We start from the raw sequence: 72,089 nt of genomic DNA, 5'->3' as shown, positions 1-72,089 counted from the left end.
ACCACACAGGGTCTCACAAGATCAATAACGCGGTGGGGCAGGCCATGCTTGCCAAGCGCATGGGGCGGAGGAGTGTGATAGCTGCCACTGGAGCTGGGCAGCATGGTGTAGCAACAGCCGCTGCTTGTGCAAGGCTTGACCTGGAGTGCATTATCTACATGGGCACCACAGACATGGAGAAGCAGCATCACAATGTCATGTCAATGAAGCTAATGGGAGCGCAGGTACGGTGTGAGGGGCCATGCTGCCAGTGTATGAAGAAATTTTCATGATAATCTTCTTCTGTTCGGTTTGGATCTTCTTGTTGGAGGGCTCTTCCAATAATTGCTCAATGAGCCAAAGGAAGCCATTTGAACATTCTAATCCAATGGACTAGGGATAAATCCAATGAGTGCCATTAGGTTGAAATATTACATATGGTTGGATCCTATATCTCATGACACTCACTGGAGATCCATTTCAACAGGAGTGAGATACTTTTCTTGGAAAGCTTGCTATTAAACCATTTTAAATTAACTTTCCAATTGTACTCTCACAGGTTAGAGGTGTAGATGGAAATTTCAAGGACGCAACATCACAAGCTATAAGGGAATGGATTTGTAACTTGGAAGCAAGTTACTATCTATGTGGTACAGTGGTAGGACCTCATCCAAGCCCAAGCATAGTGAGAGAGTTTCAGAAGGTGATAGGTAAAGAAACAAGGAAGCAAGCTATAGAAAAATGGGGTGGAAAACCAGATGTATTGGTTGCATGCGTTGGCAGCGGTTCCAATGCACTTGGTTTGTTCAGTGAATTCATTGGAGATGAAGATGTGAGATTGATCGGTGTTGAGGGAGCTGGTCTTGGGCTTGACAGTGGAAAACACTCTGCAACTCTCGCCATGGGAGAAGTGGGAGTTTATCATGGTGCCATGAGCTATCTGCTGCAGAGCACTGACGGACAAGTACTTGCGGCTCATTCCATTGCTGTTGGGTAAGTAATATACATGCTGCCAACGTGTAGGTTCTTTTTTACCATATTCTTTAAGAAGAATGGATCCTTCTAGCATAACGTCCAAGGCGTTATTGCAAATAGAGAATCCAAACTCTTATCAAAGGATCTTGGATGTCATGGAACAAGGAGTGCACGAGCCACTCTGAGCACCCAAGAGCATGTTTGATTGTCTTGGAAAATAATAAGAGAAGTAGGAATCTTCAAATTTTATTGTTATTATTTTGTCTAAAATTACTTTTTTGACAAATTTTTATTTGTTTCTGGAATACTACCCTAAATTCTGGAATTACAAATTTTGGATAAAGTATACATTTTTTATTACAAAGTGTACAATAATTTATTTTTGCTTCTTATGTGTTTTCTAGGTTGGAATACCCTGGGGTAGGACCAGAGCTGAGCTTTCTAAAAGACACAAGGAGGGCTGAGTTTTACTATGTGAGAGATGAAGAAGCTCTTCATGGTATCTAGCTAAAACTATTTTCATCCACATATATTTCATGGATATACATGCATTTCCAAAAAAAATTATTTGATTGGATAATAAAAACAATATGAACCAGAGAAAAAAAAGGTAAAAGACATTAAAGTTCATCGATACCAGCCCCATAGTGAATTCAATTGCAAAGAAATTATGTGGATGGATGGAATACACTCCAATTTTACCATTTAATAAAACAATAAATAACAGATAGATTTTTTCGTATAGATGATTTCCCAACTATGCAACAGCTTAATTTTATCATGAGAAACTAGATGTACCAAAATTTTCTTTCTCAGTAACAAAAACAAATTTGTAAAATTTATTAAGAAAATAGACAATAACTTTATTTTTTCAATTGTATAAAAAAATTAAAATTTCGATTGTGTCACCAACGATTTGAACTGATGTTTATTTATTTATTTGGTATAACTGTTGATTCAATGATGGTTGTTTTGTTCTTGGTTGCAGCTTGTCAGAAGCTGTGTAGATTAGAAGGGATACTCCCAGCTCTGGAGTCCTCCCATGCCCTGGCAGTCCTAGACAAGCTTTGTCCTACGTTACCAGACAAGGCCAAGGTAGTTGTCAATTGCAGTGGCAGAGGAGACAAGGATCTTCCCATGCTCTTCAAACATGAGAGAACCAATGGCTTACTGGACTGACGATGATTATGGTTATGGCCACTATACATGATGCATACCTCCTATAATCAAACTTTCATGTGTACAGTGACATTACGAGTTCACTTGAAGAAGAGAATCCAGGAGTAACCAGACTAGTTGGAAAAAAAAAAAAAAAAAAAAAAAAAAAAAAAAAAAAAAAAAAAAAAAAAAAAAAAAAAAAAAACCCCAACCAAAAAGGAGAAAAGGGCCATCGTTGGCTCAAATCTAAGAATATGAAACTCCTAAATCGAAATTCAGACAAGATTCAAGTACTTGTGTGGAAATATATTACTTGTTTGATTAGCATAACCTGCAAAGTTCCTTTAGATTTGTATCAAAGTAAGTTTAAATATAAGGTATAGAAAATATTTCATCATAAAAGAGTCTTTATTCTGTTGAACAAATAACAAAAGTGTACACAAAAGTAAATAGCAGACGATTTGCACATGTCGATGTATATTTCATATGCTCAATATCTTTCCTTATTTCTCAAAAAAAAAAAAAAAAAAAACACAAAAGAGAGGCAAGCCATGGAAGATATCATTTTTTTTTTTTGGGTAGAGCATGGAAGATAACAATTAAAAGGCAAATCCTTTGAGATTTGCTAGAAAACACTAACTTAACACATGAAAATCATCAACTATACTTGTAAAAAATGTGTAGATGAGAGACAAAGAGAGAGAAGGTTTAGAGTGGTTTGGTGATTAATGACACCTATGTCCATTGTAGTACAGGCTTTGTTAATTACTCTGATTTTTGTACATGCCTTCTTATAGAAGGTGACCTATGCCTTACATGATTCGAATTGGGGTTATATGATTTTGAATAGGACTCTTGTGTAGATCAATTACAGGTAATTGGATTAGGGTTACAAGTAGATGGGTTGCTGTGGGAGTCCATTCTTCTCGTGGAAACTCTAGTCGTACATGGTTCAGTGTTGAACTCTCTCTAGTCAAACTTGGCTGAGTGCCCTCTCTCTTGGAAACCTCATTCGAAATTGGTTGGATGTCCAAGATTCTCTTGAAAACTCTAGTCAAATCCAAATTTGTTTTTGTATGTGGGAGTTGAGTAACCTTAACAAATTGGTTATTCTCACATGTGAGAGAATCCATGCTCATCTCTAACAGTACTCCGTGGCTATGGCTTGTGAAATTTGTTAACATGCAAGTACTAATTGGAAAGGCTAATCTGTGCACATCGGGCACGAGCTCTGTTGGATTAACATTCCATAACCTATTGTTGTCCACATATGCTTTGGAGGACGCTCTTGTGTCTCTTCATAGAATAGTTATCTTCTGGTGGATGCCCACGAGCCCTAACACTCCACATATGCAACATTCCCATTGCATGATAATACAATAGGCCTATGCCTCTTCACGGAATGGTTACCTTTGGTTACTACTATCACAGGTCATTCGGCTTGATTACCCATGCCGAATGGATAGTAGCATGCACAAAAAATAAAGTAGCCAATGCATCTAGACACCTACCCACAATGTACATAGTTATCTATGTGAATGCAAAAGCACTAGGGGCAACAGGGGAACCCACAACCCCGGGTTAATATACATGTAACACATTACCATCCAATTCCCAACACATTACATTAGCAATCATAATTTGAAATGAATGAATAATGAGTAATGTAATAAATAATGTCATATTACCATCTATGCGCATATAGTCCCACCATACTAATCATAAGAGTACACACTACAATTAGAATAGAATGAAATTGAATATGAGTCAAATACACAAGTACATGATGACGTATTCCTCACCAATCAACAACAAAAACGATCTCCAAGTATCCAAGACATCCACAAGTCAAAGCGCTAACTGATAAGTATGTATTTACCATTATTTATTTGATTTAATTCCTCATACTTATTTAATTAAAGAGAGCTAATTGAGTATTTTTGTGTATTTTTCAGGAATAAGGTGATTTTGGATATTAGAGATAATATGGAGTAAAGTTGGCAAATATATTAGATATTGGTGGATTTTAAATAATGGCATTCAATCTTGCTACCCAAGAAACCATGAAAAGTGAGATCTTAGTCAAATTGGAAACATGTGGAGGTCTAAGGAACAAAATTGGTAATAAATCTGAAAATCGGGTAAACAGACCTACCTTTAGTATTTTGGACATATGTCTCTCGTATGAACTTGGATTTCGATGATTCAAGATGCTATAGAACGATATTGAAAATATCTACAACTTTACAGTTTTGAGTTTTCCCAAATTCCGAAAGAATAAAGGTTAAATCGACGGGTAAAGAGAGGGGATTCATTGTGTGCGGGAGAGATAAAAGAAAGCCAACCACGAGAAGAAGGAGACGGCGATTGCGGCTCTCATCTCTCTCATTGCTGAAGAAGAGGACCATATCTCTCTCTCTCTCTCTCCCAATGTTTCATCTTTATTTTTCTTATAAACTTTGTGATAATGAGTAGCTAGTTCTTTTCTTTGGGATGTAAATGAACCATGCTTATTTCATTAATTTGATTGTTCTATCTATTCTAGTTGATTGTGTTTGAGTTTGGCTAAAGATGTTCTATAGCTCAGCGAACCAAGCATGCCAAGCTTCCGCGAAGGACGATAGTCTTGCGAAGATAGGGCATACCTAGGAAGACCATCCCTAATTTACTTTGAAGTGTAGAGTTATATCGGTTAGGGAAAAGCATTGGGGATTCGAAATCCCAAAGATCTTCACATATTCATAGTTTAAGTTTTTGCATTGATTAATAGATTTAGTTTAAATTTAGTTTTGTTGAATTCAATTTTAGTAACTTAGTCTTTTAGTTCCCCATAGTTCGACCCCGTACTTTCTGCTTGCTAGATTAGTATAGGATTTTATTTTTGATTGGTTAGCGAATGAGAAGACCACATCTCTCTCTCTCTCTCCCGGGTTTAAATCCTCTGCGGCCAACATAATAGTGGCCATCTAGCGGCATGTCATTAGAGAGTGCCACGTATTGTCTAATAATTCCTGACGGTTGGATGATAAAAGGTTCTTGAACCGGTTATCTACTTGGTTCATTGATTGAACCGAACGCTGAATGAACCTATTTTCACTCGGTCTCCATTGGTCTTTCTCCTTCACGTCATCCCTAACGCTAAACGGCGGGAACCTGCAAGTATGATTTGTTACTCATTCCAGGTGAGTGTCATGTAAAAGGAGGAAAAATTAGAAAAAGATAAACAAATGATACTGACAATGGGTGATAAAATAAATGGGAAAGAAAAAGCAAAGCCCACAGGTGGTGGGTTAAAATCCAAGGTGAAACAGAAACTTCAAATGGTGCAACCAAAATTCACAGAGAGAGAATTCAAAAGACTGCTTTCAGCCACTCTCGATTAGTCCCTCCCCCTTAGTCCCCCTCACTCCTTAAATGCGACCTATCATATCATATCATCTCATAATGAGTCCTTCCTCTGTTTCCTTATGGTCCTCTCATTTGTATTCAGAGCTATGTCGTTTTGAACCTTTATGCTCGTATAGATCATCAGTCCACGCTGTTAATTTACCCCTTTTGTACACAATTGTAATTACTTTCAAGTTCGGGAATTCGTATCGATCCTGCAGGCTGCTGCCGTTTAGGGGTAGGGATGACCGGAAGGAGAAAGACAGACAATGGGTTAGTTAGGATAGAGATTCATTCCCCCTTCAGTTCGATCATTGAACCAAACGGATAAACTGGTTCAAGATCCTTTTTATCATCCAACGATCATAAATTATTAGAGGACATGTGGCGCTTCCTAATAACATGCCGCTGGATGGCCGCTATTATGTTGGCCGCAGAGGATTCGAACCCCTCTCTCCCTATGTTTCATCTTTATTTTTCTTATGAACTTTGTGATAATGAGTAGCTAGTTCTTTTCTTTGGGATTTGAATCCCCATTGCTTTTCCCTAACCGATATAACTCTACAGTTCAAAGTAAATTAGGGATGGTCTTTCTAGGCATGCCCTATCTTCGCAAGACTATTGTCCTTCGCGGAAGCTTGGCATGCTTAGTTCGCTGAACTATAGAACATCTTTGGCCAAACTCAAACACAATCAACTAAAAGAGATAGAACAATCAAATTAATGAAATAAGCATGGTTCATCTACATCCCAAAGAAAAGAACTAGCTACTCATTATCACAAAATTCATAATAAAAATAAAGATGAAACATAGAGAGAGATAGAGAGAGATGTGGTCTTCTTCTTCAGCAATGAGAGAGATGAGAGCCGCATTCGCGGTCTCCTTCTTCTCTATGGTTGGCTTCTCTTTTATCTCTCCCGCACAAAATGAATCCCCTCTCTTTACCCGTCGATTTGACCTTTATTCTTTCGGAATTTAGAAACACTCAAAACTGAAAAGTTGTAGATATTTTTAATATCGTTCCATAGCATCTTGAATCATTGAAATCCAAGCTCATACGAGAGAGATATGCCCAAAATACTGAAGGTAGGTCTGTTTACCCGATTTTCAGATTTATTACCAATTTTGTTCCTTAGACCTCCACATGTTTCCAATTTGACTAAGATCTCATTTTTCATGATTACATGGGCAGCAAGATTGAATGCCATGATTTAAAATCCACCAATATCTAATATATTTGCCAACTTTACTCCATATTATCTCTAATATCCAAAATCACCTTATTCCTGAAAAATACACAAAAATACTCAATTAGCTCTCTTTAATTAAATAAGTATGGGGAATTAAATCAAATAAATAATGGTAAATGCATGCTTATCACTAACAAGCGACATGAACCTAGAAAACATGTAGATTAAACTAGGTTTAAGTTGGAGACCGAACTAGGTGTCAATCGAATCAAAACACACACACTCGTATAGGGGCCGTTGGTTCAAACCCACTTGAGCTGCGAACCAAAGCAATAAAATCTTGACTATTTCGAAACTCTAAGTTTTGGGAATATTGGGGCTTCAATAGAACAATGATAATGCCCCAAAATCACCCTCAAAACACCCAACAAAGTCTCAATATGAAAACCCCCAATTTGTTTAACAGAGTGTTGCTTGTGGGCATCTCTGTGATGATAAATCATTCTCAAATGAAGGAAATCACACATTCCACCATTCACTAGAGTTGGGAGATTCAATGGGAGACATAAATGAGCATTCATTTCCAACTAACTACCACAACCACCACCATCAATGCAAACAATCATCATAAATACTTCAAAAGAATAGTTGCAAAGAGGGTTTCAGATGTTTCCTTATCTCAACATGCGATTACCCTTGCGACTCGTGCTTCGGCGCCGCCAATCGTGCAAAGGCTCCTCTAAACCCCAGGCTTTTCTCCTCTCCCAAACACTCAGCCTCCAAGAACATAAAATATATGTTTGAGAGATCAAAAGACAATAAAATAAGGTTTCTATACCCAAAATCCCGAAAATACCTTTTTCTGCGTAGGCGGTGGTCAGTCAATTGGATCAACCGCCCCCATAACTTTTTTATCCAAATGCAATTTCCGTTGGGATGTGGAATCCAGACTCCTCTAAACTTGCTTGACTCAACTGTATCCTTTACCTTGGCATTGAGGTCTTCTTGCATCGATCTCGTGCATGCCAAAATCACCTTTTTAACCTATCTAAGTTGGATTTCTCTTTCCCTTTCCAAAATTAGTTATGGTAGCTGAGTCATCTCCTACCTTGTCCATGTCCATAGGTTAAATTTCCAAACTCCTAGTCTTAACTCAAATGGTCTAAAGCTACCTTCTATTGACACTCCAAGTTTGTGGACGTGAAACGATGGCTTATCGGATTAGAATTTTAGGGGATTCTACATCCTTCCCCCTTATAAGAAATTTTTCATACTTGAAATTTGATGTACCTGAGGCTCGAAAGATGTGAGGATTCTTTGCTCGCATTTCATCCTCCTCCTCCCATGATGCTTATTCAAAAGTATGGTTCTTCCATTGAATTTTCAACAATGGTATGATTTGGTTCCGAAGTTGCTTGTCCTTGCAGTCCAAAATTTCAGCAAGTTTTTCTTCATAAGAGAGGTCTACCCTCAAACTTTGGGTTGTTGCCATAGGAGGTGTTCCAAGTTCTCTATGCATTGTCGAAGCATAGAAATGTGGATCATGTCATGCACACTAGATAAAGATGAAGGAAGTGCCAACGTATAAGCAACTAGTCCCACTTTCTTCCAAATCTCAAATGGTCTGATATACCTTGTACTAAGCTTTTTCTTGATGTTGAACCTCATCACACCCTTTATTTGGTGATATTGTGAAATCCAGCTCTAAACCTAGCTTGGACACCCTGTTTGTTTTGGGATAAATAAATGACTTGTGGATGTTAGACCTGTAAGTGGGACCCAGAATTCAGTGTGGATAGGTTTAGAAGACCCTAAAAAGTCAATTCAGACCTTTCCCTAAGTTGGCTATAGGCTCAAGTGTCGGATTTAACCTCGGGAGACCAAAATTCCGAAGTTTGAGGAAGGAAGACCCTTTGGTCGATCCTCCTTGGTCGATCCCATCGACCAAGGCATCGACCAAAGTTGCCCAAATTTGCTGAACTTTTTATTTTTGGAAATTTTGATCTTAGGACTCTCTATATAATGCAACCTCATGTTAAACCCTATTGTTTGGCCTCTCAATATCTAGTGAACGTGGGAAGAACCCTAGAGCCTCCTCCTCAAGCCAAGGAAGATCCTCAAGCATTCCTCTTTGTTTCTAATTTGGTTTCACCTTCAACAAGGTTAGTAATCTATCTTATTCTTCTTACTGTTCTAGCATGGTGTTTTGATTATGGAGAAGGTGTTACACTACTGTAACTACCTATTATCTTGCCTCCTTGTGTCTTAGAGTGAACCCCCAATCACTCTATGCATTCCTTGAAGCCATATGGTGAATCTCCTCAATTCTTCATTGATTTTTTATTGAGTTTTGAACAGCATGATCATCATACTATAGTTCCTTTCTAATCAATGTCTAACATGTTTAATCTTAGTCTATACTACTGTTCTAATGTATTTCATCCCTTTGAATGATTTCCCATTAATTCTAGTCATTCTAGCATGCTATGTTGATCATTGATTTAGGCATTCTAGAAAGTTTCTATTTTTTATTCCTCTCATTTTACGATTAGTATTCTTTTGATTTTCTATTTAGTACTATTGCTGTTATTAGGAAGATGGTATTGCATCCTTGCAAAGACCTCTTCTATGATCTTCAAAGTTGCGAATCCATTCAATTCTAATGATGCTATGGTTCCCCTATTTGATTTTCTAAAAGAGATCATGGCTATCTTCATGATGCATGTTTGATCATATTCTCTAGTATGATTGATCCATTCTTATGATGATTCTTATCTTTGATATGTTACAGATATTCCATTAGAGTGAAGCCTTGTTCCCCCTAATTCCCCTTTGAATCCATGGTGTGTTTTGCTATGAAAACCATGTTGTTTCTAATTTAGAAACTCATGTTCCCAAATTAGAAAGTGCTGATTTTTTTACCATGGATGACGTCCAAATTCATGCTAGATAGTCTTAGTATGTTTGTGGGAGGGTTCCCTTCAAATTTCGGATCAATCGGACTTCAAACAAAAAAGTTATGACAGATTTAGTGTTTGCTGTCAAACACTGTTCATCTAGTCGATTGCTTGGTCGATTGGACCAAGCTACCACCCAATCGACCAAGGCAATCAACAACTCCAATTTTGCTCTGTTTCGACTCCTATCTCTTGGATTTGCTTCTTATGACCTATACATGTTTTGTCAAGCTTGTTTAAGTGATTTTGGATCTATTCTCTGATCTCCTTACTTGAAGATTATAAGTTTGGATTACGATGTGAGTATTCCAAGTCACAATATGCATATTTACATGTCTTATTGTAATATGACATGACTAATTGACCTAGCTACTGATGTTTTATTTTCTTTACATCATGATACTTCTGTAACTACAATAGTGTATTCATATTGTTACTTACATATTGGAATTGATGATATAGTATTGTGAATGTGATTTGGACTATGATATGAATATGAATGTGAATGTGATTTGTATGGAATCATGATGTGATGTGAATGCCTAGGTTGTGGTTGTAGAATGGGGAATGCCCTATTGGCGTTTCTGTCTTTGGACATCAGTGGAAGTGGTATGGGACGTTTTCCTATGGTGCCCCTTAACGCTTTCCCTAACTACTGTTTGACATACCTAGGATTGGTTTAGCAGTGTTTGGCTAGGAATACCCCTGTTATATCAAACCCGATTTGGAAGGGTATTGAGACCGAATGACCCATGGTAGCAATGGGGATTCATGGGCGCTCAAGACCGGTAACCAACCCATGAGAGGACATGAATCACATTGTGGGGGCCATTTATTGGTAAGGTTGCAAATAGTAGACTTGGGCTCATGGGCGCTCAAGACCGGTAACCAACCCGTGAGAGGACATGAGAGCTTTCCGTCTATTATTTGTGGATGACTAATAGGGTTGATGAGTCCGTAGTCCGGGACTACGCTGACTCTAGTGAGAAGGATACTGGAAAGGATCACCCAAGGCGAGGAATGGACGTATCTGGACCTGAGTTGATATAACTAAGTAGAAGACTTGCATTTAGCTAGGCTTTACCTTGACATGCGCCAATACTTAGACCAATGGTGATGTGAGAGAGTGGTGACCTAAACCCTAGCCATGGAATGTCCCAAGGGATGCTGGACCCATTACCAATCTATGATGTGTGATTTGAGACCTTCCCAAAGAAGTATGGTGCTATGACTTAAAGCATGTCTGCCTTTAGAGACCAGCATAAGTATATACAGTTAGAAGCATACTTGCATATATCATTTCATATCATTGCATATATATTTTCCTGTGAATGCATGTGAAGATGCTTATTGTGTTTGGATTACTTGCTAAGTTCTTTTGAGCTTACCCTTTGGGGGACTTGTTTTTAGATGATATTGCAGGATCGAAAGAGAACACATGCCACAGCACGGAGGACCTTTCAATACATGGTACAGCTCCGGATGTCCTTGGACAAGGTGTTGACCAGCGAGGCAGCCAACACACAGATTTGGACTACATTGACGACTTCCATTGATAGCAGCCAGCATCATCTTATTCGCCAATGGGATCGTGCGCTAAATGCTGATCTGAAGCTTCAAGAGCATAACCCAAAGGTGAAGAAGATGAAGACTGAAGATTTTGATTAGACTTCTCTTGTTTCTTCTAGACTTTTACTTTACTTGTATTAGCTTAGAGCTTTACTTTAGATTTCGATCTACCTTCCACATATGTTGTGGGGTATATTTCCACTATACTCTACAGTTGTCTCTTGATTTAGTATCTTGTTATTTCGCACTCTAATATTCTTTAGTGATCTTTCTGAGATCCTTTCTTGACTTTTATTAATAAATACTTGAATACAATGATTTTGTTCTTGCTTTTGATTATGTTATTGTGCTAAATAGATATGATCATTCCTAAACTTGATCTTCGGGGTTGTGGATCACACACTCGGGTATTCCAGATAGGGTACTGGCAGGGTGGATGTGATAGATACCTTTAAGAAAGATCGCTCATCTACTTGAAATTCAAAATTTGTTCTTCTCTTGTCTACATAAGATTTTTGTCTAGACTGAGCTGTTTTGATTCTCTGCTTGATCAAATCAACCATGGCCCTAGAGGCTTCTATCAACTTAGGCCCTAAAACTCTGCGCTTTCCAGCTTAATCCCAATACAAAGAAGTCCTACATGTCCATCCATTCAATGCTTTGAATGATGCCATGTTGATGTAGGTGAACTCTACCAAAGCTAGGTGCTCATCCTAGTTTCCACCCATATCAACCACAAATGCCTTAAGCATATCTTCCTAGATCTATATCATCCTTTCAAACTATCCATTGGTCTGTGGATGATGAGTAGTGCTCAAATTCAATTGAGTACCCAAAGTTTTCTGCAAGCTCTTCCAGAATCTTGAAGTAAATCTCAGATCTAGATTTGATACAATACTGACTGACACACCATGTAGTCTCGCTACATTTTCCACATATAACCTTGCCAATCTGTCCATTTGTGAATGTAATTTTTATCGGTAATGATGTGCGCCTATTTTATCAATCTATCTATGACTACCCACACAGTGTCATTTCCCTTGTTAGTCCAAGTAAACCTATGCCAAAATCCATCATGATATTTTTCCACTTCCAACTAGGACCCGGGAATGATTGCAAACGACCTATAGATGGTTGCCTAATGACTTTCACCCGCTAACAAGTCCCACGCTTAACTACTAAATCTTCAACATCGTTCTTCAATCTAATCCACCAATAATATTCCTTTAAGTCCATGTACATCTTGGTGCCACCAGGATGTATAGTGTATATGGAGTGATGTGCCTCACCCAAAACCTCCTTCTTAAGATCTTCATTGGCTAGCAAACACAACCTTCCCCTATACTTCAAAGCATTATCAGTAGACAAAGAAAAATCTGGTACCTCTAGTGGATTTGAATAAATCTTCTCAATCTTCTCCTTCAACACTTGATCCGAATATTGCAAGGTGATGATTTAGTCTCTCAATGTTGGTCTTGATGACAAGGCTACAATAATCACACTTGAACCTTTTGGTACAATCTCCAACTCCAATTCTATGATGGAGTTCAATAGAGGCTTGTTGAGGGCTGCAAGATCAATCACTTCATGGTTTCTCTTTCTACTTAGTGCATTAACAACCACATTTTCTTTCCCTAGATGATATTGAATATCATAGTCATAATCCTTCACTAACTCCAACCACCGAAGTTGTCTCATGTTCAAATCCTTCTTGGTGAAGAAGTACTTCATGTTTTTATGGTTAGTGTATATGGCTATCCTTTTTCCATAAAGATAATGTCATCATATATTCAAAGAAAAGACCACAACTGCCAACTCAAGGTCATGGGTAGGGTGATTATGCTCATAAACCTTAAGCTGTCATGATGCATTGGTGACTACTTTTCCATGTTGCATCAACACACAACTGAGACCAATTTTTGATGCATCAGTTTACACTGTCAAACCTCCGAAGTTATCGGGTACTATCAAGACTGGTGCATTGGTCAATCTCTTCTTTAACTCTTGAAAGTTCTTTTCACATGCATCACTCCACACAAACTTCACTCCCTTCTATGTCAACTGTCATGGGGGCTACCAATCTGGATAAGTTCTCAATGAACCTCCTGTAGTAACCTACCAATCCCAAAAAGCTTTTAATCTCAGTTACTGTCTTGGGTTCGTCCAAATCTGTTGTTGCCTTGACCTTATCTGGATCGACTCTAATTCCTTTGATAGATACTACATTGCCCAAAAATACAACCTGTGATAACAAAAACTCACAAATAGAGAACTTCGAGAATAACCTCTTGTCTCTCAACCTTTGCAATGCAAACCTAAGATGTTGGCGTGTTCTTTCTCATCCTTCGAATATATAAAGATATCATTAATGAAGACTATCATAAATTTATCCAACACATCTTGAAATATCCAGTTCATCAAATCCATGAAAGCAATGGGTGCATTTGTAAGACTAAACGGCATTACCTTGAACTCATAATGCCCATAGCATCCTAACGATTGTCTTGCACGTATTGCTTGCCTTCACTTTTAACTGATAGTAACCAAACCTCAAATCAATCTTTGAGAATATTGATGCTCCCTTCAATTGATCGAACAAATCATTGATTCTTGGCAAAGGATACTTGTTATTGATTGTGAGCTTATTCAAACCTCTATAGTCGATACACAATCTCATACTTCCATCTTTTTTTTCTTCAAGAACAAGATTGGTGCACCCCAAGGGGACACACTAGGTTGGATGAAACCCTTTCCTAGTCCCTCATTCAACTAATTTTGTAACTCTTTTAATTCCATAAGTGCCATCCTATATGGAGCTTTAGATACAAGAGCTGCTCATGGAATAAACTCAATAGAAAACTTCAACTCTCTCTAGGTATAATCTAGGCAATCTTTCAGGAAAAAAAAATCCTTGAAATCTCTTACCACTTGAAGATCTTCAACAAACTTCTCTTCCTTCTTATCTTCCATGGAAGAACAAAGTCTAGCACCACTAATCAATTCCTTAACTTGTAGTACAACTACTATGTTCTTCTCACCATGCTTCCTCAGATCACCTTGAAACTAAAAAGCAGCGGCTCCATCGGGATGAAACTGTGCATTTTTTTCTAAAAAAGAGCCTTATGACCTGTCAACCAATCCATAACTAAGATCACATAAAAAATCTCTCATATCTAGCTTCACAAGTTGGGAATTTAAATCATTTCCTTCCACTTTCACTAGACAAGGTCCAACTACCTCATCAAGTTTCACTATAGATTAAGTGGTGTACTAATCACTAACTCATGACTCATTTTCCTAGGTAACAATGAGATACACCTCGCAAATGATGATGCAATGCTCTAGTGTCAAATAACACAAATGCAAGAACTGAAGCAATAGGTAGCATCCCTATTACTACATCATGACTCTGATCTGACTCAACTCTTGTCAAACTATAAACCTTCCCTACTTGGGGAACCTGAGCTGGTCTTGTTACTATTATTGGCTGATTTCCTTTCTGGGGACATGACTAAGACATGTGCCTGGCTTGTGACAAGAGAAAGAGACAATATCTCTCTGTCTTAGTGCTACTCCTACTGTTGGTCTAGGGCAGGAGAGTGGATGGGAGTTAACATAGACTGCTCCCATAGGGTGAGGAGTACTAGCTAGGAGAACTGCACCACAACATTTTCATGACCAAACCCTACACCTCTAGTTGGTTTTGTGGTGTGGGGTAGGGTGTCGGCCTGTTAAACTTGGCTTGGTTCTAGTTCACAAATTAATTGTTCCCTTTGTTGGCCAAATTTCTTTGTAGTTGATAGCTTTCCTTTATTCTTCCTCAATTTTCTTTGAAGACTGCACCACTTGTGCATAGCTTTCAATGGGCTGAATAGACATATGGGTTCTAATGGAGGGTCGCAACTCCTTATAGAACTTCTTGGCTTTCTCCATGTCAACTCTCTTGAGGGTGGGGGCAAAGAAAAAGAGCTCTTCAAACCTTTGCCGAGAATCTAGGACTGACAAGGATCCTTGCTAAATTGCCATAAACTCCATCTCTTTCACATCCTTAACGGATTCTGGGAAGCAATTTAACAAAAAGCATCTTTAAACATTTCCCAAGTCACCTTTGGGTGTTGGGACACCAAGATTGGTTGCGTGGTGTTCCACCATGCGTCAACCTCATGCTTGAGCTTTTCTTTAGTGCATATAATCTTTTGAACTTTGATACATTGCAAGTACCTAAATGCTTTTTCCATCTCTCTCAACCACTTGTTTGGTTGTAACAAATCCTTGGTCATGCCGGAGAAAGAAGGGACTTGAAGCTTGAGGAAGTGCTCCATGATTTTTGTGTGGGGTCCAAACCATAGTTCCCTACATGTCCTCCATGAGTAGAGGTTCTAACTTCTTGGTTTTTTTGGGGAACCGCCTGGTTTCCTTGATTCATAGCCATAAAGCCTTGCGTCATTGTGTTGAAGTGGGCTTATTGTCACTGCATCATGTTGCCCATTATATTCAACACATCTTTGGTGGTAACCATCAGTGGAGTAGTAGGAAGATTACCAACCTGAGAATGAGGCAGTTGAGGTACTCCTGCTTGTGGTAGCAGGGTCCCATTCCCATTATCATGGCTAGAGCTACTCATATTGTAACAACCCCCGTATTTCTAACCCGGAATCCATATTGTAGGTCCAATAACCCGAAGGTCTAGTTAGGTTAAGTTGTGGAGTGTCCGGATAGAAGTCCATGATCCATATCTAGAACCCATGGATCTGGATTCTCTTGATGAAGAACCTGCATTGCTTGCTGGGAAGTTGGATCTCTGGATCAAGGCATAAGGTGTCTGGAGATGTCCGGAATGAAGGTAAGATCTCCCTCATGTGTTAATTAGGGTTAGGTTGAAGTTGGGGTTCAACCCCTTGAGCAAAGCACCCTTGTACAACAGTGTACTAGGGGGCGGTTGCTTAAGGCGGTTGATTGAACCAAACAACCGCTCCAAGCGACCGCCAGGTCCTTTTTGCGGGGTTTTGCCCTAAATTGCCCCCAGGACTCTTGCCCCCAGGACTCTATAAATAGTAACCCTCGCCCAATGAACGAATATTATATTTGGGATTGCCATTTTGGGCGGTTAGGAGGCAATGGAGACACTCTGGAAGGTGAGCAGAGCATGGTTTGAGATCTGGAGATATCCCTTTTCTATATTTGGTGATTCTAGTTAAGATAATGAATCTCCATCTCCCACTCTCTTCTTTTCAACTTCTAAGTGATATGAACCCATCCCCATTTTGTTATGGTTACCCACTTGGTTAGTTGTAGCTCTCTTTCCATTATTCTTGATGGGATCTTGTCCAAAAACAAATTCTCGCATTTGTTAAATGGATGGATCTAATCAAGGAGAATGATTTGGGTAATAGATCTGTGTTAATTTTAGGGTTTCATGTTACACCTTTGTTATAAACCTATTAAGATTGAAATTCGGACTAAGATCATCCCAAAACATATTGAGATCGGATTATCAAAAGTCTGATTTTCGGAGTTGGAAACTATTTGTAACAGAGGCGGTCGCTTGTGGAGATCACTTGACCCAAGCAACCAGCTGGTTTCCAATGACTGTGTAGTTTTGATTTTGGCTTTGATTTGACTCTTGACTCTTATACATTCTTGTAACCCTGTATATAGGTGTCCTTTGTTTCTACTTAAAGTTTTATAATTGTGTTTGGATTGCAATTTAAAGAACTTCTACTAAATTACAAGGTAAGGACATGCATTCTTATTTATATGCAATTACATATACATGATGATTAGTTGTTCTATTTACTATTCATTGATCATGTATCTTGTTGTAGTTGTATAAAGCATGTGAATCTTATTGTATACTTGTTGTTGTGGTGTTCCTTGATGTACTTCATCTTTTATGATATTGCACAACTATTTTGGTATGATGATGAGTGATGTAGTGTAGTTGTGATGGAAAGGGTATTCCATTGGGATATCTTGGCTGGAAATATCAGAGGGCTGTGGTATGGGACACATGCTCACTGATGCCTCTAGCACTATCATGATTACTGGATGACATACCTAGGAGAGTCTAGAATTGCATGGCTAGGTACCCCACATGCTATTACCCTTTCGGCAAGGGATTGAAGCCAGGTGATCCATGACAATGGTGACGTGACTTTGTTTCATCCTACAGCGGTAACCAATCCCGTATGGAGACTAAGTGGTCCATTGTTGGTCATGCAAGTAGGGATGCATATGTTAGGGTTGGGCTCATGGACGTCCAAGGAGCGGACCGGGTGTCATGAGGAGTCATGAGAGCATTCTGCCCCAACAATATGTGGATGACCATAGGGTTAAAGAGTGGAGTTCAACAGTGGTAGCTAGTTCGTGAGGGTTCTCACTCCTAGGTTGCGAAGGATACTGGAACGAGTTGGTTGGTGCCATAGGGGAAGTATCTGGACTCCATATATTATGTTACCAGTATAACTTGCATTGGATTAGAAACACCGACATGTGCCAGTACTCATGCCAATGGTCGTGATAAGAGAGTGTTGACTTAAACCCCATCCATGTTTGTGAACCAGGTGTGGACTTACCCTTTTACCCAGGATCCCAACAGAGGTAGCCAGTCCTTGCCGGATTAGAGTGACTAGACTTACCTAGAGGAGGGCTGGTGTATATCTTAAAGCATGTCAACTGTTAGAGACTTGCATAGTTAGATCTTAGTAGCATTCATATTTCTGCATACCGTCCATATCATTTCATATGTGCATTCGTGGATTGTATTGACATATATATGAGAATTGTTTGTTCCTTACTAAGTTCGTTAGAACTCATTCTTTTCATTGCATATATTATATGAGCTTTACAGATGGTGGCACGGCGTCGGAAATTAGAGAGGATCCGTATGGGTCCAGTTTCAACTATGAAGAAGGCTTGGCACCGTCAGTGGGAGATGAAGATGGCTTGTACGAAGTTTCTTGCGGATGCTTGGAGTGCACTTATAGCTCCCATTGATGGAAAAAGAAGGCATATTGCTAGATGTTTTGAGGAGTGTTTGGAGAAGGATTGGAGAACCCCCTTCCTTGCTAATTATGAGAGTTATTATTTAGCCTTAAAGAAAGAAACTGGAAAGAAACTTATTTAGTTTATTTTGATTGTTTCCACTGAACTTGATGTTATTTCTTTCATTTGATTCTTTCTTTTATTCTTTTATTGGAGTAATTGGGCTCCTGTAATCCTTTAATTCATTATCAGAACTTATTCTTGCTCATGATTATCTATACTTGCATTTATTATTATTGATGGGTATGACCATGGATCCTGTGACGGATCGCACCCACGGGTGGTCGGATGGGTAACCGAGACCGGCGGGTGGGGTGTGACACATATTGCCATTTCCAACATTTTGATTCCTTAGACTGACCATCCCAACAAAATCATAAAAATTCCATCATTTCAACTCAAGCAAGCATAACCTTGATCATCCACTTGTCATGCATTAATCCAATGAACCAATTGATCCAAACATGTGTTTACAAAGCATCGAAAACATAAAATTTTCAAAATTTACTCTATTTTGGGGCTGGTTGGTCACGATTATGTGATTCATCTCTAAAGTTGTAAAATCCGACTAGTGGGGTCCGGTCGGTTGGGCTAGTCGGTCGGCCTGGTCAATTGCTCATCCCACCCAGGCGTCACCCTATTAAAATCAGCTAAGTTGGGGCTGATCCACCAAGCCAAAAAGCAGCCGATCAACCATGGGGAACCCACCTCAATCGACCGCTTGCCGCGGGCAATGGGTCACCTTATTAAGTGACCGCTTCCTTGTCTTTGCCTCATTCCTGCTTCCAATCTTTGCTCAGCTCTAAAGAGAAGTTCCACTTTAGTCTTTGATGCGTCCAAGATCTGCTCACTTAGATCTCCTGAGAGTGACCTGCAAAATAAAGCGTCAGATGTGGCCTGACCACTGGGGTCGAGAGTCCACCTCCGAAGGCTAAGTCAGTTGATGAACTTAATCATAAATGGCTCTGCTAGAGCACAGAGCTAAGGAATGAATAATAAGAATACGATTCAGATAGTAAGCATCTGAGTGTTTTCGTCCGTCCCTACTTTGTGGGTAGGTTGATGTCTTATATAGAGTGTACCTTCGAATCTCCTTCGTTGGATGTATTTGAGCCTTCTTCGGATAGTCGTTGGATCTTAACAGATAGATCCGTTGAGTGATAGACTTCTATTAGTTTGGACTAGTAGATGACTCCTAGGATAACCCGACTGTTATCTGGTGGTTATCCGTATGATAGCGATGAGTGACAGCCGGCGAATTCTGCTAGCCGTCATCAGGTTGATTAACCTATTCCAAAAGTATCGGATTAGGGCGTGCTTGTGACTGAGTAAGTTTTCTTCCTCAACAAGCTATCTCATGGACCCGGCTCGCTCGGAAGCAAGTCGATTCCTTTCGTCCCGACCGGAGTCGAGGGTCGAACCAAGAATGAACCAAATTCGATCATATTTTCTCCATATCAATCTTTGATCGGTTTTAAGCTTCCACAACGCATCAACACTCAATTTAATTAGCAACACTTCGTCGGTGAAATAGAAGGTATCCATCTCATCTATCTCAGTTCTTTAAAGATTTATGTCAGATTCATACCAGATTTGATCTCACTTTATCTTTTACTTGTGCAACTTGAAGCTTAGAGTAACTATGCACTTTCTACTATCCCTTTATCAGTTTCCCAAAGATTTTAACTCATAATTGCATTCCATTTGTCCCATCCGCATGATTCTCCAAAATTTTTTAATTCTTTCATCATTCATTTCATTCTCTTTTCATCCTAATAGATCATCAATGGCTCACCATGAAGGTAGACACGCACTTTTAGGTGGCCATGGAGGGGGTCGAGATCATGGATGTGGGGTCCAAAACCCTGATTTGTTTGGCACCATAGAAGCAAAGCTCCTGGAGTAGCATACTTTTAGTGGATGAGCCCGCCTATCCAAGGCTTATTAGGTACTTTTGTAGTAACCTGACTTTTAAAGAGGAGGACATCGGCAACAATAATACACAACTCTCTATCTCTTCATGGGTCCGGAGTGCTTTTATCCACTTCTCTATGGAGACTCTCTCTTGTATCCTTGAGGTAACTTATGTCCTTAATGAGTGGAGATGGATTCCACCTAGCGGTGACGATGATTCTATCCATTATGATGAGTCTTGATCTTTACCATGCTTTGCAACTGATTGTGTGATTGCATTCATTGAGGTAGGAACATGCTCCCTTCTCCTAGGTTCATCTCTTGCATAGTGAGTCATAATATCATGCCCAAGGGGGGGGGGCACTAAGATAAGATCTCACCCATGAAGGCATTCGTCACTTTGCCTTGTATGTCTTACATCATACAAAGGGCGATGATCTATTGGGTCGAGAACCCGAGTGTAGTGAACTTGGCATTCGGGCATCTCCTAACTCGTATCTTCAAGTACTTTGGGGTAGACTTTAATAACATTGAGGAGCTCATCAGCAATATGGGAGAGCACATTGGAAGGCAACTTATCTCCCAAATGAGTCTTTAGGATGGATCGAGTCACTCACTTGAGTCACTAGAGGAGGGAGGTGAGGGTGACTAGGGTCAAACACATATAGAGGTTCAACCTGAGTGCCACATGGAAGAGTGTGAGTCTTCTTGAGCTCGAGGGGCTCCAGAGACACTAGTTGTACCTGCAATGGATCCTTCATAGTGGCCTATTTTACTTTCTACCTTACGGAGGATTGAGGATAGGCAGCGCCACATGCAGCATCATGTGGTGGACATTGAGGCTCGCCAGTACGACATGTTCCAATGTTTGTTAGATGTACAGAGCTGAGTGGCACACTGGGATGACTTTCTTTTTCAGTACATGCTTCCGCCACAACCACCTCACGACTTCTAATGTCGTTTTCTTCTTTGATGCTAGTCTTGGTCAGCGTTATGTTATTTCATCTCGTGTTTGATTATGGACATGTTTTTTGTACTTATTATGAGTGACTAATCATGGTCTTACACTTTTTATCGTTGGTTGTAAAACTTATGCCTTATGCACTTATTTATGTCATTTCATATACATTATTGTGTTTTATGCTTTGTTTGATTACTATCATTGCATAATCTTAAGTTACACTGTCATCAAGACTGCAACATCTTAGGTTTTCCTCGAATTTGGAAGATTTGGCATATGCTGACGTTATCATTGAAGCCATTGTTGAATCCAGAGATATTAAGATGACCTTATTTTCTCAACCTGATACAGTTGCTAAGGCTTCTGCCATTTTGGCTTCTAATACAAGTTCCATTTCTATTACTCGGTTGGCTTCAGCTACGTTGTGCCCACAACAGGTTTTGCCACTCTCACCAAGATTATCTATTTCAATGAAGATTTCCTTTCTCTCTTCAAAAATCAATAAAAGATTCATTTGGTTGTGTGCCATGATTTGAAACGTTAACAATTAATCAGTTAAAAAATTAAGACTGTGGAGATTGAACTTTTACCCAGCTATCAGGATTTGATGTTTATTCTGCCGGTTTATTTATACTGGACTATATTTTTAAGATAGATTTTACATATAATTCAAATAAACTACTAGAGAGAATCTAACCTATATTTGTGTCGTTAAGTTAAAATAACTTTTCTTTCCTCTCACTTCTAGGGTTTTGGGCAGCAAAGCAACAAATTCGTTCTAAAATGTGTCAGCTAAAGAAAGGTTTATAAAGGTGACAGTGCCAAGATTTTTGTTTGTGCCTGTGCTATGTTTGCGACATTACTGAAATAAATCCAACAGTTTCAGACAAATACAGCTTTTAAGTTTTTTTTCTCTAATTTGCAACCAAATACCCTTGATTGAAAGTAAATTTACAAATAGACTAATTTTTGGGCAAAAATGAGAGAAGCCCTAACCCTCTCTTCCATCTTTTCATCAGCTGAACCCTAGCAGGACGATTTTGCTTTCTTCGTCTCCGCCCTATTCTGATTTATCTATTTCTTCTTCATCAGTCCATCCACATGCTATACTCTCGAGTCAAACAAACAAAACAATGAGGTTTCCCACACCTGCCTCCAAAACCCACCTTGGAGATAGAAATCTCCACAATCTTCACATTGGTTTAGATTGATTTCTGAAACTTTCTTAGTTCTCACAAAATGAAACCCTAGAAGTTTTTTCCTCTTTATTGATCACAATAAAGATCAGTGAGTGAGGAGTTAATAGATTACTCCGTCTAGCACCGTGGGGCAGTTAGATTTTGTCATAATCCTACCGCTACATCTCTCTTCTCTCTATAATTGGATTTGGATAGCAACCAAAGGATCAACCCAACTTTGCTTTGAATGTACTGGAATAAAAATAGGGAAAATTACATGATTAGCCACTTTTAGGTTTTCCTTTACAAAAATAACAACTCAATGTTTTATTTAATAAAACTAGCTAAAACTAAGTTTAGGTTTACAAAACTAGTCAAAATAGTAATTTTTCATTCCTTTGACATTTTTAACCACCTAAAACTAACCACATTAAAAGGAAAAATCACTATTTTGTTTAAAAGGGGAAAATCACTAATTTTTCATTCTCTTTAGACATTTTTACCCCATATTTGTATTGATTAATTTTAGAGGTAAAAACGTCCAAATAAATGAAAAATCACTATTTTGGCTAGTTTTGTAAATGCAAACTCAATTTTAACTAGTTTTGTTAAGTGAAGCTTTGAATAGTTACTTTTGTAAATAAAAACTTAAAACTAATTAATCAAGTAATTTTCCCAATAATTATTCATTCAAATTAGTGAGGAACAGACTAAATCAGAAAGTATAGGAGAACACTTTGAGATTCAAGGGTAAAAAATTTTCATTTCAATCTTACTTTTCTTCCCTTTATTTTTTATGCAACAAACCCTTATCCAGAACAATCACCTCCCGGGGGAAAAGGAAAAAGGAAAGAAAAGGTTTGTAGTTAAAGAATCGATAGCAAACCTCTATTTTTCTTCTTTGTTTCCCGTTCCAATCATTTCTTCTCTATCTTCATCAAAGAAATTTGGTTTTATTTTGGTGAATTTAAAATCTCTTAGGGAGGATAGATTAATTTTTAAAACTTTGCTAATTTGAATAATATTCAAAGCTAATCTTCACCGTTAGATATTTGGGACAACACATGTCACAAGCGTGCACAGGCACAGATGGTATCAGTACAGCCATGAACAAAATAAGTGATCCTTATAGGTCATCCATCACAAGAGGCTTTAGGCAGCGAAACAAAAAATTTGTCCTAAAAATATGTGAGCAAAAGAAAGTTTATAAAGGTGACGGTGCCCACACAATGTCAAACAAAAAAAAATGTGCCTTTCCAGATCCATTTAACACGTGATCCAAAGGATCCGCTCATGTTACTTTCATTGGCTGTAGTCCTTTCATCCTGTCATATGCCTAAGTATTCGGTAGAATAATCACATCATCCTTGTGATGTTGACGCTCAAAACTTCACATAATGAAATGGTCATGTTTATTCTTTTTCATATTTTCTTCCACATAAATAATATCCTTATGAAAAGAGGGGAGGGAATCTTTTATTTCAAATTGTGGGTAGTTCCACCAATGGATGTAAGAAATCCAATAAGAATTTGTGGACAAATTAGTTTTTGCAACTTTCAAATAAATGCGTAAATATAAATGTAATAAGGTATTTTCAAAATTTTATATAAAACCTAAAAGGATATTTGTGAACTCAAAAAAGAAACGAATTTCTTACTGTTGGATGTGCATGATTGGTCGCCTCATTGGTTTGACCCCTGATTGGATTCATTGCTTAGATCAGATATTGATTTGTGGATTGAATTTAGTTCGGATCCGCTAAGAAAATCATAAAATGGTCAAAGCAGGCCAATCAAATTGATTGGTGGACCACCTCCAAAAATTAAATCTGACAATTAGCAACACCAATAGATTAGAATCAATGAGTGATCAATTAAAAGGATTGCGAATCAGAAGTGAATATCCTTGTTCGGCTTTATATTGTAGCATCCATACTAATTTTGTAGGGTTTAGGGTTTAGGGTTTAGGGTTTTAGGGGATAACATGGTAGTTGCCTAGTCAGCATTGTTGGATTAATTCTGATCGTACACGATGGATAAAGTACCTTGGATGATTAAAAAAGGTATGAGTCTGACACACCAGCGATTTGGCACAAGGGTTGACCAGATCTGCTACCATGGGCGGTGTAGCCCATACCTATGTGTGGCCTATTGTTTGATTAATTAACTTCAAGCTAGGTCAAACCTCTAGTTTAGTGGATTCATACTAGACTTATAAATGGATAGTCGAAATCCGTCTTTGAATTCACATTCATATTCGTTTAAGAGTATTCATATGCGGAATTTTTCTTACCGGAAAATATCTCATCTCTGTTCGTTAAGCAACCGACCGATTCGATTCGGATAATTGCTTATCGCATCGGATATATCCGGATAGAGTAAAGGATTCAACATTTTTTCTCTAAAAATGGATGATAATCGGATTCGGATACCAGTGGTTGGTAACTGGATAATCGAAAATTGGAAATTGAAAATTGGATATATCCAGGTCGAGTAAAGTATTAAATATTTTTCTCTAAAACAGATGCTAATAATTGGATTCTGAATTCGGTATTCGGTAATCGGACATTGAAAATCGAAAAACAAAAATTTTAAAAATGACATTCACCAATCAATAATTGGGTAGTTTATCGGATATTTGATATAAAGTTCTAGATTCAAATTCGAATGTCTTTTCTAAATTTCTGTCAGATTTGGATTCGGATTCGGATAGCAGTTTTTCTACTCGGACACGGATTCAAATACTAATGTATCCAAGCCAAATGCGATCCGTTTACATGTCTAATTCATACTCGAATCAGCTGCCAAGCCAGTGTTTCGGGAATATTAGCTTAACAGAAATTATTCTAAATCATTGCATGTAACTGGAAGCCGCATGAACAATTTTTCCTGAAAGTTCTCTAAGCATGTATTATGAGAATTATTTTTATTAATTTACACTAGATGGAACTCATACTTGAAACCAAGAAGATATGAGAAGAATGCTCAAATACTTGTAAGTCTCCACACGTAACTGAAATTATTGCTTCTTTCATGTCACCCCAGCAACAATGACCTGCCCACCACGGTCCATGGCATGAAATGCGAGAGGGCATGCAATGCGACAGTATGATATTGATAAAAAAAAAAAATAAAAAAATCCTTTTTTTTATAGAAATGTTATTGATAAATCAATGCATATAAATACAAGAAATAAAAGAACTACCTAGAATAATAGATTAGATCGAATAAGAGATCTACCTAGATTAAAAGATTACAATAGTAAAGTACAAAAAATACAAGATATACACAACAATATTGGATAACACTCCCTCACAAGGTGGAGCATGAAAATCCTGAAAGCCCCAGCTTGGACTGAAGATGATGGAGCAACGCACAACCAAGGAATAAATCAGAAAGCTGCTCTAATGAGGCAACCTTAGGTGAACAAAGATGATGGAAGATGCATGACTAGAGGACTTGGCAAATATATCAAGAAGCTAGAGTAAACAAGTCAGTATTGCAAGAAGGTTAATGGTGCATACATGCTTAGAGGAATTAATTGATTTGGTGAGGGATTTAGGGTTTAGGGTTCATGATTTAAGCTTTGAGAGATTTGGCACAAGATTTAGTGTTAATGGTTTAGATTTAGCATTTGGAGATAGTTTTTGCATTTCCAAGTACACCATTGACAGAATGGGGGTTCTAGTCTAAGGTGTACTGATTTAGAATAAGTAACGAAGTCTAAGGTTAGGATTCGGAATTATGAAGATAATAAAGAGAACATGGGTTAGCAACTCTTGGAGTAACACTTGGGAATGGAAGAGCAGTTGCCATGAGGAAGTGGATAGCAGGATCGAATGTTAGGTTGATACCATGTTAAGTTAAAGTTTGGTTGAAAATAGGTACATGTGTTATTGAGAAATCAATGCATATAAAGACAAGAAATAAAATAATTACTTAGAAAAAGAAAATTATAGTAAAAGAGCTACCTAGAATGGAAGTTCCTATAAGAGATTTGCCTAGATTAAAAGATTACAATAAGTAAACCAAAAATGCAAGATTACACAATAGTATCCAATAACAACCTGTTCTAGTTGCAAGACATCTTCCTTCATAGATCAACCAGTAGGGCGTGTTTATCATGTTAATTGTGTACTATATCAGGTTAGAAGTGTAAAAGTGAACTTATAGGTTCATTTCATGCATATTATTTTGAATAATTAATGAATAGATTTTCATATGTTTCCAACTACTTTATATCATTATACCCTGATGTTGCATATAAATGAACATCAGATACTCTATCTTTTTAAATTTAGGGTTTGTTTGGTTACATAAATCCAGAGATTTCAAATTTCTAAATTAATGAATGTGAGATTTATACCCGTTTGGTTGTGAAAATCTCTAGATTCATGAAATCTATAAATTCATCTTTTTACACTAAAAACGTGAATCTGTAGATTTATGGGTATGGAGTGAAATCGAGAGATTTCATCCCTACTATAAAAACACTAAGGCTGCATTTGTTTGCTGGAATAAAGGTGGGGTGGGAAAATTCTTGAAAAAAGTGTAGATTTCTTACTTTTCCTTTAAATCTCAAAATTGTAGATTGTTTGGGGTGGGAAAGTGAAAGAAGCTTGTCTAGTGAGGTGGCAGCCCAACTTTCCCACCTCAACCCTTTTTAAACCCCATAAATTTGGTAGAATTTTGTAAAAAAGTATGGAAATGTAAAAAGTAGCACCCACCACTATCACTTTTCTACAAAACCCTTTCATTTCTTTTCCTTCTCCCTCACCCCACAACACATGGGGCCCACATGTTTTTTTTTTTCCACCCCCCTGCAAACAAACACAGCCTAACATTTGTGCATTCACAAAAATCATTAATGAATCCACAAATTTCATTTCACATATTCGGTTAACCAAATAGTTAATTTTATAAATTATGACTCCATAGATTTGAAATCTCTAGATATTTGAAATCTCTAGATATTTGAAATCTTCAGACTCTGTAACCAAACAGGCCCTTAAGTAATTGGTAATTTTGTATTAATCATGGCAAATCTTTATTCAAATTTATTATCTATGTGTAAGCAGCGTAACAGGTGAGGTGATCTAATTTAAAAAATCTTGTAGTAAATTATTGTAGAAAGCGACAAGCAAAGTATTCACAGCAACTAGAATGGGGGTATTTCTACCAGCGAAAGAAACGGAAACAATTTCGATCCAAAGGCCAAAAATCAAAAGATCTAACGGTTGGAGATGAATAACAATTGAGTTGCCCAGGGGAACCATTATGACTAGCCGATTGTGATACCCGGAGTAGAGTCACTCTCACACCTTCAAATTCGAGAGGCTGCTTCCAAGTATGCTAACGGACACTCATGGTGGCCGCAAGATCAAGATCTTATTCCACATTCACAACCCACGTCGGACGGAGCAGCAGCTGGAGAAAGTGATATGTCACTGGTCGTTCTTCCACTGGTTCCAACATGGCGAAGGAATGTCTGATTTCGGAGTGTTTTCTCAGATTCCAGATTACTCTACACAGTACTTTCCGCCACCACAACCAAATGCTTCTACTGCTAATGCAACTGCAAATGCAACTTTTGATATGGTTGATGACGATGACATTGACAATGGCTCTGATCTTCATCTCCATCCTTCATATCTATGGAACTTCTGATTCAATTCTTCCAACCCTCACGTACATATATTAGTAGTGACCATGGAAGGAAGCTGAAACGGATAATTAACTGCTCAGTATTTTGCCGAGGTTTTTTATATCGCCGGAATACTGACATTTACTTTTGCCCGATCAATTTTTTCTGTTTTCTTGTGGTGGCATTTCATTGCCTTTCAGTTTCTCCTTCTCCCCAAGTCCTTATTATTGTTCTCATAAGAAAAATAAAATGTAAAGTCCATACACTGATCAATACACCTTAAACCCAGTGAGGGTAGAACCCAAAACAGAAAAGAAAGCCCCTTTGGTCCCTAAGTAATGAAACCATCCCTCATCTCTTCTTTGTCTGCTCATTATTTAGACCCATCTGGCTCCTCGCCTAGTTTCCATTGGTCCAAATCCAAATGCCTGCAGCCACACAATATTGAGCGCAGCTAGTTTGCTTCCACTTTTGGGGCTCCTCATGACAGCAAGAGTGAGCTTTAGTTCAGATGACACATTTGGAGCCAAGACATTCATTTTATTGGAAGGTCTCATCTCAGAATCTTCATGTACCAAAACATGCACTAGAGGAAGAAGGCATGAAGTTGATTTGGAGCATTTCATGTCTTAACATTAGCAAGGCATGTCAACAGCAACTGCGTCTCTTCAGAAATGAATAGCAATTGTTCTATCATTCATTCTACACACTTACCATCAAAAGTGAGAGAGACCACTTAATTCCGAGAGAGAATGATTTAAAACCCATCAAAGAATAATTTGGTATCAATGGTTATAGTTAATCAATAATTAACATTATTAATAGGTTCATTTGGTATCAATTGTCATTATTATTTTCTAACCATTTTTATTTTGATATATCAAACTTATTTTTCATTTCATAATTTATTTTAGACAAAAATTATCAAACTATTTTTCATTTTTTACCAAAAATAAATTCTTATACTCTGTTTCTTCTAAATAGGTATAATTGAGAATGATAATTGATACCAAAAAGACCCTTAAACGTGTATTGAAAGGTCTCATTCTAAACTATTAATTCAGCAATGAATTGAGGTTTTTTTTGGGTGATAACGCCATTAAAGTGAGTTTGGAAGGCTCAACAGCAACTACATCTATTGCACCTACCTACGGGATTTCAGTTTTTTTTTTTTTTTTTTTTTTTAGATTTAATTTACTTTTGATTAGGTATTTAAATGGTGGTAATACCATATTCGGATCCTATTATATTCAGACAGATAATAGGACATATTCAAATAATATCCTATAGGTTTTCGGACGAATTCAATTGGATTCGAATGATAATTGGATAATTATTTTCTTAAGTAGAATCTTTTAAATGGGCCTGAATACAAACTACCAATTGACATCTTAACCATTTTGTTTGTAAAGCTAGGTTTGAAATTTAAGAATTTAGTACCTTCGGTAGTTAATTACTAGAAAATTTAGAAAAATAATCACATTATCTAAAGTATAAAATTATAAAATTATAAAAATAAGAAAAATAAATCCAAACAAGTAACTTCATCAGATATTTAATAATCGGTAAGAAATGAGTATAGTATATGTGTACCCTATTAGTAATCAGACGGATTTAAATACTGCTAAACGGACACAGATGCGAATTTGGGAGCGGATTTTAGTTATCTATTTACAACCCTACTTTTGATACATAAATAGAGTTGTTTTGGATAGAGATGCATTACTGATTTCATTAAATGAAACAATTCCAGTCGTTTCTTCCCCAATTTGTCCTTAACTCTAGCTAACACTGATTGATTAATTGCAACAGTAATAGCTTAGCAAAGGAAATTACCCTATTTAGAGCATAACATCATTTAACTGCTGCTAACAACAGTACTGTATGTTTTGGACTACAAACTTACCGATGCCAATGTCTGGATTTGCCTTTCTTCAAAAAAAAAAAAAAAAAACATTTAACTGAAGAAAATGAACACAAATATACATTAATTAGAGGAATAACAGCATCATTTAACTGAATATCAGACAACTATCAGTTCTGGACATACCAATGGAGCAAAATGACATGACATAAATCTAAAAATAACAGATCCAGAAAATTTTCAAAAAAACAACAAAGAAAGAAAAGAAATCCAAAAATGTTGAGCAACAATATCCAAAAATGTTGAGCCTGATTGTTGCCATCCTATCTTCAATGGTGTATTGGCTAATCCATTGAGTAACATTTTCTGCACAGCTTTCACATCTCCCCTGCAAAACCTGAAACACAAAAAATGGGAGAGAACTCCAATAGATTAGAAGCATTTGGTTTATCCAGCATAGTTGCGATTCTCTTGTAGGCCTGTAGCATTGGGCATCTAAAGTATACATACCCCAGATTCTCCACTGGCTGTCACAGAAAAAATAGTGCAAAGATGGATTTTGAAAAAGAAAAAAGAATTTGTACACTTTTTCTGCAACAGATTATGCATGGTACAGAGTTGAACTTCACATATACATGATCCTGGCATGAGGCCATGGTGTGCCACCCCCCCCCCCCCCCCCCCAAAAAAAAAAAAAAAAAAAAAAAGAAAACCACCACCACAGCAAAGCTTAAGATCAGTAGCTTATACCATGGCTATTAAGAAACCCGAGATAATTTACATATTATGTCAAGTCCAGTACTCTTTAGCTCCGCATCTTTTTTCTTTGATTACCATTGTCACCCTGCAGATAACAGAAAACCATTCTAAATTTAATTGTAATCATAACAAACTAGCTTTGTCAACTCAGTTGAAAAGCCACCTGACCATCAAAGTACAAGATAAGAAGGCAGATTCTTACTTTCTTTTCTCATTTAGCTTTGGGTGGAAGCAGTACAAAATGGATGCTAAACATGAAATATTACATTTTAAAGCACCTACCCTGCCTTTGCCTGTACAAAATTGGCTGCTTTAAAGACAAAGCTAATTACCTTCTAGTTTTATTAACCCAAAGGATCATGACAAAAGAGATTTCATATTTAAATGCATGAATAAAAGAGCTTATAACGTAAGAGAAAGTTCCATACCCCTTCATCTAGTACAAAATCTTTTGGGGCAGCTACTGTAGACTCTGATCTGCACTTTGCATGAACAATAGGACCCAGATGAGATACATCAATACTTTCTGTTAATCCATCAGGGGCATTCAAATACACAGCTCCTTTATACATCCATTCCTCAGTCTCATCGCTATAAAAATCATCAAAAGGCTCTCCACATAATGCACATGATTTCTGATTCTCATCAGCAGGAACCGCCATTTCTTCATCATCCTTTTTTTCTTCAACAGCTTCAGTGGGCAAAAACCCAGGAATTGCATCAGTTCCCACTGCCTCTGCACCACTGAGCCACACGCTGGTACTCACAAACCACTTGCGAGAGGCTTTCTGCTTACGATTTTTAGATATCCGATTCCTGGTCACATGCCAATCCATGTGGCTACTGTGTTCCTCTTGGTACTTGAAACGTAAACCACATGCTGTGCATTGTCTTGGAAGATCAGCATATAAAGCCTTAATTGCAGACTCATGCCGAACCTTGAGAAGATCCAGGTCGAAGTCAACCCCAAGAGAATCCTGAAAGAATGGATTGTTCATCTTAGATACAATCTTGAACTGTATAGTCAATAATGGGTATGTAATAAAGAAAAGGAAGATAAATTAAACATCTACCTCTACTGGAGCTGATGATGTCATTGAAATCAACCCCTGAGCCATAAGAGAACTTATCAGACCAGAAAATGCACTCCCAGTTGGCGGCAGCGCAGGATTAGAGCCCAAATTTGTTGGAACGGTTGCCATTTGTGATGAGGCAGGGTGGGGACCAGGAGGTAAACGAGATAAGGCACCATTCTGCAAATGTAATGAGTAGTTGGATATACAAGGTACGGTTACAGATGGAGGAAACCCAGGTGTTGGACTGGACAAAATTGAATTCATATTAGGTCCACGCCCTTGTGGAATGTGTTCCTGATCCAAAGATCGTGCTATTAAATTAGAAGAGATCTCAGAAGCAGAAATGGGAATGTAATTTTCTTGTGCATCCTTAGAATGAATTAATTGTCTCTGCTGCCCCTGATTTCTCTGATTCAATGAAATCAACCCACTCTGTTGATTAGGCACTGGATCCAGCTTACTTGAACTTTGAGCTTTCCTTTCAGAAGCACCCAACCGCTGTCCAGGTAATACAGAAGATTTACTCGGAACCGGATTCATGATTGGCTTGTTAGCACCCACTGTGTAAGATGGACTTCTAATTTGCTTCTGTTGTGGAAGGACTGGGGGCAAATGAAGTGGACGAGATCTATTTACACCAACTGGAGGCAAAGGAAGTGGAGCCAAGTGAGGTTTGTGAGGCCCTCGCCCCAAATACTTGGACTCAGCAACCAAAGGGCCGGAAGAATTAACTCTTGACCCAACACCTGGGAATCTTTGATATTGTGCATGACTATCTTCAATCTGAAGACTGAGCCTCTGACCACCTGATACAGTCATTCCACCTGCTGGATAGGATATCTGACCAGTTGCTCTTGTGTTCAGGTCCAGGTTTTGTTGTGAGGACTGAGCATAACGATGCGGTAGAATCCAAGGCTCCTGAGAATAGCGAGAAATTGGAACATGAGAGGCTTCATTTTGAGTTCCTGGACCACTTGAAGAATTCCTAACCGTAGATCTATGTCTAAACTGCGAGAAAAATATTCAAGCATCAGTGGCAGACTAAGTATTGGTAGTGCAAATTAGGGGATGATGACAATGAAAACATTTTACTAAAAGAACAAACCCTGAAATCCAAGACAAATAATTAATAATGCAAAAGTATGTGCAATCACATCAAAAGATAACATTTTCTAATAGAGAGAATGTCTGCAAGTATTATCTGTAGATCCTCAAGGTATCCAATACCAAGGTCTTATAAATAGATACTCAGGACATTAAACAAGTTAAAGAGCCATACACCAAGAAGAGAAACTGTATCTTCAGTAGTGCCATCACTTCCTAGCTGACCACGACTGGACCAATTAACCTCTCTGAAATCATGTTCCAAGCTTGCCGCACCTGATCTTCCAAGACTAGCTCTTCCACCAAAGCAATCGAAAGGAGTATTCAGTGGCATCGGATCATTACTCCTACTACGGTCTTCCAAAGTCGGGCTCATATCTTCCCAAACAAACTCTTCATCGTCAGTATTCTGCCATCTTGTAGCTGTCTCACTATTGATGCGATTAATATCCAACCCGTCAACCTTTATAGAATTCTCTGTCTGTCCATTTTTAACTCTGCAATTTCCATAAGCATCAATCAGATCTCTTGGCCTTGGTCCATCAGATCCACTACTGAGGTTTGCACCAGAATTTCCCACACGCAGATGGTTGTCAATGGACCAGGATTTCCACCAGTTAGTCCTCTCCCCATCCCCATCCCCATTCCCATCAATTACTCTGCCAAGCCTAGAATCAAATCCAGAGAGAGATGGAGAGTCCCTTTCAACAACCCTTCCTGGAGAATTATCAGTTCTGAACCCATCAGCTGGTGGTGATAAAGACCTAGGGAGCACTATTCTTGAAGGAGAAGAGGGCCTGGTAAGTCTAGTTTTTGAAGGGTTGGGGTGTGGTCTTTCTACACTGACAGATGATTTATGCACAGTACCTCGAGGAGATCCTAAGTTTCGGGCTCCCACAACTTCTGAATTATCAATATCATATTCATCATACCCAATGGCAGGTTTTTGTCCATAAATATGTGAACTTGATGAACCCTTCCTTGTATGTTGAATATCCTGCAAGGATAACCAAAGATATCAGTTATATTGGCACACCACAATAAATCCAGCATCTAGATATCAGTCAGAGGGTGAAATTATAAATTCATTTGGTTATGTGCTCTTTAACAGTAGTAGGAAGAAGAAGAAAAAATCCTCTGAAAGATGAATCAAGAATGCAAGATCCCAAACAAAAAGAAAGCATGAAAATGAGTTTAATACGTATGTGAATTATGAGAATATACAAGCCTCCCACCACTGCAGGGTCAGGAAAGAGTAATAATGTATGCAGCCTTACCCCCACTTCGTGGAGATGCTGATTAAGCCATAGGTGCATTATGAAAGGACAAGTGTAGTCAATTGATATACAGGTTTGGCTTTTGACAACATAGTCAGGCACGTAACTGATAAGAGGAGGCCCAAATTTGCACACATGGAATTCAAAAAACCACCCTTTTTTGGTTTCTTGACCATTATATTGGGCATATTGAGGTACTTCTCTCCAGCCTTACTCCTTCAGAAATTGTCATATGTTCAGCATTATGGCTGCAATTTGTTTCATGCATCTGCAAGCATAGATCATTGCACTTCAGAGCACTCAAAAAATGCCGAAAGTGCAAGTCACTTTCCCACATAGCCTACCCAGATAATGGATGCACTGTGATTCCAGAAAGTTGCCCATGAGAATTTTTAATGAAATTAATGAATAAAAAAAATCTAAAAAATATAATATGGAGTGGCGTTAGGGATCAGTGTGCCACACCAATTATGGTGATCATCCATGGGGGTCTCAGATGATCAAACAGGAGAGGAAAATAATGACCATCTCATTGAGAGGTAAATAATAATACCTGGCATCGTGGGAAACCTTTTCCTGGAAAATATGTCAAAAGCGAAGTTTAGGTCTTAAAAGTCTAATGCCAAGTGGCAGTAGCTGAGTAGCTCTGCACTTATGAGTTATGACAATACTGTTTGGAACCAAGAATTAGATCTATGTGCATCAACTGTGAAGCATTGATAAAATCAAAATAAAATTAGGGAAGTCCCAAAATTCTATTGAAATTCAATCCAAACAAAATACCAAAAAAAATTACCTCATAGCACATGTAGATTAAAAATAAGGGACTGAAGATAGCTACCACCTTAAAGTTAACAATGTAGAAATCCTAACACATTTGAGAAACCATCTCATCAGTTGAGTCATAAACCTAGGTATCCCTAGTGAAGAAAGAGATCAGAGCTTGCACAATGTGAGACAAGCTACTCCACTCAATTCAATCTAACCTTGCTAGTTACAACCATGTAATTAAAGACTAAACAACTCATAATCCTAATCAAAATCTAAAAATTAACACCTTAAAAAAGAAACAATTTTTAACTTCCTACCAACTCTTAACATCAATAACATTAAATATAAATTCAAAATAATAGGAACTGTTCATATTCAACCTCTAATAGGCATCCAAAGTAAATTAACTAGTAATATCCTACTAGATCACACTAGACCTGTAAATGGATAGCTGAAATCCGCCTCCGAATTCGCATTCGTATTCGTTTAAGGGTATCCGTATCCGAAAATTTTCTTACCGGAAAATATCCGTATTCGTCCGTTAAGCAACCGGATTCGGATTTGGATAATTGCTTATCGGATCGGATAATATCCGGATAAATTTTTATCCGGATAGAGTAAAGTATTTAACATTTTTTCTTTAAAAATAGATGATAATCGGATTTGGATACCGGTAATCGGATTCGGATAGCGGTATTCGGTAATCGGAAATTAGAAATTTATAATAAAAAATGTAAAGAAGTGACAATTATCAATCAATAATCGGATATTTTATCGGATCGGATTATTATCGGATATCCGATAAAGTTTCGGATTCGGATGCCTTCTCTAAATTTTTGCCAGATTCGGATATCGGATTTGCTAATCGGATTCGGATTCGGATACTTGTGTATCCGAGCCGAATCCGGTCCGTTTACAGGCCTAGATCACACCCCACCCCTCCACCCTGGAGGGGGAAAAGCACAATCGTCTTTATTATAATATGGTTGATGTAGCCTCAGATTGAAGGGCTCAATCAAGGGCCAATACTGCCAGGAACATAGTAAAACTAGAACCAAAAACAAAGAATTTCAATTTTCAAGGAGGGTGAGCTGTTTTAGGCTTCTAATGCTACGAGGGGATGGGGCTTTGATGGAATGATATGCAGTCCTGTTGGGGGGCTGATATAAATTCAGCAAATTCCAGTGGCTGGATTCAGTTTCCTAAATTCTAGGGTTGCTTGAGACACACTATGAATCTAAAGAAATGGTTCGGAGGAATCAAGTGGCTGTAACAAGCATCAAATGGGGGTCTACTAGGAGGGCTGACTTACTCAAAAGGTGAAGAGATTCCGATGATTAAAACCTTATGAATAAATAAGCTGCAGCTTTAAGGGTTTGGGTGGATTTGTTAGATTTCCGGCAGATGAAATGCTATGGAAGTTCAAACAAGTTATGTTGTCAAGGGGAGAGTGTCCTTTAAGTTTCAGTCTATTATAATGGTGGAAAGTAGGTTTTCCAACAGGGCAGCACATTAAGGAGGATGAAATGCAGGTTTAATGGAGGTTTTCCTTTAACACCAAAAACAAAAAATGAAATGATAAGAGGTAAAAGGAAGGTCCTTGACCTTGGTAGGGGTAGGGAATTGGATTTGCTGCTGCAGTCCAGGACCTGCCTAATGAATTAGTGGACAATGCCCTGTAGTCATTTGCGGAGGAAGGATAGCTCCCAAACCTAGTGAAAGTTCTTGCCTAGGTCCCAGACCTACTTGATAACCAACAGGGAGTACTACCTGGCTGTCTCAAGGAGGAAGAAAATGTCCTGGACCTGTTACTCCTAATTAAATTCACACAATTCAAAGCACTATTATCTTGGATGCCTATACTCTTCCACAACGAAAAATAAATAAAAAGTGGCATTTTGAAATAACTAGGAAAGCAAGTCAAAATTGGAAGAGTTACCAACAATCCACCTATTCCTAAACAAACTCCTAATATCTAGTGTTAGGACCCTAGACCATGCGATGTGGAGGGGAGACAGAGGGTTAGTGTGGTTAGGGGATTAGAAATGGGATCCCCCTCCCTTCGGGGTGGGGGAATTGAGAGGAGAGGGTAGCCTATTGGCTGAGGGCAGCAGTGTGCTGTGGGGGTGACTGGCATCATTATACCCTAAATTCGATACGAAAATCAATATCGAAACAAATGAATTAACAAGATAAACTGGTTTTAATGATGCTAGTCACCCCCATAGCACACTGCTGCCCTCAGCCAATAGACTACCCAAATACTCAGATAACAATTGATATCCTCTTCTCTTAACTACCCGCTATTTATAATCCCCTAACCACACTAACCCTCTCTATCTCCCCCACATGGAATGATCTGGGGCCCTAACACTACCTGCCCCTCGAAATTCACCTTGTCCTCAAGGTGAAGGAAAATAGGGGTTTGATCTTTATATGTTTCCTACACATCCATGCCAATTCAGTGTTAAGGACAACCATGCCAATTCAGTGTTAAGGTTCCTTTTGACGGTGCTCACAACTAATGTACTACACTGGCCTATGATTCAAGAAATCCCCAGATTTTCCCCTTCCCCAAACCGCGAGCCTCCCACTCCCCTCCCATCCTACCTAGGGTGTCAGGATATCCCAAAACCCTTTCCACCAAAATCCACCATCCCACTTCACACTTTGTTAACACCCTAACCTCTCCAAATTTATCCCATCTTATTTAGGTAAAACCCTAATCATCTCAATTGTTCCCATACTATTTGATTAAGACCCGGAATTTCCCAAAACCCTTTCCCAACTAGGTTTTGTTAAAACCCTAGCTTCCCTAATCCTCCCATAACCAAAAAAAGATTTCCCCAACCCATCAAAATTTTGTTAACCTAAAATTTCCCCATTTTCTTCACCAAAACCATCCCATCTTAGATATTGACAAAACCCTAACCCCAGGGATAGCTCAACTAATAGCTGGTTCCACTTGATAAGAATCCAAAAGGTTGACATAGATGTATAGAACCTAGGTTACATCAATTGGTGTTAGAGCTAGAAGAACCAACAAAAACCAGAGGTAAACTAAGCACCAAAAGTCAGAGCCATGGACAAACTAGTCCATAGCAATAAAATCATAAAGAATTATTGAAGGAGCCAACGTAAGATTGTTTGATTGGTAGACCAACACCTCTTAGTGAAAAGGTCGTGGGTTCGACTCTTGTTGATGGCATATGTAATATCCCCATCCCAAAAAGAGATGTTGGTACAACTACAAGGAATTACAACTCAAATACAGGATCTAAATACAAGGGTGACTTATCTGGAGTAGGCAAGACAAGGAGAACCCATTCAAACTCCACCACCAGCCGCAAGATTGAACTCCCAAGTTTTTGTACCCCAGCACAGAGAGACCAGTAGAACTCATAGGTACATAGATGAAACTAAAGGAGAACCTTACCACCCAATGGCAACCAGATATGACAGGGACAGGAATTGTCACACCAAGGAGTTAAGGTATGACAAATCCATCTATGAAAGGTACAATATTGAGCAATACCACAGCAACATCAAAATCCCGTCCCAACCACAATGGACGAACACATCCCATCCTACTTCACTGGAGGGCATGATCAGAAAAGAGGAATAGACCATCACAAAGTCAAGCAGGAATTGAAAGAATTTGATGGATCCCTAGATCCTTAGGTATTATATGACTGGAGGCTGCTATGGATGATTATTTTCACTGGTACAAGTTATCCACATAAAGATGAGATTGGCCCCAAAGCCAAACTAGCTGGTGCTGCAAGAGATTGGTGGAACACCATGAAGCGTTAATACCATTATGAGAAGCTCACAACCTAGAGCCAAATGAGGAGAGAACTAACGTAGAGATATCTCCCAGAACACTACAAGACCAGGCCGCAAGAGCAATTCCAAGACCAGATTACAAGAGTAGTTTCATACTTTCATACTCTAAAGCAAGGTAACCTTTCAGTTTCAGATGACATCCAACAATTTGACTACTTGGCTTCTAGATATGGTACTAGAGAGCGTAAGTTTCAGACCATGACTAGGTTTAAGCTGGGGTTAAAGCCAAATATCCAATTATCTTTAGGGTTACTGACATAGTTGATTTGAGGGACCTATTTAATAAAGCCCTAAAGGTTGAAACATTGTTGACCTAAAATAAATAGCCCAGTTAAGGTGCCAGAAAAGATCCTGCATATATCAGACTACCTCCCACAACCACCACCTCTGTGCTGCTCCACCACCTAGAACTGATATTAGAAGAGGCTTACCCAACACCACTATTACTGGAAAAATGTTTTACTCAAGGTACCATGGCGAAAATCGCCATGTCGCTGGGGGGCAACACGAAACCCCCCAGCGACACAACACCAACAATAAGTCAACGATATATCGCCGACGATCGAATAGTCGAGCGATCACCACCATTCCTCCAGCTGCAGTGTAAACTTCCGAGAGCAAAACACACACACACAGAGAGAGAGAGAGAGAGAGAGAGAGAGAGAGAGAGAGAGAGAGAGAGAGAGATTTGTTTTCTCTCTCTTTCTTCAGATCTGAGGGAAAATATCAGAACAGAAAAACAAGAGTCTGATCGATTCCCAAGCATGTACATAGCCGTGGTAGGCAACCAACGACCCTGAGATTCGTCTTGTGCCGCCACGGAAGGGTTCTCGACCTCTTCAACAAATCCTCCATTGCAATCGGGGCAGACTATGGTATCTCGAGTTCTTGACCCCAAACCCTAACAAAACGACTACATCTGTAGCACCAGGAAGAAGACCCCGCCGAGGCCATGTGTTGATTCTCTCTACGACGCCCAGCAGGGGTTGTGGAACCTCAGGAAAAAAAAAAAACCAACCTTTCGATGAGAAAGACACCAACTTATCTCTAAATTTTAGAGCCTATAGGAGAGGCAGCATTTTCTACACCAAAGTTAAAGTTGGTAGGTTCCTGGCCCAAACAATTATAGATAGTGACAGCAGTGTCAATGCTATCTCGGAAAATTTTGTCAGGACAGGTCTCAATATTGAAAGGCACCCCCAACCATACAAGGTCTCCCTTCTCAACAATGCCAGACTTTATGTCAACACTAGATGCCTCGTACCTGTAAGTCAACACTCTTATTATGAAGTAATATGGTAAGATGTAGATACCACAAAGCTCTCTGACATCATCCTAGGTAGACCTTGGCTCTTTGATAATAATGTCACCATCACCAGCAGTGTGAACAAGTGCACAGTTGAACACAAGGATCAGAAATCTGTTTTCCTACCTCTCAACCTTGTAGAAGAAGCCAAGAAGCAAGGCCTAAAGACAAACCAAAAGAATGCTAGCACAGACCATCTACTCTTAGTGGTCCCTCCCAGGAAGGTACAAGAAGTGCCTATCAAATATTTCAGGAGTATTGAACCATGACAAGCAAAGACCAACCATTCATCGAGGATGAATGATTTCAAAAAGGGGAAGCTGATGTAACCAAGGCCAGCAAGCCCAAGGAGACTCGAAATCTGGGCCAAAATAGCCCACTTGAAATGCGGCAACTAGGGTTGGCCAAATGCTCTAAGGGGTATTTTGATCATTTTCACAACCCTCGTTAGGGTCTCATGCATGGGTCCAATCAAATTTTCTGTCCTGTCGAGAGTCAATATCTATTTTTCTTTTTTCAGTTGATTAAGTCAAGATCAACTTATTAAAGGGTCTTAGTCCAAGTGAGAGTCCTAGTTGGAAGTTATTTTCTAGATAATTAGTACTTTATTTATTAATTTTTGTGATCCTTAGGAGACACTCACTTTTTACTTGTTGGTTAGTCATTCAGTTGCCATTTAGTTGGTAGTTGTTAAGGGATTCCCAATTTGAGTCCAAGTTTGTCAGTTAAGTAGTTTGAGTCCAACTGAGTTTCCTTCTCTATAATTGCCTATAAAAAAGAGCCACCCCTCATATAAAGATTAGACTGGATAAATTAAATTGACCATAGAAGGAATTGGAGTCATGGGTTTCATTGAGGATCCCCATGGCTGAGTGTGAGTTTATGCAATTTTTCATCAAGATTTCTTCAACCTCAAGAGCCTACAACAGCTTGACAGCCTTCTCTACAACAGCAACTTGTGTACCAATCACTCATTCCCAAGTAAGTGAAACCCCAGCCCCTCCCTTACCCCACTCCTTCCTCTCTACCACCCCCACCCCCCTCTCTCTCCATTGAGGCAGCAACCTCCCACTCCTCCCCCTTCTTCTAAACCCTGCGTAGCAGCCCCTCCCCCTCTCTAGCTCCCACTCCTCCCCCCTTCCTTCTTTCTTGCCCTTTTTTGATCTTGCAGCATCTTGGAAAAGAAAAGAATGAAAATAAAAGAAGAAAGAGAAAAAAAAGAAAATAAAGAAAGATCAAGAAAGAGAGAAGAAGTTTCAAGAATTCCCAATATTTTCCCTTTCCCCTAACAGCAAGCCTCCACTCCCCTCATATCCTACCTAGAGTGTGTTAGGATATCTCAACCATTTCCACCACAATCCATCATTACACTTTAGACTTTGTTAACACCCTAACCTTTCCCAAAGTATCCCATCTTATTTAGGTGAAACCCTAATCAACCCAATTGTTCCCATCTTATTTGGTTAAGACCCAAAGATCCCCATTACCCTTTTCCAAATAGGTTTTGTTAAAACCCAAGCTTCCCTTATCATCCCATAACAAAAATACAATTTTCCCCAGGGATAGCTCAATTGATAGCTGGTTCTATTTAACAAGGATCCTGAAGGCTGACCCAGAAGAAGATGCTAAGTTGAGAACTAGGAGAACAAGTTTCCCCATCTGGTTAACCAGCCAGATGGAGAAACTCTGCATCTCCTCAAGTAGTGGAGCTTGAAAAATCAAACCCCACTCCAACTTAAAGATGATATTCGTGGACGGAAACAATGCAAAACTATATTACCAAGCTTTTGTTTTCCCTAAATGTCAAACAGACAGAGAGAGGGAAAGAGATTCATATTCTGATGTTATCCCCTTTCTTATGCCTTCATCAGATTGTATTGTAGTTTCGGTTACTATTTCTTTAAAAAAAACATTACGTCACCAACTTTAACAATGTACCATTCAAGGGTTCTCTTCCCCCACCCCCCAAAAGAAGAGAGGGGGGGGAGCCATATGACATGCTTTCTTCCGCAAAGTTCACTAAGTACTGTAAGTTCCCCGACAACTAAATTCATGGTTAGGGACTGTTTAGTTGGAAGCAAAGGATGGATGGGTGTAGCAGTAAAATGAAGTGAGGTTAATGGAGTACAATTTGGTATAATAAAGTACAGGAAAGGTATAGTCTTGACCTGCATAATTCAATCCATGAAAACCCCCTCAACCCCAATAATAGACAAATTTCTGGTCTCGACTCTTGAGACACAACAGGGACACTATCTTTCTGCCACATAAAGGACACCACAGTAATTTGTGTACCCTCTTTACAAACCCAATGCATGCATATGAACATAAAATTGAATTCATAATTTATGCATGAGAAGTTTGTTTATATACATGCAAATGTAACAGTACAGTACACAGTAAGTGGATGCTGGGATCCTCAAGTTTTAGTTTACCATATTTGAATGTTCAAATTGATGTCTCGCCTCCAAATACTTAGGATTCACATGTATTCCATGAGTTAGTCGTGCAAATTGAGATTCATCTGACTTCATAACTGTCAAGCCAGATGGATGGTCTACAGAAGAAGAAAAGTTTAGTTCTGCATCAATTTTGCGAAGAACTGAAGATGGAAACACTGCAGACCAGGTGCCAAAGAGGTGACGCATGGGAGGATGCTGGCTATGGTGAACTTGTCTGTATGCCTCACAGAAGACCTTGGCAAAGATAAGGAAAGTCCATCATATTTATGAAAGTTAGAAACAATCCATCACCGACCCAACAGACACACACAAACCCCAGGAGCAGATCAGCTGAAAAGATTGATAATCATATATGACTCACCTCAGCAAGATGAGAAGCAAAGTACCTCGCATAGTCACGGCCAATATTCTTAACAATACTATCAAGAAGATAAAAAGAAGGCAACTTTTGCTCAACAGGTGCCTGTTCAAAAACATGCTAACATCAATGAGCATGTATACAAGCAAAAGAAGAAAAAGGGGAAGAAAAAAAAAAGATTCAAGAGCCTTTAGTTAAATAATGGCAAAGTAAAGAGAAGCCGATAAATCATTCACCAATAACAAATAGACCAACTAACCAAGACGTGGCTCCTGATGTTAAATCCTTTATATTGTAAACCTCCCACAGTTTAGTGTTGATTAATGAAACTACAAAGCATGGCTTCAGATTTCATGACTTAGGCAGATTTTACCAAGTTCCGTATGAAAATTTGGTAGTTCACTTGGTCTCCAAATAAATTCACCAAAATACTAGGCTAAAAATATTTCAATCCTCAGATATAAATTCAAAGTTAATTGAAAGTGGGCCAAAATTGCAGAAAACCCTGAAAAACTCCATTTTCCTTTCTCTTGGCTAAATTGCCACAGTAAAAGATTAGGATAGTGCTGCGCAGTAGAGGAATGCAGTGAAAGTCAAATTTTTGGAAGACTGTTTGAGGCATACCATTTTCCGAACAAATAATTTTTGCAATAAAACTATTATTGATGGTGGTTGTCGTTAAATTAGGCGTGATAAGGATGATTTTTCGTCATTTCCCTAATTGTCTCTAATTTGAATTATTTCCAAATTATTTTCTCCTCTCATTTGAATTCTTTCCATTTATCCTTCCTTCCACTCGAATTCTTTCCATATCATCTCATCCTTCCATTTCATCAGTATCCTAATTTGGTTTGATTGGTTTCTCTATTGACTCATTTCCATACAACCAATTTCATATATTGTATTTCCATGTTTTATATCTTTCTTTTATTGTTCATAGTTACCTAACAGTATGGATATATGTTGCCTATATATTTGAGGTTCTCTCATATAAAATCAATCGACTATTTTTCCTATTGAGGTTTCGTCTTAATATGGTATCAGCTTAACACATGATTCTACATCTTACTTAGCCACGTCTTCTTCTACCTCCTCTTCAATGGCTAACAATACTAAGTAATGTAGTATTGTATTTGATTGATCAAAACAGTAGCCAAATAGGACCTTTCACAGGGAATCAAGTTCAGATTTAATACACTTTAGATGAAACAGAATTTAGATGTGAAAAAGGACTGAAACTAGAGCAGTATTATAAGGATAATAGCATAACAATATGGACTAAATAGATCTTCAAAACAGGGGCAAAACTATGATGAAGAAATTGAACGGACAATATCAAGAAATTGAGAATAACAATGTAACACCCGGGCTTCACACCACAAGGTGGATCAATTGAATCAAACATCAATCTACTTTGATCAAACACAAGGGATTCTCTACAGAGAATGAACGCTAACAAAACAATTTGATTTCAATCGATGTGTTGTGTCATTGCCTCTTACATAAGTCTCTTTATATAGCATTCTAAAGAAACATAAACATTAATAGTAACATCCAACCACTAGCTAACACCACCTATCTATTAATAACTCAACTACTACCTAACTCTTAACAAAGGAAAACTCCTTTGACAATGAGTTCTTTTATTTTCAAAGCACAACCCCTTTTATTGACTTTTCAAGAATTAGACTTGGGCTTAAGTCTAGACCATGAAGATCAAATTATGTGGGCTAACTTTAACCCACTAAAATAGTCCTAGCCCATGAAAGTCATAGGCTGATTTGGGTGACAACTTTAGGCCTTTGATGGGCCTGACCCAATAGGCTTCTTCTTTCTTAAATATGTCTTCAATTCTGCATCACTAAGTCTGTTGATTTGGATTCCTCTCCTATGGCACTCTCTTGCTACAATTGTGGTCATTTCTGTTGTTGTGCCATCTTTCACCACATATCAGTACCATAAACTTCTATCTCTGTTGGAATCTAGTAACATTCCACCATTGGCAAATACTATAGGTAAACTATCTTCTCTATGGGATATTGATTCTGGTGCCAATTTTCATATGGTTTCAAATTTGTCTTTATTTCATTTGGATAGTCTTGTTCCCCACACCCAATCCATTCGCCTTCTAAATGGTGGTTTTGCTTCAGTTACACATATTGGGAATTGTAGCCACACACCCATTTTACTTCTCACTGACGTATTACATGCTCCTTCCTTTGGTTTTAATTTGTTATCTATAACCTAACTTACCCAACAGCTTCATTATTTCCAAACTTTCTATCATAATCATTGTGTGATACAGACCTATGCATAAAGGAGAGGATTGGGCTAGGTAAGCCTTGCAATGGACTTTATTATTTGGCGTTGGATTATCCCGTTACTACTCTTGTTTTACCCGCCAAGGACCTTTGGCATTCTCATTTAGCCCATCCATCTTTAAAAGTTTCTAGTTCTATTACACGTTTGGATCCGAATATTTCTTTTCATAAAAATTGTGTTTACTTCATTTGTTCTTTAGCTAAGCAAAATCGACTTCCTTTTCCATCTAGTACAATTTCTACCACCTATCATTTGAATTGATACATTGTGACATATGTGGACCTTACTCCGTTTCCTCAATTTGTAGTGAACAATGTTTTTTAACTATTATGGAAGATTTTTCAAAATACACCTGGGCGTTTCTGTTAAATCATAAATCTGATGCTTGGTCCCGATTAAGGGAATTTTTTACTATGGTCAAAACCCAATTTGGATACCAAATTAAACAACTTCGGACTGATAATGCTCGTGACTTTTTTAATTATCATTCAAATGATTTTTTTACAACTCATGGTATTATTCATCAACATAGTTGCACTAATACACCCCAACAAAATGGGGTTGTTGAACGCAAACACCGCCACTTTCTTAATGTGGCTCGTGCTCTATCCTTTCAAACAAGTCTATCTCATAAGTTTTGGGTCCTTGTGTTTTAATAGCCACTTACATAATTAACCATTTACCCACCCCGCTACTACATGGTAAGTCCCCACTTCAAGTTTTATTTGGCAAGATTCCTTCGTATTTTCATCTTCGAACTTTTGGATGCCTTTTTGTTATGATCATAACCATTCATCTGTTCATCATAAATTTGATCCCCAAGCATCTCCAAGTATTTTTATTTGATATCCATATGCACAAAAAGGATATACGATTTATGATTTACAAACACATAAGGTTTACATAGTCGTGATGTCACATTTGTTGAAAATTCTTTTCCTTTTTCAAAATAGTCATCCCCATTATTACTTGTTTTACCCATAGCAGCTCCAGATATTGATAGTTTACCCATCTTGTCGAATCCACCCTTATCTACCACACACTTTCCCCAACTAGTTGAAGAACCTCATCCACCCAACCTCCATCCACTACCATCTCCCGGCCATCTCGGGTTCATCGACTGCCACCCGATCTTAAAGACTATAATTGTTATGCCAATGCCCAAGCTCCTCCTTCATGCACAGGTATTCTCACTTCAGTTAATTATTTTTTATCCTATCATAGATTATCCTCACCCCATTCAGGTATCTAAAGGCCCTCAATACTATAACTAAACCTACAAGCTTTGCTAAAGTTATTATTTCACCTAATTGGAAGGAGGCAATGGATAGTGAAATTGCAACTCTTGAACTTAACAAGACTTGGTCTCTTGTACCTTTGCCCCCAAACAATAAATCCATAGGTTGTAAATGGGTTTACAAAGTTAAACGGCATTCAGATTGGTCAATTGAGCGTTATAAAGCGCATTGGGCGGCAAAGGATTATACTCAAATTGAGGGAGTTGATTTTCATAAGACATTTGTCCTAGTTGTTAAGTTAGTTACTGTCACAACACTTCTTGCCATTGCTACTATCAAAGGATGATCATTGCATCAATTAGACATCAACAATGCCTTTTCCATGGCGATCTTGATGAAAAGGTATATATGACTCTTATTCCTGGTTATCATCGAAAGGGGGAGGTCACTACATCAATTGGACGTCAACAACGCCTTTCTCCATGGCGATCTTGATGAAAAGGTATATATGACTCTTCTTCTTCTTTTGGCGCTTGCACAAATCAATATATGGGCTTAAGAGTCTTCATATTGTTGTGCGTCCAGTCTTTCATGAGCGCACCAAGCACATTGAGATGGATTGTTATGTGGTTCACGATAAGGTTCGACATGGTCTCATTCAACCCACCTCCACCAATAAGGTTGTCCAAGTTGCTGACATTTTCACCAAGGCCCTTATAAAATATTTGTTTCTCAGTCATAGAGGCAAGTTGGGAGTTATTGACATTCACTCTCCAACTTGAGGGGGAGTATTAGGCATGATAAGGATCATTTTTCATCATTTTCCCTAATTGTCTTTAATTTGAACTATATATTATTTTCTTCTCTCATTTGAATTCTCCATTTATCCTTCCTTCCATTCAAATTCTTTCCATACCATCTCATCCTTCCATTTCATCAACATCCTAATTTGGCTTAGTGGTTTCTCTATTGATTCATTTCCAAACATTGTATTTCCATACAAACATTTTCATATATTGTATTTCCATGTTTTATATTTTTTTTTTATTGTTCAGAGTTACCTAACAGCATGGGATGTATGCTGCCTATATATTTGAAGATTTTCTCATATAAAAGCATTCAACTATTTTTCCTATTTAGGTTTCATCTTAATATGTTACAAACGGCAAATGACTTATTAATCACGTTGCCAGATTTCATTTTCAGTGCCAAAAATTTTCTGGAATAAAGTAAAGAAAAAGATCTAATACTTAGTCTTTGGAGGTCACTTATATATATGTTGGACACCAATGGTCGGACCATAGTCACACAGACTTGGTTTGATTTTCTTCCCTCCGAAAATTAATTATTTAAACCTCGGAATGTTAAATTAGATTTACAGAAAAACAGAGAACCATATCCTCTTTGGTTTTAAAATTTCTTTGAAATTGATGGAAATTTTGTAGTTTTATTTACAGCTGAGAAAACGAAACCAAGAGTACAACCAAGAAACCAATGAAAAATGCTACTCGCAACAAGAAGAAGACTATGAAATCCCAGAAAGAGAGTGCAAATTCAGGTGAAGTTAGAACATAAAGACTTCAATGCAAATGAAAACAGAACTTATGATAATTAAAACACTAGTTCGACAGGTTTCATAATGCAAATACCTCGAGAATCCGGGCGCAAATTGCAGCAGCAATTCCGGCACCGAACTCCCTCTGCTCTCCGGCAATTATCGTCAGCTCCGTTATCATAGGCTTAGAATTAAAAGTAAGCTCAGATAAAACGACTTCGTAAAGTCGAACAATCTCTTCAGAGCTAAGCGCCGGAAAATCATCTTCATCAGATACCCTCAACTCCTCCTCCCTCTCCCTCAAAAGAGCCCTATATCGATCAAGGATTGGGGGAAGAGGCTTCTGGTTGTTATCATTGGGCATACCATTGATGCTGCTGTTATTGCTGCTGGTGCCCGTCCCACGTTCTTGAAGAAACCCTAAATATCTAGGGTTTTCTCTGGAGGAGACGAATCTCTCTTTTTCCATGGCTTTTACTCAACGATCTATTGCTCATCAATTTCATTGAAGATGACAAGCGGGCTTTTGTGTTCCTCCTGTATTTGCCATTGAAGGAGAGCACACGCAAAGAGACACAGATTCATACCACTGTTACCTGCATTTGGGTTTTTTTGGTAATGCGTTCTTCATGATATAAACCGGGCCGGTCATTAAAATGAAATTTTGGATTGAACCCGTCTCACCTCATGGTGAGTTGTAGCCTTTACGGTAAGGTTCCTTTTTCTTGTTTTGGTAACGTTCCTTTTACTCGTAGATTTAAATTGGTTGCCAATGGAATTTAACACGGGAGAGAGATTACTGAGTTAGAAATTAATTTAAATCGATGGGCTTGTATGTCTACAAAAATGATTCACTCACACATTCTAATGTGCGGAGGGTTTCTAATAAACTTCCTAATAACATGAGGTGTTTACCAAAAAAATAATAAATAAATAACATTTGGTGATGTGTGGGATTGTTTTGGGATGGAAACATCCAACATATCAGCACAGGAAGACGAAGAAGAGTAGAACATGCCTCTAAAACAACCCCCCATCGCTTCTCTTTGGTAGATTTTGCCAGTGTGTTTGCTTCATAATGCAATATATCTATTTTCTTTTCATCAAAATTTTAAAATTAAAAATAAAAACAGGGTACCTTTTCCTTCTTTCTTGTGTTTTTCTTTCTTTACATTTTCAAAAGAGGAGCGATGGAAATCATATATACTCTTCAATCAGTTAATCCGGTCTATTTCCTATTTTGTTTTCTAAATCTTTTAAGGGTAATTTTCATCTGAACCCCCTTAGGTTTGGTCCATGTTACTTTTAGTCCAAAAAAAGTTTTTCTTTGCATATGGCTCCCCTGAGGTTTCTAGAAATGACTAGTTAAGGACAAATCATAATTTTGATAACGATAATACCCCTATTTTCTTCTTCTCCATTCATTCTCTAAAAGCCTTGTTCTCTATTGAAAGCCAAACCTCCAACCGCGAGATCCTATTGCTGAGTCGCTCCATTCGATTTTGCAACTGTGCTATTTGATTTGTATGTTTCTAATTTTGATCCTGGTGTTGTTTAATTCATAAAGCCCTAATCTTTCTAGCTTTCAAAATTTGAGGATATTGCTATTGTGTTAAGAGATTTTAATGGGGTTAATCACCAAAAGTGATGAAAACACCAGTGTTCTTCAAATCGTCACTCAAGCAGAGAGATCGAGAGTTGGGAGGGAGAAACTTAAATCCAAAGCAATTGTGGGAAACAAGATTTTTTAGATTTATTGCTGAAGGTTTTAATCGCTCTTTCCCTGTATTTTTCTTCTTGCCGTATCATCTTCTTCAAGCGAACAGAAAATTTTAAGAAACAGAAGATTTCTTTCTTTTTTTTTTTCTGGTCAAAAAAGAAAAAGAAGAGTTAATAATCCTTGATGCCTCTGAGATAACGCGCTCTTACCCTCAGTTCATTGATCTTCCTTGCAGACAAATATTCAATGTGTTGACGTTTCAAGAGATTGGTGAATATCTGGATTATCTCTACCATACTCCGATTGCAGTAAAACGGAGTAACCTCTCCCTTTCTCCTGTATCTCACTTTGTTTGGAAATTTTCTTTGCCTGCTGCTGAGTGTTGAAGACTGACTAATACCATAGATGGGTTACAAAATCCTTTCTTTGCAACTAGCAAAGTAATGAATTGTTGAATCACATCTAGATTTGTGTTCATTTTGATTTGAACATTCTGTAAAATATTGGGGGTTTTGGTTTTAGAAATCAAAGAAGGTAGGAGGAAAAAAAAAACAGAAAGATAACGGAGAAGATGACTTTGAAAAAGGGTATTTTGGTTATCAAAATTATGACTTGTCCTCAATTAGTCATTTTCAAAAACTTCAGGGAAGCCATATGCAAAGGGAAACTTTCTTTGGACTAAAAGTGACATGGACCAAACCTTAGGGGGTCCAGATGAAAATTACCCATCTTTTAATTATAAGTTAGTATTGGCACAATTTTGAATGCACTTTGAGGAATACCGATCTCTGATACGAAAAAAGGCTTCTCTTGAAAAGGTTCTAATAGGGGCATTATTGTCCTTTTGATATTAAATCATATAAACTCCTATTTTGAAACTTTAAGAACTCAAAATTTCTTCCTAGTTTTATTTGCTCTTCTTTTGTTACATATTTGGTTTTTGTTTTCTAGTTAACGATGCATGATTTCAACACCCAGAAACAATTAGGAACAGTAAAAATGCATAGAACAAGGAAACATTGTTTTTTATGTAAAGATATGGAAACAGAACAAAAATATAATCATGCAACCCTAAGATTACATAGGGCATTGATCGTATCGCTAACCAATCAAAAATAAAATCATATACTAATCTAGCAAGCAGAAAGTACGGGGTCGAACTATGGGGAACTAAAAGGCTAAGTCAATAAGATTGAATTCAACAAAACTAAATTTACTAATTAATGAAAAAATGTTAACTATGAATATGTGAAGATTTTTGGGATTCCGAATCCCCAATGCTTTTCCCTAACCGATATAACTCTACACTTCAAAGCAAATTAGGAATAGTCTTCCTAGATATGCCTTATCTTTGCAAGACAATCATCCTTCGCCAAAGCTTGGCATGCTTAGTTTGCTGAGCTATAAAATATCTTTGGTCAAACTCAAACACAATCAACTAGAAAATATAGAATAATCAAATTAATGAAATAAACACGGTTCATTTACATCCCAAAGAAAATGAACTAGTTAGTCATTATCACAAAGTTCATAAGAAAAATAAACATGAAACATAGGGGGAGAGAGAGATGTGGTCTTTTTCTTCAGCAATGAGAGAGATGAGAGCCGTGTTCGCCATCTTCCTTCTTTGTGGTTGGCTTCTCTTTTATGTCTCCCACACACAATGAATCCCCTCTCTTTACCCATTGATTTGACCTTTACTTGTTCTGATTTTGGAAAAACTCAAAACTAGAAAGGTGTAGATATTTTCAATGTTGTTCCATAGCATCTTAAATCACCAATTTATTACCAATTTTGTTCCTTAGACCTCCACCTGTTTCCAATTTGACTAAGATCTCACTTTTCATGATTTCTTGGGCAGCAATATTGAATTCCATGATTTAAAATCCACCAATATCTAAAATATTTGCCAACTTTACTCCATATTATCTCTAATAACCAAAATCACCTTATTCCTGAAAAATACACAAAAATACTCAATTAGCTCTCTTTAATTAAATAAGTATGGGGAATTAAATCAAATAAATAATGGTAAATGAATGCTTATCACCCACACTTGAGTGTTTGCTAGTCTTCGAGCAAAACGAAACAATAAAAGTAATACGAAAAAGAAAGAAAAAAAAAACCTAACTCACTTTCGTAGGAATCACGGTTACACTTAGCATGTGCAACAAGCCTTTAAACCCCTAGGTTACCCTAGTGGACGAAACACTTTCACGTTTTCATCTTTTGATGAACAATTGAAATTTTAATATTTGAATTTCAAAATTTAAACGAACTTTCACATGTAACAAAAATTAGTATTAATTGCAACATTTTATCTATTGTTATCTTTTATTGGAATTCTTACTGACCCTCTGCAACTTGTTTGAAACTTGTATCATAAAAGGATCACCTAGATCAGCTTACTGGCGTCAGCTATGTGCATTTTGATTTGCGAGATCCCATGGAATTTCCCCTCATTCAGTTGATACTGATAAAACTATTCAAACAAAGATAATTGGTGTAAATGAGCGGACTTAGTTCACACGTGAAGGTGATATATTCGAAACTCCAACTTAAAAGCATGTTTAAGACCGTTCTTTGCTTGAAAATGGCGTTTGATAAATCCATTTTGAAAATATTTTCAGAACACTAATAATAGAATAAGTTGGTGTTTTTTTTTTGTTGAAAAATAAAGTTGGCGTTTGATAAACTCGTTTTAAAGCTTCAATTTGAACCAATTTTATCACTTTCATTTCTGTTCTTTGGTAAAAACATCTTTTTGATGTTCTGTAAAAAGCGTTCTTTAGAACACTTTTCTGACTGGTTTGTTCTTAAAGAACAGAAGAACGAACCGTTTTATCAAACGCCTCTAACCGTTCTTCTGTTCCCAAAGAACAGAAGAACTCCAAAAACGTTTTTTAAGAACATTATCAAACGCGCCCTTAAAATCTTATATACTCCCTCACCCCCTCGAATTGATGGTTTTCTCAGGATCAACCGGGTTTCATTCATACACCAACATGGGACAACCAAATAAATAATACCAGACCAAACTGTTCTCTGTGGAGAAAAACAGAACCAAATCGATTAACATCCACTCCAACTTAACCAGACTGATTTCTATATAGATAAAAAGATTACAAAGGTTACAGCATTAGGGTACATGTTGACATCAAAAAAGCAAGGACCACAAGTAAAAGGTGTTATGGAATACATTATATAGGGTTTGGGCTACAGTTGGATACGAAAATTCACTACTATTCTATGTATAAAATTTACATTTACAACAACCTGTAGAAATCTTCTGAAAGTGATACTTGAGCATGTACAGAAATTCTTGGAAGGGCTAATATTTGCTTCCGGCTTGTTTTCAGCTTCTCTAGAAAGGAATTTAACTCTTCCTGGTCAACAGCAGGCACTAAATCTGGTGCCCACAAATTCTTGGGGGAGATGATCAATTCCTTCAAAACTGATGAATTCTTGAGGAGAAACTTGACAAAAACTATTTCATTGTTTCGGCACTGAGAGTTGTTAATCTGAACCTTCTTAAGATGATTGAGTGACCAATCTAAATGTAACAACTGTAGTTCCAACCATGCTTCTTCAACAAAACCAAAAGGGTCTATGTTATCCTGCAAGCACAAACAAAATTTTGACATTCAATTCAATATTAGCAAAAATAACTCCCACCACCCAAACAGAAACAAAAAACGAGTAAAGTTTTCATTACCGAACTAACTTGTACAAAGCCACCAAGGTCTATTGAAAGAGCTTCCATATTAGGACAGTTCCGTAATAGCCAGGCAACAACTAAAAGTTCTCGATTGTCTGGCCTTGTCTTTAGCATCAAATGCTTCAGGTTTTCCAGTGCTGCCGTCAAACCTTCCAGTGGCTCAAGTTTGGAAATAACCTTCAATCGGAAAAAGATGGTAACAAACATTTAGAAGAATCACTGTTATTAATCTAATTTCATTAAATTTGAAAATCAGATGCACCCATATCACACAAGAATTTAAACGCAGAGCTTAAGGAATTTACTTCCTATGAAAGACAAAGCAATTAAATCAGAGCCCATATAGTCCAAAGAACCAAAGAATAGAGAACAACAACAACAACAACAACAACAAGAAGCAGCCTTGTCCCAACTAAAAGGGATCAGCTACATGGATTCTTGCCTTCCAATCAGTTCTGTTTGAGGCCATGCTAGATACAAAGCCTAAGTTATGCATATCATCTCTTACCACTTCTCTTAAGGTTATCTTAGGTCTACTCTTAGCTCTTCTAATTTCTTTAATCTGGATTATATCACTTTTCCGTACAGCGGCATTCATAGGTCTCCGTTGAACATGGCCGTGCCATTTCAAACAACTTTCCCGAAGCTTATCACTTATGGGAGCAACTCCTAGACCAACTCTAATATGATCATTCCTTATCTTATCCTTCCTAGTCTTGTCACTCGTCCATCTTAGCATTCTCATTTCTGCTATACTAAGTTTATCTATGATTATTTTTAACAGCTCAACAAAGAGAGAACATTATACAAGGCTCCCCAGGAGAGAGACTAAAATATAAGTTCAGTCAACAGGCTCATTTGTGATGAAGCTTGATTGGCAGATGATTAGAAAGAAAACTACTACTTTAACAAGGACATAAATAAACCTATCAGGTGCTGCTGTAATGTTGGTGAACAAAGATGCAAGGGATAAACAATTTTTTTTGCATGGTGCTGGTAGTGCAGAGGAGAGTGTGATCTATGCAGGGCCGAAAGTAACTGGCCTTACAGTTGGACCAAGTAAACAACCAATCACTTCAAGTGGACCACTTCCCTAATGTTACAATGCAAAAAACTGGACGAAACCAAGTGAACAGCCAGGCACTTCAAGTGGGCCACTTTTCCAGTATTACAATGAAAACACCTGATTAATTAACATCCCAGTGGCCTGGTCATCCATAACCACACAATCACAAAACCTTCTATTGTTATTAAAGGCTCAAATGCTATTCGACAGCAGGGTTTTAAGATGCCTTTCCAATATCAATAACCACAGAGGAAAACTTTCTGATGTATATAAAAATCCATTGGGTGGAGTGTATGCCGTTAACGTACCATAGAAGGAGTGGCCTTTTCTTTTTTGTTTCCTATAGCTACAACAGAAAAGGAAAAAGAAATTTCTTGCAAATTTGCTGAACCAGTATGACAAGTCACATAGTGAGGTTTACTTCAACAGGAATCCCAAAATTTGTGGATTAACTAATGCACCCCAAATTCATGCTTCTATTACCAAGCAGCAACTTTTTTCCAACAACAATGTTATTGTGAGTTTGGTGGATAAATTGTTACCCTGGTTTAAGAACCAGAACAAAATCTCGCTCCAGAGCTATGAAAACAAGAGCTTCCAGTAGCTAATTTGGCACAAAAACTTGTAGATAACACATGTTACTGATTGCTAAACCAGACATCGAAAATGACCTAATAATGATTAGTTCTGTTTCAGCAAAGTATTGAGTAGTTGAAGCAACTACGAAATTGGGAAACTTACCAGATTAAATAAAATGACCACTGGACTTTGACTTGTCACCAAACTATGTACTTTGATAGCCAAGTTAGCGAGTGTTTGCACCTATTTTCTTTCTATATAGACAATTCTTCATTCCCCATTTTGGCGTTTTACAAACCGAGTGAAGAACCTAGTCCGTTAATGGGTTCCTCCTACTGGACTAATAGAATGGCAACTGAGTCCCTTTACATAAAATTGAACCTAAATTGCAACTGGTTGGTACTTTTCAATACCTCTCTCTAAAAAAATGAAGAGCCAAGACAATCAATCATCATTTTAACAAAATCAAATTCACTAAAATGAAAGCAGGACTCCAGTATCAGAATAGTTTCTCATCTATAAAGATCATTGGGTGTTCTGTGCTGTTAGCAGTTGCATGCTTCAGAATGCATAATTGAGCAATTTTCAGTGTTACCTAATATCTACCCTAAACCATCCATTCTTTTCAGTTTAACTTTGCACATACAACTATAAGCAGAAATACACTTAAGAAACAAGAGAGAGCATAAATACACTTAAGAAACAAGAGAGAGCATGAATACACTTAAGAAACAAGAGAGAGCATAAGTACTTGTAATTACAAACCCTTCAAAGACGAGTGTGTAAAGTGGAACATACCTCGAGACACCAGCTACTAAGTCTCAGAACCCTGGCATGACGAAGACCCTGGAATAGATCAGAGAACATTTTCCTGTAATCTCCATTCGTAGAGTCGGATTCAAAGCCAATATCAGCATCAATTAAATTAGAAAGATTTGTGGCACTGAAACGAACAACTGGAAGCCCAACAAATTCAAAGCGCAAGAGACTCGGGAAACATAACTTCAAGGACAACAAAGGAGAGCCATCAGCGTTACAACGATCGAAAATCAAGCATTTCAGTTTCGATTCTGGACAACGAAGAACAACATCCATGGACAAAGAACAATTTTTAAGATGAAGATAGACCAGACAAGGGCAATTAGAGATCATATGGATCAAGGAATTACTAGATATCCTGACGCTGAAAATAAATGCAATCTCAAGAGAAAGAAAGCTCTGGGTATTCAAGGGTGTAGAGGGTTTTAACGGGAAATTGAAGGATTTCTCACCCTTCAACGATTTAAGTAGAAAAGGGAAAGGAGGCGAATCACAGATAGATTTAAACCGAAGCTTATCTGGGCCTTCTCTACGACCAGGGAAACGAGGAAGATGACGAGTTGAAGTTGAAGCTTTTCTTTCCTGCAAAAACGTATTCCACTGCTCAACACAGGAAATAAACCTAATATCTCTATGATAAAGGAAGCACAAAGGCCTGTAAACACGCATCGGCTCTTGCTCCAATTGGTATTTCTCTTCAAGTTTTTTTCTCCACGCGAAATCATAGGTATCGGATCCAATCCAAGAATCCTCAATAATCTCCTCTTTCGATAGCTTTGTGAATCGATTCTCATCCAAATCCACTACGACAGTTGAAGCCCATAACAGCTTCCAATTCTTCGAGAGACAATTTGTCCTCACCGCTTCTGTCACCGGTAGACATGAAATGATGCGACACAAGAGATCAGGAGGTAAATCGCTGAAGCGATCGCGATATTCATTTGTTTTACTTTCTCCTTCTCTTCCATCATCTGAATCTTTCACTTCCATATCGTCGGATTTCTGAGTTGCACAAACAAGAAATAGACGATCTTGTAAGAACTATCGGATGATAAGTAATGAGTGGGAGTATCTCCGTAATCCGTCTTCCGAATTTCCACTGAGATTCGTTTCTTCCGTTGCAAGTTTAACACTGTCGATTTAGAAATGTTTTTTTACAAGATGTTAGTAGAACCGTCGGATTGGGATATAACCTTTTGTTTTCACTTGTTGGTCCTGAAAGTCAAAGTGGAATTAAAGCACAGAGGCGCAACTTCTTAGAACTTCTTCTATGTTTTCTGTCGGAAATCGTGAGAAACAGAAATAGATGGAGATAAGCAAGAGAGATTTGACAGCAGGGGCGGACCCACTAAGGGGCCGACGGATTTTTAACTTTTGTTTTATAATTCCATTAGTTTTTCATTTTTTACATTAATTTTCTTTATTTTTCAGTTTTTTTCTTCTTCTCACGTAAAATGTCACTATTTGGCCCCTCTAATATTAAAAACAATTTAAAAATAAAATAATGGGTATAATTATCATCCCTATTAAAAATTAACTCTTCATTCCCTATTTATTCTCCCCTTTTTTCTCTCTCACATATTTTCTTCATATTTATTCTCTTTTTTTTTCTCTATAAATATGGGTTAAAGGAAATTTTTGAAATAAATCTTATGACAAATTCAAAATGTCATTCTTAATTAGAAACTAACTCCTCAATCCGTATTTATCCTCTCATGTTTCTCCTCTCTCCTCTTTTCCTTCCTATTTATTCTTCTTCCCTTCTTATGAGCGTGAGTTAAGAAAATTTTAAAATTTTTTTTCTCCACAATTAAGTACTCTTTTTTTTCTCTCCACAATTAGGTACTCTTTTTTCTCTCTCCACATTGGGTACTCTTTTTTTTTCTTCTCAATTTAATTATTGTTTATATTTTTTTTTGTTATTTTTATTTAATTTTTTATTCTTTGTTTCTTTATTTCTTCTACAAATTTTTATATTTGATTTTGCATTGTAAATAAAATGTTTACAGTTAGTAAGGTAACTAACTATCATTGGTTTGCATTTCTTACATAAAAAAAAATTGGTTTACATTTACTTTTTAGGTTGGAAGTCATGTGCATTTTTTTTTTACTATATTTTAATTTACCTATATCTTGTTGAAAAAAATATCATTATCAATAATTTACCTATTTTTGTCAAATATGTGTGGGTCCTACAAATATATGTGAGCATATTCCTTAATATAATAAAATAATTCATAAGTAGGGCCTCCAATGGGTCTTATAAGGGCCCACACAATATGTGTGGCTAAAAAGCATTTGTGCTTCCCCAATCTAGACTTCCATTCTTCGCCCCCCCAATATTCAATCCTGGGTCCGCCCAATATTCAATCGGGTAAGATTAAAGTTTGATTTGATTGGTGTGAAATCCCACACAACCCTAACCCAAAAATCTATATTGTAAGTCCGAAGACCCCAAGTGCAAGAAGAAGACAATTGTGGGCCATCCAAATTGAAGCCATTGGAATCTAACTTGGAACCAATAGTAATAGAAGGTGATGATCATATGATAGAAACCTTGTCAAATTTTGGAAGAAGATGTAACTTGAATGATGATGGACTTGGTAGAAGGACAATGAGTGCAGTGATGATACAAGTGGAAGGTCTCATAAAACTAGGTAAGACCCTTCTATAACTTGGATTAGGAACCAAGAGGAAGATAGAGCTTTCGGGGACTACAGTACAGTTTTTAGAAAAAAAAGGTACAGGTTGGCAGCTTGCCTTAGTCTCCCCAAGCGACCAACCAGTCCCGGGACAGGTTTGATACTTTTTAGAAATTAGCAATAATCAATTTTCGATGTAATCAATTACAGGTTTCTGAAGACCTATATAATCAATTTTCGATGTAATTCGTGTCTATTAACATTAAGTTGTTGGAGAACGTCAAAGACATCCTAGAGCACTCTCTCCAAGGCCAAGGAAGATTTCCAAGTATTCATGAAGTTTTCCAATCGACAAGTCTTTTTCTTCAAGGTTAGCAATCACCTCTCATTCCTTTAGTTCTACATTTTTCTTATTGATTCTACCCATGGTTGAGATTGTGAAGAAGGTCTTAGGCTACTGTAATGGCCTATTATTCCATTGTTATAGTTTTAGAGTAAATCCCCATTCACTCTAGTTCTTCTGTGGACATCAAGGTGTGATTTTGGTAAAAGTCTAACATGAATCTATATGATTGTGTTCTCTTTGATTAATTTGATTTCCAATCCATGCTAGATATAATTCTAAGTTATTTTCATACCTTGATCTATTGTTTTCTTAGTCTTAGAGTGAATCCTCATACACTCTAGGCTATCCTTGATTCTGCGGTTTAATTTTGGATGAAACCTAATATGGGGCTCGTTAGGTTTTCATTCATTTGACCATGATTGATGCCTCTATCATGTTAGATAGTGGTTTCCTATTATTTTAGATATTTTCTATTAATTTCAGAGTGTATTGAAACCCAATTCATGAGTTTTTGATCAACTTTAGGTTTTATTATCCGTACATAGTGGCCTTGGTTGCCCCAAGCGGCCAAAGGGTACTAAGACATCAACTTACCCTATTTTTGCCTATGTTCATCTTCGAACCTTTAGGGTTTGTTCCAAACATTAAATCATTGTATTATTAGGGTTTCTTTGGCAAGTGTGAACCTACCTTTTGATCTATTCTTTGAAGGTTTCGAGATGACACAAATTTAGGACGTTCACTTACATATAACTTGGATTACATCTGTATTTGTAATAGAACGTGTATGCATGAACTAAGCTACTGTTTAGGACTTAATCATGAGTGATATGTCTTTGTAATTTCAGATTGTTATTCATTATATTGCTATGCATACTTGTAACGATGTGAATGATTGGTATGTGAATGGATTATGATATGATGTTGTATTTGAAATCATATTGTAATGTGACTGCCTAGGTTTTAATTGTGGAATGGGGAATGCTAATTGGGTGTTTCTGTTTTCGAACACCAGTGGAAGTGGTATGGAACACATTCCTATGGTGCCTCTTGGCGCTTTTCATGGTCACTGGATGACATACTTAGGATTTCTCTAGAAGTGTTTGGCTAGGAAACCCCATAATATCACACCCTATTGGCGTGAGTATTGAGGCCGAGTGACCCATGGCAACAATGGGGATTTGTGGGCGCTCAAGACCAGTAACCAACCTTAAGAAGACACACATCACATTGTGGGGGCCATTCATTGGTAGGGTCGCATCATAATAAGCTTGGGCTCATGGGCACTCAAGACTAGTAGACAACCCGTGAGAGGGCATGAGAGCTTCCTGTTTATTATATGTGGATGACGAATAGGGTTAAGGATATGTAGTCTAAGTTGGTTGAATGCATAATATACAATGACTCTAGTGGAAAAGATACCGGAATGGATTGCGAGAATCAAGGAAGGGAAGTATCCGACCCTAAAGTGGATGTGACTCAGTAGATGAATTGCATTGGGCTAGGTATAACCTTGACATGCGCCAGTACTCATACCAATAGTGGAGTGAGAGAGTGGTGACCTAAACTCGAGCCATGGTGATTGTATGAGATGGACGTCCTGACCTGACTACCGCGGAGAACCCAAAAGATGTGCTTAAGAGCCGTGAGGGAGAGTGACTGAGATTGCCCAGAGGAGTATGGTCTTCTATCTTAATGCATGTCCACCATTAGAGACTAGCATATGTTAGAGTTAGAAGCATACTTGCATATTGTCTCATATCATATCACATCATGTTTTTTATTGAATTGTTGGTACTTGTTATTTGTAATTGAACTATTCGTTGAGTTCTTTTGAGCTCACCCTTCTGGGACAACGTCTTTTAGATGACTATGCAAGTGAGGAAGAGATCCCGATCTACTATTCGTATGACCCTTCCCTATATGATGCAGCTGAGGAAGCAGTGGGAGATGATAGTGACCCATGGTACAACCTGAGTACTAGTGTGGAATACTATCAGGCACCCATCAACAATGATAGACATCTCCTTGCACACCGATGAGAGCATGAGTTGGATATGGATCCTTGTTTGCAAGAACACAAGCCCATAGAGAAGATGGCGAGAGTAGAATAAGAAGGAGAAACAATGGAAGACTTAGATTAGTTGATAGACTTCATTGATTCTTTAGTTGTAATACCTTAGATTTGATCTATTCTTCTGCATTTGACTATAGAGTTTATTTCTGCATACTCTGATTACTTGGTACCATTTTTCCGCACTCTGATATTGATTTGAGATCCATTTGTGATCTATAATTTGACTATTATTTTAATTATATTAATACAATAATTATTTCTTGCTCATGATTATACTATTGTGCTATGTGGGAGGATGATTGTTGAGACTTGATCTTTAGGGTTGTGGATCACACCTCTGGATATTGCAGTGAGGATATTGGCTGGGGGGATGTGACAATTGGTATAGCTCTCTATGTAGGGGTAGGTATTGGTGTAGGAAGATTGTCATTGGTAATGATAATTGGTTGAGAAGGTGGTTTAGGGTTTGTTTGGGTAAGGTGTAAGGAAACTAAGACTCATCAAAGGTAACATGTTTGGAGATGTAAGTACATCCTATAGTGGAATCATAGCACTTATACCCTTTATGTGCATTGCTATAGCCTAAGAAGATACATGGAGCAAAGTCGTATTGCATTTTGTGGTTGTTGTATGGGCAAAGCCCTGGGTAGCATGCACATCCAAAATTTTGAGGAATCTATAGTCTGGATCCTTATTAACAAGTACTTGGAAGGGGGTCTTCAGAACTAGTGTGGGAAGTCAGTTAATAAGATAAGTAACTTTTTCAAAAGCTTATGGTCAAGATTGTAGTAAGACTGAAGACCTTGCCATTAAAGAAAGGCCTGTTTCGACCATATGCCTGAATTTCCTCTCCAACCTCCCATTTTGTTCAAATGTGTGTGGATAGGAGTATTGATGTGTGATACCCTTAGTCTTGGAAAAAGGATTGAATGTGAAATCCCGCACCAACCCTAATCCGAGAATCTATGTTGTAGGACCGAAGATCCGAAGTCAAGGTAGAAGATAGCTGTGGACCCTCTCTGTTGGACCCATTGGCTATGACCTAGAACCAATGGAGATTGATAGTGAAGATCCCTTTATGGAAACCTCGTATGATTTTGAGAGAAGATGTAGCCTAAATGATGATGGAATTGGAAGATGGACTTTGAGTATAGTGTTGACACCTTTTGAAGGTCCTATAAAGTCAGGTAAGACCCTTCCTTAAATTGGTTGAGGACCCAAGTGGTGAATTTCACTTTTGGGAACCAAATTCAGCAATTTTGACTTAAGGTCCTGCCTTGGTCGATCCAATCGACCAAGGCAACCGACCAAAGCAAGCCCAAGGACATAATTGTCTATTTTGGGGAGTTTTAGGTTTTGAAGCCCTATATATATGTAACTTCTGACTATATCACACCACTTTACCTCTTAGCCTCTAGAGAATGTGAAAAGAGCTCTAGAGCCTCCTCAAGCCCAAAGTTGATTCCAAGCATCCAAGCAAAGTTCCTCCATTGATTTATTATTCTACAAGGTTAGTTTTCAATCCTATACTTCATTGATCTATTCTCTCTACTGTTTCTACTGTTTGTTTTGATTGTGAAAAAGGTCTTACACTACTGTAATGGCCTAATTTCAGATCCTCATAGTCCTAGAGTGAATTCACTCATTCACTCTATTCTTTCATAGACAATGCGATGTGAATTCAATGTTTTGATCTAGCATGAGACTATGATTTACTCTTACTGTAGTTATTTGATTCTAATCTATGTTAGATCTATTCCTAGGTTGTTTTCTATGCATGATCTATTATTTTCTTATCTTTAGAATGAATCCCCATTCATTATAGTCTTTCCATGAGAATCGGCAGATCAAGCCTATTGGGTGATTTATTAGATTTCTATTCCAATGGTCTTGTTTGATGTTTAGATAATCATAAATAGTCTCTATGTGTTATTTTAGAATTTTCCTATTAATTTTGGAGTGTTCCTGTCACATCCACCCAGCCGGTACCCCATTTGGAATACCCGGGATGTGATCCACAGTCCAAGGATCAATGATCTGAGGTCCATGCCTCCCACATACACGGTAACACAATCATGAACAATAATAATCAATGGTAAAAACAACTAATATCAAGTATCATGAATAAGACAAGATTAACTAAATCAGAGTGCGGAATATAGATGATAGATAAGGTATGATCAAAATCATAAAGGGTGAGAAGGTATGGTAGTCACCCTCTCAGAGCAGCGGAAAAGTATTAAATCAAGTTAGTTACATATCCAAGTATCACCGGAATAATTTAAGACAAGTTAATTACAAAATCTAAGGTTCCACAAATACACCAGGGGAATGGGGCACTATGCTAGGGTTTCTTCTATACTAATAGTAGTCTCCTCAACAGTACGGATGAAGTAAACCCAGCGCCGCCGCTCCCGCACAACTGTGGGGCTAACCCTGGTGCGAATAATAATCCTCCTCGGCTCCAATATACGAATCCTCACCGACGCCACTACCCGGAGGGTAGTATGTGGAATCATAGTCCGCCTCATAGGAGGTGCCATCGTAATCTTCGGTACCTGGAATGTAATCTAAAACATTTGCACAAAAGGAATGAGTTCGAAGAACTCAGCAAGGAAGTTATTCCATAATTAGAAATCATACACATTCAGAACATATAATAATGCAATGTGATATGGAACATATGATGCAGATATGAGTCTAACTCTATGAATGCTGGTCTCTAAGGTAGACATGCTTTAAGTCATAGCACCGTACTTCTCTGGGTCGTCAGTCACTCTCCCATTTCCATATCTTGGGAATGCCCGGGGAAGATCGGTAAAGTCATCAAAACCATGGTAAGGGGAATCGGTCACCGCTCTCTCACATCACCATTTGGTCAAGTACTGGCGCATGTCACAATAAAGCCTAGCCCAATGCAAGTCATCTACTCAGTCGGTCAAGTCAGATTCAGATACGTCCATTCCTCGCCCCCGGCGATCCTTTCCGGTATCCTTCACACTAGAGTCAGCGAAATCCCGGATTTCGGACTCATCAAACCTATTGGTCATCCACATATAGTAAACGGGAATCTCTCACGTCCTCTCACGGATTGGTTACCGGTCTTGAGCGCCCGTGAGCCCAAGTCTATCCATATGCAACCCTACCAATAAATGGCCCCTTTCAGGTATCCGTAGCATGGTTTATGTCCCCTACCGGATTGGCTACCGGCCTAGAGCGCCCATCCAACCATACACTACCACGGGTTGTTCGGTCTCAATGCCCTTCCGATTTGGGTCTGACACGACAAGGATGAACCTAGCCACACCACTAGACACCCCTATGTATGTCATCCAATAACTCGGGAAAGTGTCGATAGGCACCATCGGAGAACATCCCATACTATTCCCTCCGATGCCCAAGGACAGAAGTGTCAGTAGGACACCCTCCAATCCCAAGTCATACGTAAGCAATCACATATTCAATCTCATCATTTCTCATGCATCCAATGCATATTCATAATAGTAATCAAATCATGATATTGAAGTGAATCAATTATAAACATAAGTAAATCAAAATGATAAGATGACACAACAAGAGTATAAAGATTTAAATGCTACTGTTCTAACACATATGTAACAGTCTTATAATGATTGAAAGAAAAATAAGGGATTTCATTCTTTAAATAAAACACAATTCAATATTTGATGACTTATATGTTTATGGAGATAACCATCCTTACCTTGGATGAGTTGATGATGAATTGAGAATACCAAGAATAGTCCAATAGAAGTGTTAAGGCCCTAAATAGACATCAATAATAAGTTAGAAAGAAGTCGGGAAGATCGGATGTCATTCGAGTCAAAATCGACCAAGGTTGTTGATCAAAGCAACAACTTTGGTCGATGGTTTTGGTCGATGGTATCGACCAAAATGATCGACCAAAATAGTCCTCGGGCAGAATAGTGGATTTTAGGGATTTTTGGTCCGAAATGAGTCTTCCGGCGTTCGGATCAATCTGGAATTTGGAGGCATACTTAACAACAGTAGTAGGAAACTATAAATCAAGGAATTAACCCAATCCAATGGTCTAATTAAAAAGCCCCAATTTGAGCTATCAAGTTCAAGTGATAAACATCATGGTATGAGTTGGAATTGATTGCATTGATGAGTAATAGCATGCAATAGTTAGAGGAACTAATAGAAATTCGATTGGAATCATATGGCAATATTAAACATGAACATAATACACTTTATAGCTCAGTTTGATATCAAATGGTATGGTGTTAATAGGTAAATCATGGAATACATATGCTAGGCATGAGATATAAGCATTAGCATCAATGAATGGTTGAGGGAATCATGGATTGAGCATGAGTAGGCACTTGGAGTGGTGGTTGCAAGGTTGCAGCACCATTCCAAATGTCCCATCAGCAAGATGACAATAGAAAGGAGTAGAAAAATGGTAGGGTAGAGAGTGGAATGAAGAGTCTTACCTTAGTGTAGAAGATGAAGGCAAGAATCAATGATAAACTAAGTGTCTTTGATGAGATACCCTTCACACTAACCAAGGAGCTGCTTTGGGAAGCTCTCCCCACGTTTCCAGGTGAGAAAAATGATTGCAAAAGGCTCAAGGCTTGAGGTCATATTAAATAGAAAAGGAATATTCCATGGAATCATTAACTTGGCAGACTGGGACATTTTGGTCGATGCTTTTGGTCGATATAACTTGGCAGACTGGGACATTTTGGTCGATGCTTTTGGTAGATGGTATCGACCAAAATGATCGACCAAGATGATTTCAGCAGAAAACTCAGGTTTAGGACAACAACTTCAAGTAGGGATTTGAAAGGCTATACAAGGTCAAATTGACTGAGGTTTTCTTCCACAATTTAATCAAGAAGTCTAGTTTCTAGGAATACCTTCGGATTGTGCACAGGAGGTCATTTGGTACATCAACCATGTTAATCTTCTCCGATGCGCAGACTTTCCTTAAACACTGACAATGCATTTAAGCAAGGGGTATCATTGTCAATGTCCATGGACTCGGTCTCCAAATCATGATCATCAATCAGGATGGTCCATAGATCTCTTCTTTCACCGCTTCGGGTCCTCGGACCTGAATACAACAGTGGATCCGGGTCAGGGTCAAGGTTAGAATAGGGCTAGATATTACATTCTCCCCCCCTTAAAAGAATTTCTTCCTCGAAATTGAAAGCGTACCTGTGCTTCCAAAAAGATGAGGAAACTTCTCCTTCATGTCTTCTTCTTTCTCCCATGAAGCTTCTTCAGGGGTATGGTTTTTCCATCGGATCTTCACCAGAGGGATGGTGCGATTCCGTAACTGCTTGTCCTTTCTATCTAGGATCTCGGCTGGTCCTTCATCGTAAGAAAGTTCGGCACTAAGTCCTTCGGGTGCTTGCTGTAGTATGTGCTCCGGGTTTTCTAGGTATTTCCGAAGCATTGAAACATGGAACACATTGTGAACTCCAGCAAGTGACGGAGGCAAGGCCAAGCGGTATGCTACTGGTCCAACCCTTTCCAGAATCTCAAAAGGTCCAATGAAGCGGGGACTAAGCTTTCCTTTCTCATTGAATCTTGTCACCCCTTTCATAGGTGATACTTTAAGGAAGACTTTCTCTCCAATTGGAAATTCTAAGTCGGTTCTTCTCTTGTCGGCATACGACTTCTGTCTAGATTGAGCAGACTTAATCCTTTCCCGAATCATGTCAACCATATCACTAGTAGCTTCGATCATCTCTGGACCTAAGACTTTTCTTTCACCAGTCTCAGTCCAATACAAGGGTGTTCTACAAGTGTTACCATACAAAGCCTTAAACGGAGCCATGCCTATTGTTGCTTGATAACTGTTGTTATAAGCAAACTCGACTAAGGCTAGGTGTTCATCCCAATTGCCACCCATGTCAACCACACAGGACCTAAGCATGTCTTCAAGAATGTGAATTGTCCGCTCGCATTGTCCATCGATCGTGGGTGATGAGCTGTACTCAGATTCAATTGGGTTCCCAAGGCTTTCTGCAATCCATTCCAAAACCTTGAGGTGAACCTAGGATCACGGTCCGAAACGATACTCACTGGCACTCCGTGTAGATGAACTACATTGTCCACATAAAGTCTAGCTAGCTTATCCAAAGAGTAGGTGATCTTCATAGGAATGAAATGGGCTGATTTAGTCAACCTATCAACAATCACCCACACAGTGTCATTTCCCTTACTTGTCTGCGGCAAGCTAGTCACAAAGTCCATTGAGATATCTTCCCACTTCCAACTAGGAATAGGAAGGGGCTAAAGTAATCCAGATGGGGGTTGGCGAACAGCTTTCACACGTTGGCAAGTTCCACACCTGGCAACAAAGTCTTCAACATCTGCTTTCAAACCATTCCACCAAAAATGTTCCCTTAAGTCCTTGTACATTTTGGTACTTCCAGGGTGTACTGTAAAGATGGACTGGTGTGCTTCTTTCAATATTTCTTTATTGATTTCATCGACAGAGGGCACACAGAGTTTACCTCTAAACAATAATGTACCATCCGTAGATGTACTAAAAGCAGGGTCCATTTCTGAATTCGAGACAATCTTATCAATCTTCTCTTTCAACTCCTGATCAGAACTTTGCAAGGCAACAATTCTATCTCTAAGGGAGGATCTCGCAGTCATGGCATAGAAAATACAATCCGAACCCTTAGGGATCACTTCCAAATCAAATCTTTCCATTGAGGACAACAAAGGCCGACTCAAAGCATTTAAATCCAACTCTTTTCTTTGACTCTTTCTACTAAGAGCATCTGCTACTACATTTGCTTTACCCGGTGGTACTTGGATGTCACAATCATAGTCGAGAGACCAACTCCAACCATCTTCTCTGTCTCATATTCAACTCCTTCTGGGTGAAGAAGTATTTCAAACTTTTATGATCCGTGAAGATGGCGATCTTCTCACCGTATAGATAGTGTCTCCAAATTTTCAAAGCAAAAACAACAGCTGCAAGCTCTAAGTCATGAGTGGGGTAGTTCCGCTCATAATCCTTTAGTTGTCGAGAGGCATAAGCCACTACCTTTCCGTGTTGCATCAACACGCAGCCCAAACCGATTTTAGAAGCATCAGTGTAGACCGTCAATCCACCGGAACTATCAGGTATAGTCAGAACCGGCGCGCTTGTCAATCTAACCTTCAGCTCCTCGAAGTTCTTCTCACAAGAATCGGTCCAAACAAACTTCTCCTCTTTTCTAGTTAGCTTAGTCATAGGGGCAACCAACCTAGAAAAGTTTTCAATGAATCTCCGGTAGTATCCTGCTAATCCAAGAAAACTTCTTATCTCGGTCATAGTCTTCGGTCTTTCCCAATCAGTAACAATTTGGACTTTCTCTGGGTCAACACGAATGCCCTCGGCTGAAACAACATGGCCAAGAAACACTACACTTGAGAGCCAGAAGTCACACAAGAATCGGTCTAGAGAAATAGGTTTCCCATCTTTTCTTAATATCCTCCTCACAAACTAATACTTTACCATCTCCATTTTTAATACATCTAACATGGTCAAGATCTCTACTCTTCCTATCCCTCATCTTAGCTATCTTATAAATAGATTTTCCCCCTTCCTTTGTGCCCAACTTATTGTATAACTCTTCATACTTCCTTTCCCATGCTTTTCCCGCAATTTTCTTAGCTTCATTTTTATCCAACCTATACCTTTGAAGATCCTCAACATCCTTAGTTCTTTGCCATGTCTTAAAACTAGCTTTTTTATTCCTAATGGCAGCTTGAACCTCACTATCCCACCACCACGTCTCTCTATAAGAATGGATCTTTCCTTTTGATTCACCTAGAACATCTTTAGCCACCTTCTTAATACACAGAGTCATCTCATTCCACATTGCATTGGTATCCCCTTTAAAATCCCATTTTCCTTGTTTGACTACTTCATTAACGAAGGATTTAGAGTACTCTCCTTTCAAATTCCACCATCTTATTCTGGGATAGTTTACCTTGGACCTTTTATGTGTTCTTGGGACTAAGCACATATCCAAGACCACAAGTCTATGTTGTGCAGTTAAGCTTTCCCCCGGTATCACCTTGCAATCCTTGCACAACAATCTATCCGTCCTTCTAGTTAGGAAGAAATCTATTTGGCTTCTATGCTGTCCACTTTGAAAGTAATTAAATGTTCATCTCTATTTTTGAAGTATTTATAAATAGATAGATCAAAAGCAGTAGCAAAATCCAAATTTGAAATCCCCTCCTCATTCCTTTCTCCAAAACCATATCCTCCATGAACATTCTCATATCCTCTTTGATCTTTTCCAATATGTCCATTTAAATCACCTCCTATGATAATCTTTTCTCCTTTACGAATTCCTTGCATTAATCCACCCATATTTTTCCAAAATTCTAGCTTTAGACTTTCATCTAGTCCTACTTGAGGTGCATATGCACTAATTATATTTACGAACTCTTTCTCCATTACAAGCTTGATAGCAATAATCCTATCACCCACTCTTTTAACATCCACCACATCATTTTTTAAATCTTTATCCACTATTATACCCACTCCATTTTTATTTGTTTTATCCCCAGTATACCAAAGTTTAAAGTCATCCAACTCTTTGGCTTTTTTACCCCTCCATCTAGTCTCTTAAATGCAAGCTACATTGATCCTTCTTCTCCTCATAACATCTATCAATTCTAAGCTCTTACCAGTTAGAGATCCTATGCTCCAAGATGCCAATCTAATCCTATGCTTATGGACTAGCTTCTTTACCCGCACTCGTCCACGGCGCGGGAACCCTTGCCTACTTATCACCGCATCCGGGCGCTGATGCGACGCGTCGCTTACAACGGACACCCTAGCTAACCCTTGCCCACTTATCACTACACCCGGGCCATAGTGTAGCGCGTCGCTTCTTTTGTCGGGGAATGCCCTAGCATAGCTTTTATCCTATAAGGTCGAATCCATGAAAAAAGGTTTGGCTAGATTTTTTCCGGTGCCGTTTGCCGACCTGACGCACCAACCCTCCTCCTTTACCCGGGCTTGGGACAGGCAGCAAAGCACTGGACGAGTTCCATGCCGTTATGTGGCTTGCACGTGTTAAACAACCCTATCAAGCCATCCAAATCTCTATCGGACCATGATAAATGGAAAAAGTTCATGTTTTCTTCTTTTTATAATGCAATATGCAATGCAATGCTAAATCTTGATATTCATAGAAATTTATAAATATTCAATAATCATGGCAAATCATAATGTGCAAGAAGAGATAGAACACAATTATTCAAATTTCATAGATAATAAATATTATCACTAGCAATCAAGATTAAGATGAAATCCAATGTTTCAAACTGTAGATAACATATAGGATCTTCACTTGCAACATAAAACTCAAATAACACAATGTTTTAAACGAGTAGATATACATAAAGGATTCTCACTTGCAATATGGATACAATATTACACAATTGTTCTAACAAGTAGATATACATACAATATTTTCACTTGCAATACAGATCCAATACACAATTGTTCAAACAAATAGATATACATGAAGGATTTTCACCTGCAATACAGATCCAATACACAACTGTTCAAACAAGTAGATATTCATGAAGGATTTTAACTTGCCTTCATGATGGATTCAAGATTACAACATTGAAATGTGTTAAGCGGTCCAAGAAAGCACGAACTAGGATGAACGGTTATAGTGAAATAGATTCAGTTTAAAATCAAAAGAATATAATTTCTATTGATTTTAGTGAGCTCTCTCTCTCTCTCTCTCTCTCTCCCCTTGTAAGATCAAGTCTCATCTCTATTTATACTAAAAAAAAAAAAAAAAAAAAAAAAAAGATATAACAAATGCAATAATAAATGAAACAATATAAATTTGAAGTTTTAGTAATACTAATATATATTAAAGTATATTAATGATGTTAATTTCAAAATAAGTATTTAGTTAACCTTTTTATATTTTATTATTTTGATAATAACGGATTAAAGTTTGTTTTTCTTTTTGTTTGCTTTCTTTTTCTCTTTCTCTTCTTAGATGAATTTTTTTTTAATTAAGAAAATTAATATAATTTATTAAATTCATTATACTAATATATTATAATTACTTGATAGACATAATTATTAACTAAATATATTTAATTAAGTGTAAGTAAAACAGTAAATTACTTTATTCATTTTTGTTTTTAAATTCTTCTTCTTTTTAATTTAATTCATAAATTTTCTTAGAAACTAGTAATAATAATGCTAATAATAATATAGATCACACTATATTGTATGGAACATAAAATGCTACTTTATAATATAATTATGGCTATAATATAAGGTAAACGACAAAAATACCCATAGTAAAAATCTAGGGGTATTACACTTGGGGTTAGCATGTATTGACCTGGGGGCTTAGGCAACTAGTCGATTACCGCTGTTCTGACCATACTGTCCATTTAGAGTATTTCCAAAACTTTGTTCCACATTCCTAGGCTGAAAAGTCGGGGTGGGATATGGTGTAGGTCTAGTGAACTTCCTATCAGTCCTTTCCACATAACTATAATTTCTACTTTGCAGGATCTCTGGAGTCGGTAAAGCTCCTTCTCAGACTCTTCAACTTTCTTCGAATTCTGTACAATTCGCTCATAACTCTCAATAGGTAAAATAGTGAGATAAGTCTTGATTGAGGGTCTAAGTCCCTTGAAGAACTTCATCCCTTTTTCTTGATATGCTCTCAATGACTCAGGATCGAAGAAAAATAGCTCTTCAAACTTCTGTTGATACTTTAGCACAGAAAGTGGTCCTTGCACAAGAGCCATGAACTCTGACTCTTTTGCATCCTTCATTGCTTCCGGGAAATAATTCTTACAAAAAGCATCTTTAAAAATTTTCCAAGTAATACCATTAATATGCAAAGCTACTAGAATGGGACAAGTAGCATTCCACCATGCATCTGCTTCATTCTGAAGCTTCTGCTCGGTGAACAAAATCTTTTGTGCCTTAGTGCATTAAAAGTTCCTGAAAGCCTTCTCTAATTCCCTCAACCATTTATTAGGGAATAGAGTATCCTTCATCACACCAGTGAAATTCGGCACTTGAAGCTTCATAAAACTCTTCATTTTTATTAAACATCAGCTTGGGAAGATTTATAACTAGGTTACTTGATGCAATGGTCTTAATTAATTTCATGTTAATGTGACCCAGTTTTCTATGCCAAACAATAGATTCATCATGTGAAATGAG

General features: G+C 38.0%; 2 protein-coding genes and 1 pseudogene across 4 annotated transcripts in view; 1 reads left to right on the top strand and 2 right to left on the bottom strand.

Moving 5' to 3' along the window:
• The window catches only part of LOC149002663 (tryptophan synthase beta chain 1-like), a 2,904-nt pseudogene extending 654 nt beyond the window's left edge, over window positions 1-2,250 (top strand). The window contains exons 2-5 of the transcript XR_016170239.1: window positions 1-224; window positions 539-972; window positions 1,359-1,453; window positions 1,943-2,250. The exon at window positions 1-224 is cut by the window's left edge and continues 134 nt beyond it. The product of XR_016170239.1 is annotated as a tryptophan synthase beta chain 1-like (transcript). The remainder of the gene's footprint in view (window positions 225-538; window positions 973-1,358; window positions 1,454-1,942) is intronic.
• A 27,877-nt stretch (window positions 2,251-30,127) lies between these two features.
• Window positions 30,128-48,558, bottom strand: LOC149002662 (polyadenylation and cleavage factor homolog 4-like). The gene is made up of 8 exons (XM_089136479.1): window positions 47,990-48,558; window positions 42,784-42,885; window positions 42,396-42,656; window positions 32,936-33,757; window positions 31,654-32,664; window positions 31,009-31,557; window positions 30,572-30,665; window positions 30,128-30,218 (listed from the first exon to the last, which is right to left on the bottom strand). The coding sequence occupies exons 1-7, from the start codon at window positions 48,362-48,364 to the stop codon at window positions 30,627-30,629; spliced, it is 3,159 nt and encodes a 1,052-aa protein (XP_088992605.1). The 5' UTR covers window positions 48,365-48,558; the 3' UTR covers window positions 30,128-30,218; window positions 30,572-30,626.
• A 4,135-nt stretch (window positions 48,559-52,693) lies between these two features.
• LOC149002661 (putative F-box/LRR-repeat protein At1g56400) lies at window positions 52,694-57,048 on the bottom strand. 2 transcript variants are annotated; one of them, XM_089138424.1, is made up of 3 exons: window positions 55,777-57,048; window positions 53,340-53,510; window positions 52,694-53,232 (listed from the first exon to the last, which is right to left on the bottom strand). In XM_089138424.1, exons 1-3 carry the CDS (start codon window positions 56,785-56,787, stop codon window positions 52,882-52,884), a joined length of 1,533 nt encoding a protein of 510 aa, XP_088994550.1. In that variant the 5' UTR covers window positions 56,788-57,048; the 3' UTR covers window positions 52,694-52,881. The 2 variants fall into 2 exon arrangements, with proteins under 2 accessions (XP_088994550.1, XP_088994549.1); XM_089138423.1 differs by having other exon boundaries at window positions 53,331-53,510; window positions 55,777-57,046.
• Between the last annotated feature and the right edge of the window lie 15,041 nt (window positions 57,049-72,089).

The sequence above is a fragment of the Hakea prostrata genome, chromosome 10 (assembly GCF_041222555.1).
Source record: "Hakea prostrata isolate BN-2017 chromosome 10, UWA_Hpros_2, whole genome shotgun sequence".
Lineage (NCBI taxonomy): Eukaryota > Viridiplantae > Streptophyta > Magnoliopsida > Proteales > Proteaceae > Hakea > Hakea prostrata.
Note: the sequence above shows the minus strand (reverse complement) of the source record. Positions and strands in the feature narration are given on the sequence as shown.

Excerpts from the sequence above, each read along its gene's own strand:
- LOC149002662 (XM_089136479.1), bottom strand. The coding sequence starts at position 48,364 with ATGGAAAAAGAGAGATTCGTCTCCTCCAGAGAAAACCCTAGATATTTA. Across the intron at positions 42,657-42,783 it reads TTGCTTCTCATCTTGCTGAG|GTCTTCTGTGAGGCATACAG; the intron begins GTGAGTCATATA and ends ATCTTTGCCAAG. Across the intron at positions 33,758-42,395 it reads AATTTGAACATTCAAATATG|GATATTCAACATACAAGGAA; the intron begins GTAAACTAAAAC and ends TTATCCTTGCAG.
- LOC149002661 (XM_089138423.1), bottom strand. The coding sequence starts at position 56,787 with ATGGAAGTGAAAGATTCAGATGATGGAAGAGAAGGAGAAAGTAAAACA. Across the intron at positions 53,511-55,776 it reads TTAGTAGCTGGTGTCTCGAG|GTTATTTCCAAACTTGAGCC; the intron begins GTATGTTCCACT and ends TTCCGATTGAAG. Across the intron at positions 53,233-53,330 it reads GCTTTGTACAAGTTAGTTCG|GATAACATAGACCCTTTTGG; the intron begins GTAATGAAAACT and ends TTGTGCTTGCAG.